This window comes from Triticum urartu, chromosome 6, assembly GCF_003073215.2.
Source record: "Triticum urartu cultivar G1812 chromosome 6, Tu2.1, whole genome shotgun sequence".
Lineage (NCBI taxonomy): Eukaryota > Viridiplantae > Streptophyta > Magnoliopsida > Poales > Poaceae > Triticum > Triticum urartu.
This window is the reverse complement of record NC_053027.1, coordinates 483436038-483508126: the sequence shown is the minus strand read 5'-3', so window position 1 is coordinate 483508126 and position 72089 is coordinate 483436038. Positions and strand designations below refer to the sequence as shown.

Genomic DNA, 72089 nt, shown 5'->3' with positions numbered 1-72089 from the left:
ACTGTTAGTGGGCCTGTGGGTGGTTAATGGTGTGCTTATAGGGAGCTAATGACGACATTAGCCGGCGGCAAATCGCCGGCACTAAGCAGTGCATGACGGCGGCGCTCGTGTGGCCTACTTCGGCGTCTTCTGGACGCATGGTTGGGTTCTTTGGAACCTTCGCGACGAGGCGCGTCGGACGGTGGATTCGGCTGCTGCTGGGATGGTCTCTAGCAGCAGCGTCGGCGAGCTTTGCAGCGGCGGCGCTCGGGCTTGGTCAGGCTTGGTCGGGCGCGGGGCTGCAGGTTGCAAACGAACAAGCTAGGCGGCTGGGAAGCGTCTACGGGACATGGCGAACTCGCCCAGGTGCTCATCCTGGTCAGCAGGGGTCGCTAGCAACGGCAAACTTCACGGCGGTGGCAGCGAGCTCTCAGCCATCGCGGGAACAATGCCTAGGGGACGCAATCGATGCTGGGGAGAGGGGGAGAACGAAGAGGAGCTCACAGTGGTGAAGGGGAGTAGCTCGGTGTGGCCGGGGACGCGCTGGGGGCAGCAAATTAACCGGAGGCGGCCGTCGGATCCAGAGTTTGAAGACGACGCGTTGGCGGGGATGCAGGGCCTCCCGTGATGCGTGGCTCGGTGTAGAGGAAGGGCGAGACGTTGCGAAGTTCAAGAACAAGGTCGTGCAGCGCTCCGTCGACGGTGGCCACGCGGCGAGCTGTGGTGGACGGTGGGAGTGTTCGGGTGGAAGCAGAGGAGCGAGGGAGAGAGAGGCCAGAGGAGGGGATGCTCGAGGGAGAGAGAGGGGATTCAGAGGGGGTGTCGTGGCATCCTTAGCCGGTCTAGGATGGGGTGGCAAGCAGGAGGTGGCTCGGGCGCGTGCCGGCGCGCTGCGGCCACGCGCTCCGGTCCTTCTGGCCGAAGGAAGGAGACGACTGGCAGCCGATAAGGGGGGCTGAGCCGGCCACTTGGGCTACAGGAGCGCCAGGTAAGAAGGCCCAGGTGGTTTCCTTTCTCTCTCTTTCCCTTTTGTTTCAGTTTTTCTATTTCTTTTATTCTGTTTTTGATTTAGCAAAAATACTAAACCATTTTCAAAACTCCTGAAAATATTTGTGGGCACTGTTGAAATTATTCCCAACAGCCCTTAACTAGTTTCAGAATTATTAGAGCATTTAAAATATTAATAGCATTTAAATGCCCTGATTCAAATACTTTATGATTTAATCCAATGATCCAAAATATTCCCCAAAAATGTTCACTATTTTTGGTTTGGAATAAAAGCCTTGCCAAAATTATCAAACATTGATGAAGGCATTTTGGGTTCATTGAATGCATTTTTTTAAAGCTGGACCTAGTTGGATTTCAAAGTGCTAGGGTTTGATTATTCCCCATTTCAAGTTTAATTGAAACTTAAGTATGATGCAACACAAGACTAGTCCACAAACAAATATGAAGCTAGGGCTGTGACAACTCACCCCCACCAAACAAGAATCGTGTCCCGAGATTCAGGACGTGAGGTAAGGAGACAAAGAGGACACAAAGCTAACACAAACTTCATGATCCAGGTTGCACTTCAAAAGAACGTTGATTCGATCATCATCCTTGTCTCGATGTCTTGCTCTGAGAACTCCATCCAACATGACAACGAGAAGAAAGGGGAAACTCTAGAATAATCGATCTTCACGATGATCAAGCAACTGACAATCAACTCACGGAATGAGACGTAGGAACACCTCTTATGTTGAGAGTCAAAACACACATCGAGAGAGATGGAAAGTAACAGATGACAAAAGTTTAATTTGGTAAGCAACAATCCCACGCTGGAGTAGGATGGTGCAAGGTTTCAAAGTAGCGAGGAGATAATTGTCATGATTCCATAACGGGACACCTAAGAAGAGGTGACTCGTAGAATTATTCCCTTAAGTGGCAAAAAGAATTACTTTTGATAAAAAGATCATTGAAACTCTTTGTACCAGCTGAAGGCAATCACAAACGATCGTGTGAAGGAGCTTGAAGAAATGGCATACTCATACTAGAATGGATGATGTGGACTACCTTGTTGAAGACAACGTAATGGATGATTTTTTTTCTTATCATCCGAAATGGATGGGACCCATGGTAAGACCACTTTTGAAGATGATCCTGAACAGCAATTACTGAGAGAGCAGTCCATGGGAAATTGGCACAACGGTGGTGCAAGCTGGGAACAAAATGCAAATGTTGGGAATGTTCCAACCATCATATCTGCCTGAGATTCAGATCTAATTAGTAACAAAATACTTCAGACTCAACATGTCTGCAGAAGAAAGTTTGCAACACAATTCAACGAGATGACGTTGCGAGATTCTCGGGAGTTGAACTACGATAGAAAGCTCCAAAACATGAGCTAGTTCTGCTACATACATGTGAGCACGCTGTCCCAGACAAGCATGACCATGTCGGTTAAGTCATCGACAGTGGCTATTAAGTGGGTGGTGGGTGGGGAATGAATTTCTTCATCGTCCGCTTCCCAATCAAGCCGGACATAGTTCGGCCAAGGGTCTCCTGACAAGGAGAGAGACCTTAATGAATTTAGCACGTCGCCCAGGGGCGAGTACTGAAAGATATCCGTGGAGGAAAACTCCATGATCGGTGCCCAATCAGATTCGATAGGCACGGACGCAGGCGGTTCGGAGCCCGTGGCCGGGGACGAATCCAAGGATCCGGCAACACGGGTCTCGTAGGAGGTGAAGTCAGTATTCAGCTCTATTGCCGCTGAGTGTGCGGCCTCCATGGCGGGGTCCATACGCCCGTCCTCGGATGGCGTGATCTGCTCCGGATTGAGGGCCGGAGTAGCCACAGGTGTGATCTCCCAAACACCGTCTGACGGCAGAGCTAAGTCATGCTCGTCGTGATTGTGCGGTGCACCTGACATGGGCTCGAATCCGTCGAAGATCAAGTCTCCGCGAATGTCGGCAGTATAGTTTAAGCTTCCAAATCTGACCTGACGGCCAGGGGCGTAGCTCTCGATCTGCTCCAGATGGCCAAGCGAGTTGGCCCGCAGTACGAAGCCGCCGAATACGAAGATCTGTCCCGGGAGAAAAACCTCACCCTGGATCGCATCGTTGCCGATGATTGAGGGAGTCATCAAGCCTTTATCGTGACGGCACAGTGGAACTCTCAATGAAAGCACCATTGTCGGTGTCAAAACCGGCGGATCTCGGGTAGGGGGTCCCGAACTGTGCGTCTAAGGCAGATGGTAACAGGAGGCGGGGGACGCAATGTTTACCCAGGTTCGGGCCCTCTCGATGGAGGTAATACCCTACTTCCTTCTTGATTGATCTTGATGATATGAGTATTACAAGAGTTGATGTACCACGAGATCGTAGAGGCTAAACCCTAGAAGCTAGCCTATGATTATGATTGTTGTTGTCCTACGGACTAAATCCTCTAGTTTATATAGACACTGGAGGGGGCTAGGGTTAAACAGAGTCGGTTACAAGGGAGGAGATCTACATATCCGAATTGCCAAGCTTGCCTTCCATGCAAAGGAGAGTTCCACCCGGACACGGGACGAAGTCTTCAATCATGTATCTTCATAGTCCAACAGTCCGGCCAAAGTATATAGTCCAGCTGTCCGAGGACCCCCAAATCCAGGACTCCCTCAGTTACCAAATGACAACTCATGTCTATGGTCAGGAAACCTTAACCATCTTTTGATTAACGAGCTAGTCTAGTAGAGGCTTACTAGGGACTTGATATTTGTTATGTATTCATGCATGTATTTAAGTTTCCGATCAATATAATTATAGTATGAATAATAAACTTTTATCATGATTAAGGAAATATAATAATAACCACTTTATTATTGCCTCTAGGGCATATTTCCAAAAATAAGTTGATGAAAAAAAACCCTGGTAACTTATTTGTAAATTGCATGGTAATATACACATCGCAAACCTGATAACTTAGGTACAAATACCATGATAACTTTGACCTAGAAAAAAAGATGTTAAAAACATACCACCAATAACTTTTTGTGTAAATAGCATGGTAATATAGGCTCCCGGACCTGATAACCTAGGTACAAACACCATGATGATTTTGACCCGTGGAAAATAGTTGTTCAAAACATACCACCGAAAATTTCTGTGTAAATAAGATGATAATATACGCTCCTAGATCTGATAACTTATGTACAAACACCATGACTATTTTAACCCGTGAAAAAAAGTTACTGAAAACATACTCATGGTAATAAAGGCTCCCGGGCCAAATAACTTATGTAAAGACACGAAAATAACTTTGACCCTGGGGAAAAAGTTGTTGAAAATATACTTCGGTAACATCTGTGTAAATAACATGGTAATATACGTACAACAGAGCTGATGCCTTACTTAGCATGGCAACTTTTGATCCAGAAGAAAAAGTCGGCAGAACATGCCAACATGAGATCTAGTTTCGAAGGTTTTGTCATGGCGTTTTTTTGTGTGAACACGGGTTTTCAATCGAATCGATCGTTTGAGCTACATAACATTTTGAAATATCAAAATAAAGATAATCTACGATGACATTATCTTTGTGCACTTTATGTGCATTTGCATGTGTGGAGAAAGTTGGAAGAAATCATCTGTATACCCGGAATTTGCCTATGTAAACATCATGGTAACTTATGTAAGATAGACGTGATAACTTCGGAAATCCAACTCATGCCCAGGCTCATCTGCTCCCGCTCAGAAAAAAATCAAAACAAATACTAGAAAAATCCAAAACAAATCCAAAAAAATTGTGTGGTAGATAATTTTATGTGTGAGGTCCGCTCCAAATTTCAACACATTTGGACATCTCTCGTCAAAAAAGACAAATATGGTCAGAACAGTGCATGAACAGTAAACCTTTTTACAGACCCCGATTTTGTCTTTTTTGCCGAGAGCTGCTTAGATGTCCAAATGAGTTGAAATTTGGAGCAGACCTCATGCATCAAATCATCTACCACACAAAAAAAGTGGATTTTTTTTCTAGTCTTTGTTTTGGTTTTTTTTTTCAAGCGCGGGTGCAGATGAGCCCGGGAGCAGAAACTCCGCGTCCTGATAACTTGCATACCCCAAACGTGGTAACTTTTTACTAAAAATAATGTCGTCAGAACATATCAATATAGAGATCTTGTTTCGAAGGTCTCGTCGTTACTATTATTTTTATGTGAAAACAATTTTCGATCGGGTCGGCGGTTTGGGCTACAAAACATTTTGAATTTTGATTTTCGTTGGAATCTTTGTTGATGTCATCATTTCTATTTTATATGAATGCATGCATACAGAGTTGGAAACCAATTAGAAACCGGCTCGCACGCCACACTCACTATCGCGGTTGCTTTTCGAAATCGTTCTGGTGTACGCAGCCTCCGACGCTGAAGAAATCGTTTGGATCGTTACTAACTACCGATCAGTCGATAGTTAGTCCAATCCTTTATAAAAAAATATACGACGGTGGACAGGCAGAAGCAATCTGTATTTTATTAATAGGTATAGATATATAATAATAGATATAGATATAAATAGATAGATATAGGTATAACACCAATTACTTTTACCATATCGTTTTCCTCCTGTAGTGAAACCTAGCCGCCGCCATCAGGAGAGCCGCTCCTTCCCGCCCGTCTTTCGGAGGCTCTCCTCCACCGGCGACCTTTTGGTCGTCGGTGGTGAGGATGGTCGCCGGATCTCGTGTGTGTGGATCGTTTTAGCTTTAGGGTTTAGGGCCTAAGAAGCTTAGGGTTTTGGATCGTTCGACGTCTTGGCTTGGCGGCGGCGACGGCGATGCTGAATAAAGAAGCTCTGGATTCTTCTCTGGCGAGGCGATCGTCTCTATTATCGGTGAAGGATCCGGGAACCAGCCTATTCAAGCGGGGATGTCATGGCGGCGGCGGCATCCTTGTGGTGGACATGTGTCCTCGGACTCCGCCGTTGCGACGGCGTATGCTCCAACGTCGGCGCGGAGCTTGGGAGGTAGTCGATGAGCGGATGCAGACTACATCGACGACATCTAGAAGATGAAACGTGTGTTGGGCTCGTGGTTCATGGATGGCAGGTATGATTTCCTTCTTCGATGTCTTAGTCGTGTGGGGTGCCAGATCTGAAGTTTGATGCGTGTGAAGGAAATATGCCCTAGAGGCAATAATAAAATTATTATTTATTTCCTTATAATCATGATAAAAGGTTTATTATTCATGCTAGAATTGTATTAACCGGAAACATAATACATGTGTGAATACATAGACAAACAAAGTGTCACTAGTATGCCTCTACTTGACTAGCTCGTTAATCAAAGATGGTTATGTTTCCTAACCATGAACAATGAGTTGTTATTTGATCAACGGGATCACATCATTAAGAGAATGATCTGATTGACATGACCCATTCCATTAGCTTAGCACCCGATCGTTTAGTATGTTGCTATTGCTTTCTTCATGACTTATACATGTTCCTGTAACTATGAGATTATGCAACTCCTGTTTACCGGAGGAACACTTTGGGTACTACCAAACGTCACAACGTAACTGGGTGATTATAGAGGAGTACTACAGGTGTCTCCAAAGGTACATGTTGGGTTGGCGTATTTCGAGATTAGGTTTTGTCACTTTGATCAACGGGATCACATCATTAAGAGAATGATCTGATTGACATGACCCATTCCATTAGCTTAGCACCCGATCGTTTAGTATGTTGCTATTGCTTTCTTCATGACTTATACATGTTCCTATGACTATGAGATTATGCAACTCCCGTTTACCGGAGGAACACTTTGTGTGCTACCAAACGTCACAACGTAACTGGGTGATTATAAAGGTGCTCTACAGGTGTCTCCAAAGGTACATGTTGGGTTGGCGTATTTCGAGATTAGGATTTGTCACTCCGATTGTCGGAGAGGTATCTCTGGGCCCTCTCGGTAATGCACATCACATAAGCAACATAATACATGTGTGAATACATAGACAAACAAAGTGTCACTAGTATGCCTCTACTTGACTAGCTCGTTAATCAAAGATGGTTATGTTTCCTAACCATGAACAATGAGTTGTTATTTGATCAACGGGATCACATCATTAAGAGAATGATCTGATTGACATGACCCATTCCATTAGCTTAGCACCCGATCGTTTAGTATGTTGCTATTGCTTTCTTCATGACTTATACATGTTCCTGTAACTATGAGATTATGCAACTCCTGTTTACCGGAGGAACACTTTGGGTACTACCAAACGTCACAACGTAACTGGGTGATTATAGAGGAGTACTACAGGTGTCTCCAAAGGTACATGTTGGGTTGGCGTATTTCGAGATTAGGTTTTGTCACTCTGATTGTCGGAGAGGTATCTCTGGGCCCTCTCGGTAATGCACATCACATAAGCCTTGCAAGCATTGCAACTAATGAGTTAGTTGCGAGATGATGTATTACGGAACGAGTAAAGAGACTTTCCGGCAACGAGATTGAACTAGGTATGGGATACCGACGATCGAATCTCGGGCAAGTAACATACCGATGACAAAGGGAACAACGTATGTTGTTATGCGGTCTGACCGATAAAGATCTTCATAGAATATGTAGGAGCCAATATGGGCATCCAGGTCCCGCTATTGGTTATTGATCGGAGACATGTCTCGGTCATGTCTACATTGTTCTCGAACCCGTAGGGTCCGCACGCTTAAGGTTACGATGACAGTTATATTATGAGTTTAGGCATTTGGATGTACCGAAGGTTGTTCGGAGTCCCGGATGTGATCACGGACATGACGAGGAGTCTCGAAATGGTCGAGACGTAAAGATTGATATATTGGAAGCCTATGTTTGGATATCGGAAGTGTTCCGGGTGAAATTGGGATTTTACCGGAGTACCGGGAAGGTTACCGGAACCCCCCGGGAGCTAAATGGGCCATGATGGGCCTTAGTGGAAAAGAGAAGAGGCAGCCCTACATGGGCTGCGCGCCTCCCCCTTCCCCTAGTCCTATTAGGACTAGGAGAGGGGGGCGGCGCCCCTCCTTCCTTCTCTCCCTCCTCTTTCCCCCTCGCGAATCCTATTCCAACTAGGATTGAGGGGGGAATCCTACTCCCAGAGGGAGTAGGACTCTCCTGGCACGCCACACCTTGGCCGGCCAGCCTCCCCCCCCTCTAGTCCTTTATATACTGAGGCAGAGGCACCCTAGAACACACAAGTTGATCCACGTGATCTATTCCTTAGCCGTGTGCGGTGCCCCCAGCCACCATATTCCTCGATAATACTATAGCGGAGTTTAGGCGAAGCCCTGCTGCTGTAGTGCATCAAGATCGTCACCACACCGTCGTGCTGACGGAACTCTTCCCCGACACTTTGCTGGATCGGAGTCCGGGGATCGTCATCGAGCTGAACGTGTGCTCGAACTCGGAGGTGCCGCAGTTTCGGTGCTTGATCGGTTGGATCGTGAAGACGTACGACTACTTCCTCTACGTTGTGTCAACGCTTCCGCAGTCGGTCTGCGAGGGTACGTAGACAACACTCTCCCCTCTCGTTGCTTTGCATCACCATGATCTTGCGTGTGCGTAGGAATTTTTTTTTGAAATTACTACGAAACCCAACAGTGGCATCAGAGCCAGGTTTTATGGTTTGATGTTATTTGCACGAGTAGAACACAAGTGAGTTGTGGGCGATATAAGTCATACTGCCTACCAGCATGTCATACTTGGTTCGGCGGTATTGTTGGACGAGACGACCCAGACCAACATTACGCGTACGCTTACGCGAGACCGGTTCCCCCGACGTGCTTTGCACACAGGTGGCTTGTGGGCGACTGTCTCTCCAACTTTAGTTGAACCAAGTGTGGCTATGCCTGGTCCTTGCGAAGGTTAAAACGGAGTCTATTTGACAAACTATCATTGTGGTTTTGATGCGTAGGTGAGATTGGTTCTTGCTTAAGCCCGTAGCAGCCACGTAAAACTTGCAACAACAAAGTAGAGGACGTCTAACTTGTTTTTGCAGGGCATGTTGTGATGTGATATGGTCAAGGCATGATGCTGAATTTTATTGTATGAGATGATCATGTTTTGTAATCGAGTTATCGGCAACTGGCAGGAGCCATATAGTTGTCGCTTTATTGTATGCAATGCAATCGCGATGTAATGCTTTACTTTATTACTAAACGGTAGTGATAGTCGTGGAAGTATAAGATTGACGAGACGACAACGATGCTACGATGGAGATCAAGGTGTCGCGTCGGTGACGATGGTGATCATAACGGTGCTTCAGAGATGGAGATCACAAGCACAAGATGATGATGGCCATATCATATCACTTATATTGATTGCATGAGATGTTTATCCTTTTATGCATCTTATCTTGCTTTGATTGACGGTAGCATTATAAGATGATCTCTCACTAAATTATCAAGAAGTGTTCTCCCTGAGTATGCACCGTTGCCAAAGTTCGTCGTGCCCAGACACCACGTGATGATCGGGTGTGATAAGCTCTACGTCCATCTACAACGGGTGCAAGCCAGTTTTGCACACGCAGAATACTCAGGTTAAACTTGACGAGCCTAGCATATGCAGATATGGCCTCGGAACACGGAGACCGAAAGGTCGAGCATGAATCATATAGTAGATATGATCAACATAACGATGTTCACCATTGAAAACTACTCCATCTCACGTGATGATCGGTTATGGTTTAGTTGATTTGGATCACGTAATCACTTAGAAGATTAGAGGGATGTCTATCTAAGTGGGAGTTCTTAAGTAATTTGATTAATTGAACTTAAACTTATCATGAACTTAGTACCTGATAGTATCTTGCTTGTTTATGTTGATTGTAGATAGATGGCTCGTGCTGTTGTTCCGTTGAATTTTAATGCGTTCCTTGAGAAAGCAAAGTTGAAAGATGATGGTAGCAATTATACGGACTGGGTCCGTAACTTGAGGATTATCCTCATTGCTGCTCAGAAGAATTACGTCCTGGAAGCACCGCTGGGTGCCAGGCCTGCTGCTGGAGCAACACCAGATGTTATGAACGTCTAGCAGAGCAAAGCTGATGACTACTCGATAGTTCAGTGTGCCATGCTTTACAGCTTAGAATCGGGACTTCAACGACGTTTTGAACGTCATGGAGCATATGAGATGTTCCAGGAGTTGAAGTTAATATTTCAAGCAAATGCCCGGATTGAGAGATATGAAGTCTCCAATAAGTTCTATAGCTGCAAGATGGAGGAGAACAGTTCTGTCAGTGAGCATATACCCAAAATGTCTGGGTATAATAATCACTTGATTCAATTGGGAGTTAATCTTCCGGATGATTGCGTCATTGACAGAATTCTCCAATCACTGCCACCAAGCTACAAGAGCTTCGTGATGAACTATAATATGCAAGGGATGAACATGACTATTCCCGAGCTCTTCGCAATGCTGAAAACTGCGGAGGTAGAAATCAAGAAGGAGCATCAAGTGTTGATGGTTAACAAGACCACTAGTTTCAAGAAAAAGGGCAAAGGGAAGAAGAAGGGGAACTTCAAGAAGAACAATAAGCAAGTTGCTGCTCAGGAGAAGAAACCCAAGTCTGGACCTAAGCCTGAAATTGAGTGCTTCTACTGCAAGCAGACTGGTCACTGGAAGCGGAACTGCCCCAAGTATTTGGCAGATAAGAAGGATGGCAAGGTGAACAAAGGTATATGTGATATACATGTTATTGATGTGTACCTTACTAGAGCTCGCAGTAGCACCTGGGTATTTGATACTGGTTCTGTTGCTAATATTTGCAACTCAAAACAGGGACTACGGAATAAGCGGGCACTGGCAAAGGACGAGGTGATGATGCGCGTGGGAAACGGTTCCAAAGTCGATGTGATCGCGGTCGGCACGCTACCTCTACATCTACCTTCGGGATTAATATTAGACCTAAATAATTGTTATTTGGTGCCAGCGTTGAGCATGAACATTATATCTGGATCTTGTTTGATGCGAGACGGTTCATTTAAATCAGAGAATAATGGTTGTTCTATTTATATGAGTAATATCTTTTATGGTCATGCACCTTTGAAGAGTGGTCTATTTTTGATGAATCTCGATAGTAGTGATATACATATTCATAATGTTGAAGCCAAAAGATGCAGAGTTGATAATGAAAGTGCAACTTATTTGTGGCACTGTCGTTTAGGTCATATCGGTGTAAAGCGCATGAAGAAACTCCATACTGATGGACTTTTGGAACCACTTGATTATGAATCACTTGGTACTTGTGAACCGTGCCTCATGGGCAAGATGACTAAAACACCATTCTCCGGTACTATGGAGAGAGCAACAGATTTGTTGGAAATCATACATACCGATGTATGTGGTCCGATGAATATTGAGGCTCGTGGCGGATATCGTTATTTTCTCACCTTCACAGATGACTTAAGCAGATATGGGTATATCTACTTAATGAAACATAAGTCTGAAACATTTGAAAAGTTCAAAGAATTTCAGAGTGAAGTTGAAAATCATCGTAACAAGAAAATAAAGTTTCTACGATCTGATCGTGGAGGAGAATATTTGAGTTACGAGTTTGGTGTACATTTGAAAAATTGTGGAATAGTTTCGCAACTCACGCCACCCGGAACACCACAGCATAATGGTATGTCCGAACGTCGTAATCGTACTTTACTAGATATGGTGCGATCTATGATGTCTCTTACTGATTTACCGCTATCGTTTTGGGGTTATGCTTTAGAGACGGCCGCATTCACGTTAAATAGGGCACCATCAAAATCCGTTGAGACGACGCCTTATGAACTGTGGTTTGGCAAGAAACCAAAGTTGTCGTTTCTTAAAGTTTGGGGCTGCGATGCTTATGTGAAAAAGCTTCAACCTGATAAGCTCGAACCCAAATCGGAGAAATGTGTCTTCATAGGATACCCAAAGGAGACTGTTGGGTACACCTTCTATCACAGATCCGAAGGCAAGACATTCGTTGCTAAGAATGGATCCTTTCTAGAGAAGGAGTTTCTCTCGAAAGAAGTGAGTGGGAGGAAAGTAGAACTTGACGAGGTAACTATACCTGCTCCTTTATTGGAAAGTAGTACATCACAGAAAACTGTTTCTGCGACACCTACACCAATAAGTGAGGAAGCTAATGATGATGGTCATGAAACTTCAGATCAAGATACTACTGAATCTCGTAGATCAACCAGAGTAAGATCCGCGCCAGAGTGGTACGGTAATCCTGTTCTGGAAATCATGCTACTAGATCATGATGAACCTACGAACTATGAATAAGCGATGGTGAGCCCAGATTCCGCAAAGTGGCTTGAAGCCATGAAATCTGAGATGGGATCCATGTATGAGAACAAAGTATGGACTTTGGTTGACTTGCCCGATGATCGGCAAGCAATTGAGAATAAATGGATCTTCAAGAAGAAGACTGACGCTGATGGTAATGTTACTGTCTACAAAGCTCGACTTGTCGCAAAAGGTTTTCGACAAGTTCAAGGGGTTGACTACGATGAGACCTTCTCACCCGTACGATGCTTAAGTCTGTCCGAATCATGTTAGCAATTGCCGCATTTTATGATTATGAAATTTGGCAAATGGATGTCAAAACTGCATTCCTGAATGGATTTCTGGAAGAAGAGTTGTATATGATGCAACCAGAAGGTTTTGTCGATCCAAAGGGAGCTAACAAAGTGTGCAAGCTCCAGCGATCCATTTATGGACTGGTGCAAGCCTCTCGGAGTTGGAATAAACGCTTTGATAGTGTGATCAAAGCATTTGGTTTTGTATAGACTTTTCGGAGAAGCCTGTATTTACAAGAAAGTGAGTGGGAGCTCTGTAGCATTTCTGATATTATATGTGGATGACATATACTAATTGGAAATGATATAGAATTTCTGGATAGCATAAAGGGATACTTGAATAAGAGTTTTTCAATGAAAGAGCTCGGTGAAGCTGCTTACATATTGGGCATAAAGACCTATAGAGATAGATCAAGACGCTTAATTGGACTTTCACAAAGCACATACCTTGACAATTTTGAAGAAGTTCAAAATGGATCAAGCAAAGAAAGGTTCTTTCCTGTGTTACAAGGTGTGAATTGAGTAAGACTCAATGCCGACCACCGCAGAAGATATAGAGAATATGAAAGATGTTCCCTATGCTTCAGCCGATAGGATCTATCATGTATGCAATGCTGTGTACCAGACCTGATGTGTGCCTTGCTATAAAGTCTAGCAGGGAGGTACCAAAGTAATCCAGGAGTGGATCACTGGACAGCAGTCAAGAACATCCTGAAATACCTGAAAAGGACTAAGGATATGTTTCTCGTATATGGAGGTGACAAAGAGCTCGTCGTAAATGGTTACGTTGATGCAAGCTTTGACACTGATCCGGACGATTCTAAATCGCAAACCGGATACGTGTTTACATTAAACGGTGGAGCTGTCAGTTGGTGCAGTTCTAAACAAAGCGTCGTAGCAGGATCTACATGTGAAGCGGAGTACATAGCTGCTTCGGAAGCAGCGAACGAAGGAGTCTGGATGAAGGAGTTCATATCCGATCTAGGTGTCATACCTAGTGCATCGGGTCCAATGAAAATCTTTTGTGACAATACTGGTGCAATTGCCTTGGCAAAGGAATCCAGATTTCACAAGAGAACCAAGCACATCAAGAGACGCTTCAATTCCATCCGGGATCTAGTCCAGGTGGGAGACATAGAGATTTGCAAGATACATACGGATCTGAATGTTGCAGACCCGTCGACTAAGCCTCTACCACGAGCAAAACATGATCAGCACCAAGGCTCCATGGTGTTAGAATCATTACGGTGTAATCTAGATTATTGACTCTAGTGCAAGTGGGAGACTGAAGGAAATATGCCCTAGAGGCAATAATAAAGTTATTATTTATTTCCTTATAATCATGATAAAAGGTTTATTATTCATGCTAGAATTGTATTAACCGAAAACATAATACATGTGTGAATACATAGACAAACAAAGTGTCACTAGTATGCCTCTACTTGACTAGCTCGTTAATCAAAGATGGTTATGTTTCCTAACCATGAACAATGAGTTGTTATTTGATCAACGGGATCACATCATTAAGAGAATGATCTGATTGACATGACCCATTCCATTAGCTTAGCACTCGATCGTTTAGTATGTTGCTATTGCTTTCTTCATGACTTATACATGTTCCTGTAACTATGAGATTATGCAACTCCCGTTTATCGGAGGAACACTTTGGGTACTACCAAACGTCACAACGTAACTGGGTGATTATAAAGGAGTACTACAGGTGTCTCCAAAGGTACATGTTGGGTTGGCGTATTTCGAGATTAGGTTTTGTCACTTTGATCAACGGGATCACATCATTAAGAGAATGATCTGATTGACATGACCCATTCCATTAGCTTAGCACTCGATCGTTTAGTATGTTGCTATTGCTTTCTTCATGACTTATACATGTTCCTGTAACTATGAGATTATGCAACTCCCGTTTATCGGAGGAACACTTTGGGTACTACCAAACGTCACAACGTAACTGGGTGATTATAAAGGAGTACTACAGGTGTCTCCAAAGGTACATGTTGGGTTGGCGTATTTCGAGATTAGGTTTTGTCACTCCGATTATCGGAGAGGTATCTCTGGGCCCTCTCGGTAATGCACATCACATAAGCCTTGCAAGCATTGCAACTAATGAGTTAGTTGCGATATGATGTATTACGGAACGAGTAAAGAGACTTGCCGGCAACGAGATTGAACTAGGTATGGGATACCGATGGATCGAATCTCGGGCAAGTAACATACCGATGACAAAGGGAACAACGTATGTTGTTATGCGGTCTGACCGATAAAGATCTTCATAGAATATGTAGGAGCCAATATGGGCATCCAGGTCCCGCTATTGGTTATTGACCGGAGACATGTCTCGTTCATGTCTACATTGTTCTCGAACCCGTAGGGTCCGCACGCTTAAGGTTACGATGACAGTTATATTATGAGTTTAGGCATTTGGATGTACCGAAGGTTGTTCGGAGTCCCGGATGTGATCACGGACATGACGAGGAGTCTCAAAATGGTCGAGACGTAAAGATTGATATATTGGAAGCCTATGTTTGGATATCGGAAGTGTTTCGGGTGAAATCGGGATTTTACCGGAGTACCGGGAAGGTTACCGGAACCCCCCGGAAGCTAAATGGGCCATGATGGGCCTTAGTGGAAAAGAGAAGAGGCAGCCCTACATGGGCTGCGCGCCTCCCCCTTCCCCTAGTCCTATTAGGACTAGGAGAGGTGGCCGGCCCCCTCTCTCTCTTTTCCCCCTCCGCGAATCCTATTCCAACTAGGATTGAGGGGGGAATCCTACTCCCAGAGGGAGTAGGACTCTCCTGGCGCGCCACACCTTGGCCGGCCAGCCTCCCCCCTCTAGTCCTTTATATACTGAGGCAGAGGCACCCTAGAACACACAAGTTGATCCACGTGATCTATTTCTTAGCCGTGTGCGGTGCCCCCAGCCACCATATTCCTCGATAATACTGTAGCGGAGTTTAGGCGAAGCCCTGCTGCTGTAGTGCATCAAGATCGTCACCACGCCGTCGTGCTGACGGAACTCTTCCCCGACACTTTGCTGGATCGGAGTCCGGGGATCGTCATCGAGCTGAACGTGTGCTCGAACTCGGAGGTGTCGTAGTTTCGGTGCTTGATCGGTTGGATCGTGAAGACGTACGACTACTTCCTCTACGTTGTGTCGACGCTTCCGCAGTCGGTCTGCGAGGGTACGTAGACAACACTCTCCCCTCTCGTTGCTTTGCATCACCATGATCTTGCGTGTGCGTAGGAATTTTTTTTGAAATTACTACGAAACCCAACAGCGTGTACGGGGTGTTGTCCCGGTCTAATTCGTTCAACGGTAATGGTTTCGTCTTTGTCGAACTCAGGTGAGAAGGTGATCCATCATTTTTTTTCCGGTGGCTACTATGGTGATGTCGGAGGCAGGTGACGGGCGTTGGTGTCAAGCTCAGAGACATTGTGCCGTCTTTTCAGTTTTGTTATATCGGTTTTTATGTGACTTGTACTTTAATCTTTATAATATAAATGAGACACATATTATCATAAAAAAAGATAGATATAGGTATAGATTAGTACTCGCGGCGGAGAGCGGAGGGTTACTCATGTGTTCTTGGACGGGAAAAATGTACATAGGCCTCTACTCGCCGCGGAGAACGGGCAGTCAGTTATGTGTTCTTGGACCGGAAGATGCACCATAAGCGAGAAGATAAGAGGCCGCGCCATGCACGGCACATTTAAAATAGATTGATACAATTATCTACATTTAACGGATTCGGTTTGCCTGCTCTTTCTTCATGCTCTCATCCGTACTTCCACCTCATTTTAAAGGGTAGGGCTGGGTTTTATTTTATTCCAATCAAATCAAGTCATGTATGCGGAAGCATAGATAGGCGCACAAGCGGGGAGCAGGCAAGTCTCGTCCATGCTTAACAGCCCAAACAGATTCCTGTAGAAAAGGTCCAAATCAGTTAGATTTTTTAGGAGAGTTAGATTTACGGAAATGTTAACGCCTACATGTGTGGGCGTTTGCATCTCGCCCACACACGTGGATCCACGTCCGTTCGTGAGCGCATGAATCTTGGCATGTTTCTAGTGCCACGTAGGACTGGCCTGGTGTGTGGGCGTTCAGCCGGTCGCCCACACGGCCGTTTCACCACACAGGAGGGGCTGGTGTGTGGACGTTCAGCAGTTCGCCCACACGCCACTTTGCACGCACACACAAGGGCTAGTGTGTGGGCATTTCGCATCTTGCCCACACGCCCTTCTCCTCTCCCACACCCAAGCTGCTAGTTGCCATGTGTTTTTGCACTGCACATGGCAACTGCCCCTAGTGTGCTTTTATAAGTAGGTGGCAACTCTCTTTTTTTACCCGAGTTTGCCATGTGTTTTGCAGGGTACACGGCAACTGCCTAGTGTGCACGTAAGCAGATGGCAACTCTCTTTTACCGATGCCATATGTTTTTGCATGGTACATGGCAACTGCCATAACGTGTATGTACATGGCAACTGCCCTAACGTGCACGTAAGCAGATGACAACTCTTTCTTTTTACATGACAACTGCCCTAGCATGCTTGTGAGCACATGGCAACTCTCTCAACTGCCTAGTGTTAGTATGTGGCAACTCCTAAAATTATGAAATTATGGCAACTACATTAGATCAGACCATACATGGCAACTGCAGTTGAGCAACCATGGCAACTGCAGTTGTCCGACATGGCAACCGTAGTTCAGCGACATGGCAACTGCAATTAAACGAACATGGACGAGGGTCTAGACCATGGCAACTGCGGGCGCGCGGTGACCGTCACGCGTGGTGTGCGGGACCAGGAGGTACGAGGCCTGACATACGGGCGTGTGGGCGTTATCAACTTCACCCACACGCACGCGTGTGAGAAGGATCGGGAGGGAAAAAAAGAGACGTGTGGGCGCTAATTGTTTTGCCCACACGTAGGTGTATGGGCTGTTCCTTTTATACACCACACAAAATGTGTGGGCGGACTTCCTAACGCCCACACATGTGGCATTTATCGGCGTCCTAGATTTAATGTTTATTGCGATCTTCCAGCACCGTTTTTCTAATCTAAGAATAAGGCATGTGGACGTACGTGTATATAAATCCGCTACGTATCCTTATCGTCGTTGGCATCTTCTTGGGTGCTGCGTATTTGGTAGAGTCCACCATGTCGTCACAGGAAAGCGACATCGTCTCCGCCTCCACCATCTCCACTACGGCGACCACCGGCGGCTGCCACCTGCTCAAAATCGCCGGCTACTCGCAGAGCAAGCAGCTCCGCAATGGCGCGAAGCTGCGATCATGCGAGTTCGAGGCAGCCGGGTGCTCGTGGTGCATCGTGTACTACCCACGACCCTTGAAAAACACCGAGTACGTCGCCCTCGCCCTCAAGCTCACCACCGAGCGCGTCAGCCAGCCGATCAACGCCACCGTCCGGCTCACGCTGGTCCCTCACCACGGCAAGCCGGCGCCGGCCACGCCGCACTATCTTAGCCACCGATCGAGCTTCGATCACACGGGCGATTTCTGGTTCTACCCGCTCATCACAAGGGAGGAGCTGGAGAGCTCCGGGTACCTCGTGGACGACTGCTTCTCCGTCCGGTGCGACATACATGTCATCAGCACGTCGGCGGTGGCGGACGAGGTCGTGCAGGCGCATGACCTGGAGAGGATGGGGCTGGCCTGCGCCTGCACGGACGAGCTTTGCACGCGCCGCCACGCGTCAAGCTGGGCCTTGGAGAAGGAGAAGCCTTACGCCTCGGCGTCCACGACGTCGGTGCAACGCCGGTCCGCGACGTCGGTGCAGGGCCGCATTAAATCAATCTGGTTTCGCCTCTTCGGCCGTAAACATTAGTTTTTGTTTCCAGGAAGTACATGTTAGCAATTTATGAGTATTATACACGGTTTATTTATTGAGACGATGCCGGTGAATAATGCATGAGATCGCTGTAATCAGAATCAGATCACCCATGTCTCTTGTTCTTATAGTAAAGACAATACTTGTCTTGCATTGCATGTACTCTTTCCGTCTCTTTTTTACTCCCTCCATCTCATGATATAAGAACGTTTTTGACACTAGCATTCTTATATTATGGGACAGAGGAAGTACTTTCATTGATCCTTAGTTGAGCAGTGTTGCCTGCCGGTGGAGAGAAGAGGCCATTGAATTTGAGTAGATGCCATACTAAATTGGTTGGGTATTTCTGCAAACTCTGTTACATTACATCTGACAGTCACCGCTGCTCTGAAATGCAGGGTTGGGACTATACATGTCTTGCCCTGCGCCGTGTCTTCTGTGGTAGAGAGGTTTCTAATTTGGCAAAGTTCGGGCACCGGAATCCTGAAGCGAAACAGCAATGTATATTTATACGACGCTCTGTTAACTCGCTCAGTTAACTCTGGACGACAAGACATCGGCTCCTGTTAATAATCAAAAATTCAGATAGTGTGTGACTGTACCTTTTTTTATATGCAATTGAGGAGGATGGTATTCCATACTGATCAATACCTGCATTTTGTGTAATAATATGGTCTTCAGTGCCTTGGTAACTTTGTTGGCCAGTACTATGTTGTTTTCAAACAGGTATGTGGTACATGTAATGGTTCTACCACATTAAGTTGGAGGGGCTGTCCACACACCTGATTAAATGACAATATTTGTAGACCCTTTGAGGATAAGATTCAATTTTGGGTGTGACTCCTGACCTTAGTTGTGCAATTTAAAATTTTGCTCTGTTTTAGATAGGAAATATGTATGAGTGCTCAGGATGTGCATGTGTTGGATTCAATACATTGCGGCCCCAAATAGTTTCCCCGTCTTCAGTTTAGATGAGCCAAGGTTGCTTTTGGGTCTTAGTAGAAAAAATATTGTTCTGGATTCAGATATTCTCTTTAGATGTGAATTTGGATGGTTACTGCATCATGTGGGTTCAGAAACCATGATAAGAATCGTAATATGTTAATGCTTAAACAAAAGGTGTCTTTAGCATGATGCCCCCCTGTCGCCGTTAGATATACAACAGGAAAGCAACTGTGAGCAAGCATAACCATAAACCAGAAAATTACTATGCTTGAAGAGTTATATTCAGTATAATATTTTGGATGGGTGGTAAGTAAAACTGATGGATGCATTTCTCTGATTTTTTTCACCAAGTTGTGATCTCTCAAGAACATTATAAATTTGTTCTACCAAGACACTATCAAATATTCTGTCAAAAATAATATTATCATATTTGTTTGATATGGTTCAATTAACCAGTATGATGTCGTAATGTATTATAAGACAATATACAGATTATTTGTGAGCACCATATGTAGGTTTATTTGTGTTTTTCTGCACTATTACTTTCCAATTTGTCCTTTCACAACATTTTTTCTTCAAGTTTTCTTACTACAGAATTTTCGAAGGTATTATTATTTGTTTTAACAGTAAGGAAATTACTTGTTGCATGCATATTGCAGAACTTGGATGGGAAATTGAGCTGTTGTAACGTACAAGGTACCTCAGGCAAGCTATCTCATGGCAGTACCCAAGTTCAACAAGGTATCCACAAGAAATTGAACTGTAGGTTTCAATGCAAAGCAAGACATTTAAGGATAATAGGCAGACCACACATAAAAGATCCAGAGTACAGGAGGGGGCAACAATGCAAACATAACACATAAAATGGAGGAGACCCACAGAACAAAATTTTCAGGAGCAGCAGCACATATGCTACTCAACAAACAAATACTAGTTGCTACACCAAAGAGATGTTTTAAGGGCACATACAGAGATGAAATTATGTTTCCACAACAATGAAGTGAAACATACCCAACCACACAATAGGAAAGGAGAATTCAGCAAGGTAAACTAAGAAGAAAGGCAACACAAGTCACCAAATTCAGTCAAATGAGAGGAACTTCTGAACCACATGGTTCATGCTCGGTCTCTGGCTCTTCTCCTTCTCCAAGCACATAGCAGCCACCTCCAGCATCAACAGCACCTCCGAATACACGAAGTCACCCTCCAACCTAGGATCCACAAAGCCATCGATCCATGTCAGGTCGTCACTTTCCATCTTCTCTTCAATTGTCCATTCTAGCTGCTGCAGTGCAGCCTCGGCATCCTCGCGGCCATCGGTAGCCCGCTCGGATACTCGAGACCCCATGACCAGCTCCAGCAGCACCACCCCGAAGCTATAAACATCCACTTTTTCAGTTAAGGGGGCGGTGGACACCCATTCTGGAGCCATGTAGCCTCTAGTTCCACGAACCTTGGACATGCTACCGGGATCAGCCTGGCCTCTCTGCAGCAGCTTTGCGAACCCGAAGTCGCTGATCTTGGGATCGAAATCCATGTCTAGAAGTATGTTCTCAGGCTTCACATCGCAGTGAATGATCCAATCCATGCACTCATGGTGAAGGTATGCGAGGCCTTTGGCCACACCAGCCGCGACCTTGTACCGCTGATGCCATTGCAGTGGCCCTTTGTCACCAAACAAGAACATGGCCAGCGAGCCATTCTCTACATACTCGTAGACCAGCAGTCGGTGATTGCGCTCTGAACATACGCCCATCACCCTCACCAGGTTCATATGGTAGATCTTACCGATCACGCTCACCTCGGCCTCAAACTCGTCTTCACCTTGCTTCACGTCGTTGAGCTTCTTGACTGCGACTACACGGCTGTCGTGCAGAATCCCCTTGTACACAGAGCCATGTCGCCCATGGCCAAGCTCCTCCTTGAAATTCTTAGTGGCCCTCCGCAGTTCCTTGTGGGTAAAACTACGGAAATGGTCCGTCACCACCCTGTAGCCTTCCTCTGCTGCCCAGATCTCTGATCGTGCCGAGTGTTGTCTTGACATGAACCACCAGCCAGAACCAATGAAGCAGACCTCCACAAGAAAGAACGCAGCGAGGAACCAATAGTAGTAGTGCCACATTGCACCCTGTCCGTCATTGGTGTGCGTGGTATAACTCACGGTCTGCTTGTTTGATGCATCACAGGCATGGCCATGATGAAGAACAGAGTCAGACGTGTGCGGCTGCGACAGAAAGCTCTCGGGAACCTTGAGATATGCCGTGCCGGGGTATCCTGGAAGCGTCTTGCCATTGAAGAGAGCAGACTTGAGGAAGCAGGCGTTTGGAAAAGTTTTGTACTCAAATGCCACACATGCGCAACTCCCCAAGCACATCTCCTTGCAAGTGTGCATGGACGTCGACATGGTGTAGTTCAGATCGGAGCCCCAAAAGTCGGTCTCAGGAATGCGCACGAAGCCCGTACGCTGGCCGCAGGTGAGGTTGAACACCGGCTTGCAGCCCTTGCTCCAATCACTTGGATCACTGACCACATAGCCAGGAGGACAAGAGCAGCGTGGTGTTGGTGAGTACTCACATATTCCATTCCAACCACATAGGCCATGTATGTCACAGGGCTGGGAGAAAGCCACCCAAGAAACGTACCAGCTCCGATGAAATTCATCGAGGCTGTAAAGCCTGAGATTACCATCGTAGTCTAGTGTTAGCCTCCTCTTGATCTCCAAGCCCCAATCAGAGGCACGAAAGGTGGTATTGTCAGTAGCCACAAACTGACCCAGCTTATCAAGCACAGCTCTCCTACTACTGTTATAGGAGATTCTATAGTTCATCCAGCTACTGTGGTCAGGGTTAGGCCAGTAGTGGTTAGAAAGATCCGGCCCCTCATATGCGAGCGACAAGACATATCGGTCGTCGAAACTCAATGTATAGTAACTTGAGGGATGTGAGAGATCTTTTGATACCAACTTTGCAGTGGCCGTCACTGGCTGGCCTGGTAGCAGAGTGTCGGTCGGATGGTCGAAGCTTTGCCACAGTATGTTGCCACCTTGATCCTTCATCACGAGGTTCCCGGAGTCCATGAGCTCCGCGTGATCGGCCTCCGCGGTCAGCGAGTTGGTTCGCCACACGACCGTGCCATCGTAGTCCGTGAGGACCATGCTTCTTCCATCAGTGTTCAGCTTGACCTTGGACCCGATCCCGTGTACGGGGCGATCCCGGTTCGCGCTCCAGGCGATGGTCCTGTCAGCCGAATTGGTGAACCAGATCGACAGGGTGAAGGCTGTGGATGAAAGGTTGTAGAACCCAAAGGAGAAGGTGCCGTCAGGCGACTCTATGACATGGGAGGCATGCTTCACGGCTAGTGAAGATCCTTTGTGCAGGTAGTTAGCACGGCCAACTTCTGCTATAGTGGGAGCTACAAAGGAAGAGATCAAAAGGAATGTGATGTTCAAGATCCAAAATGAAGCTGCCATAATGGCATGAAAGGAAGCTGCTGCTGCTGCTTGATGATGAGAGAGGAGATAAATCACTTTCATGTATGGTATTTTCGTAGTTTTGTATGATCAAGTTGCATTCAAAGTGTTAAACAACACAGTCAGCACATGCGAGTGATTAAGAAGAGTAATTAATAATCATGACCTAATCTGTTGGACCGATTTGCGACATGATCATTTGGACGATTGTCCCATTTAATATTTCTGCCCTTGGATTTCCACAACCTCTGTGTTATTGATTTCACACATCTCCATCATAGCTAATTTTTTCACTCGACCAATCCGGCAGCCCCCTAATAAGCGGGGACTTCTTAAGTTCAGGATGGTCAGGTCTTTATCTTGGTTCTACTTAAATAAATTATTACATTGCTGTAGATCTAAAGGCATGGTTGGCTGATAGTATTGGAAAAGTACACGTGATTTTATATGGGGAACAGTAATATATGGAGCGAGATTAACAATGGATTTTTTGCGCTATCAACAAGTCACAATCTGTTTTAGTTTCTTCCATCCATTTTCGTTACTTGACTATTATGATGGTAGTCTTTGTGTGAATGTGTGACCGACGGATTTTGCATTCAATGATAGTCCTGTAATAATACATCAAAGAAGTTTAGGGGAAGATGGCTCACCTGTATGTTCATTGATAGAAGGAAGTATTTACCAGCAACCACCACATTATGGGCTAGGGTAACAGATCAGTACCACAATTGAGGCAGGGCACACAAAACCATCAACAATGGGGCTAATCTGTAACCCGGAGCACTGACGCTGCGTTTTAGCCCAGAAAACAGCGAATCCGACAGGTGGGTCCCGCCTGTCGGGCTGACGTGGCGCTTGTTGACGGACGCCGTTAGACGGCGAGAGACGGCCGTTTCGGCGCGCCCATTCAAGTGGCCCGTACCGGTCGGTGTTCGAACCAGACCAGCCATTTCCTCACTCTCTCTGTCCTCTCTCTCGACCCCGACCACCGCCGGCGCCGCCACTGTCGACTCGCCGCCTTTCGCCGCTCCGCCATGGTTTCTTGGAGCGACCAGTCCTCTAGCTCTTCTTCGGACGGCGAAGAAGTCACTAGCCAGGTATGCGTGTTCGCCTCTCGCCTCCCTCACGGATTAGGGTTCATCCCGCTAGGGTTAGGGTTCATCATTTGGGGATTTTTTACCAGGCCGCTGATTTGTGCAATTTGTGTGCTGGTTAGCTTCCTAGGACTATCTCTTGCTATGAATGGAGTGGCATTGCTCACGACCTGTCGTCTCGTTGTCTGCATCAAGCACCTTGCGTCAGGCTTGTTGCATTTGAATATGTGGACACAGGCAGACGTTTTCTTGCGTGTGCTGAGGAGAAGGTATGTTGCTTCTGTTGCTTCTGTTGCTTCTGTTGATGTAATAGTTGTTGCCCATAATCTATGCATATACAATCTTATAGATGGAAAAAATTATATATGCTTTTATAATTGGTTCTGCCCATAATTTGTGCATACAATTTTGACAATATATCTATTAATTAAGAGTGATGTAATATTTGATTTAGGCACCAATTGATGCATAGAATATAATTCAGTGGGTAGAACTAAACTAAAATTCAGTGGATATAACTGAACTACAATTCAGTGGATAGAACAAAGTAGAGAGTGTACAGAGTATTATAGAATTTGTGCACATTTCATACAATTTCTTATTGAGAACATATTTATTTAATTGTAGGCAGAACTAAAGTGCAATTATCTGGAGTGGATAGACCCAGAGTGGTCAGTGGCTATGCAGTTCACCCTCACTGAATTGTGGAGCATGTATAACAAAGAAATCGATGACAGGCTGAAAGAAAATGTTGAGCTTGGTGAAAGAAATTACAAACTAGTTGGAGAAAAGAGGAAGATGGAGGAAGATCTGAGGTTTTTCAAACTGGACTTTGCAAAAATGGTTGCTGACAAGGAGGATGCTATCATAGAGCTGGGCAATGTTAGGTTGGCTCTAAGTGATCTCAAAGAGGAGATGGAGAAGAAGAAGCTGGCAGACCATGGTTGTACCAATCTTCATCAGGTACTTAGGGCAAAGGCAGAGAAAGAGAGGGACCAGCTAGTGGCAGAGAGAGACCAAGTTGTGACAGAGAGGGACCAACTAAAACAAGAGAAGAAAAAACTGGAGTACATGATTGCAGATCTGCTCAAACAGAAACATGGGTACAAGGACAAGATCAAGAAGTTGAAGGAGATATGTGATGATTTTTAAGTATGTATTGTGGTGTGGTTTAGGGTAGCACTGCAGTTGATTTGAATGTGCTGTTATGCACTTAATAAGTTGTAATGCTTTATGTATCTTTATGTCCAAGACTTGTGTTGTGTACTCTGAAGACTTGTGTTGTGTACTCTTAAGAACTAATGTCCAACTTATTATCATTGCATCTTTGGATCAATGGCCTACTTATTAATGTATTTTGTTTGTATCAAATGAAATGTTTGTAGTTGTCCATACTATTTGCACAGAACATATATTGCACAGATCTTTTTTGCTCAAAATTTATTTTGCACACAACATATATTTGCACAGAACATCTATTTGCACAGAATTTTAACAGCAGGAGATAAACATAGATAACTTCAAAGTGCCATACATAGGTTCACAACTCCATACATAGGTTTTAACAAACATAGGTTTTGAGTGCCATACATAGGTTCATAATGTCATAAATAAAGTGATGTAATGCCTGATTTAGCACACATGCACTTGCATACAGACTTCAAATTTGAGCATTTAGTAGTTCCCACTGGCATAGAAGTACCCCTCCATCCTCTTGATCATGTACTTTGTCCTCTTTGGCCTACTGCCTGCAGGCTGGCTAGTAGAAGCTTCTGCAGAACTTCTTGGAGGCTTGAACCTTTTTGCACCCCTTCCAGCAGCAGTGGAAGATCTTGCACCTCTACCAGCAGCAGTAGGAGAAGAACTAGCACCCCTTCCAGCAGCAGGAGTAGTAGCAGACCTTGCTCCCCTTCCAGCAGCAGCAGGAGTAGTAGCATACCTTGCTCCCCTTCCAGTAGCAGCAGGAGAGGAGTTTGTAGTAGATGATGATGGTGCACCCCTAGCACTTCCAGTAGCTGATGAAGCTGCACCATGGTGCCATTCTGGTACAGTCCTGTTTGCCTGTAATCAAAAAATTAAACAACTTTATAATGACCAGTCAATAGAAATGAACATTCAAGTGATTTCAAAATAAAAATACCATGTGCTTGTTCTTCCTGATTTGCAGATCAGGCCTCAATGGCTTTGGACAACTTGTGTACTTGTGTCCTTGCAGCTTGCAGTTCCCACATGTTATAGTAGCCATCCTAGATGTCTGCTTTGCTTGAGGTGGCTCAAACTTTCCTTTTTTCCTTTTCTCTTCTGCTGGCCCCTTCTTGTCATCTTTGAACTGTGGTGGTTCAATGTCAGGTGTTGGAGTTTTCACCCAGCTATCTGGACCAGGAACAGGGTAAATCACTGGCTTATATGCCTCCAAGTACATAGATTTCTTGAAAAACACATTGATATGATCCTCTGGCGGCTGTTTAGACCTATAGATGGCAGAACAAGCATGTTTGCAAGGAACTCCAGTGATGTCCCATTTCTTGCACCCACATGTCTGTATGTTTGTGTCAACATCATAGGTCTTGTCTCCACTACTGACTTGGAAAAATCCTTGGCCAACTATGAGTGCTTTGCAATCCCTTGCATACTTCTTGTTCATCTCCAACTTCTCTGCATAGGTTGGTGCAATCTCCCATCTAGCACATTTTCCACCCTCTCTCTTCTGGTGGAACCTCACTAGCAACTTGTCCTTGATCCCATTGATCATTGTGACAATTGGCTTGTTCCTTACATCTAGAATGTACTTATTAAAAACTTCACTTAAGTTATTCACCACTAAATCAGTTTTGCAATTAGTGTCCATTGCATGCCTAGACCAAGCTTTAGCAGGAATTCTTGACATCCACTCCCAAGCAGCAGTGCACTCAGCCTTCATGCTTTCCATGGCCAAATTGAAGTCATGTTCAGTGTAAGCATAGGCAGCTGCATCCATGCATCTCTTCAAATCCTCTCCTCCAAATCCTGCTCTCTGGAAGTTTGCATAGATGTGCCTCAAACAGTACCTATGATGGCAGTTTGGGAATACTGCTGTCACTGCATTGAGTAGACCCTGCATGAAAGTGAATTGAAATGATTTTAAATGATTTTAAATGATTTTATATGATTTTATATGAGTTAATATGATTTTATATGATTTAATATGATTTAATATGATTTTATATGATTTAAAATGATTTTATATGAGTTAATATGGGTTCTATCTATGACTAAGTGTCGACAAGAAGGGTTACGACTCGACACCTACCAACTAGTCATGATGGCATCACTTTGATGATGGATATGTTCTTTGATACCACATGGGTCACCCTAGGCTATCTATGCCTAAGTGTCGACAAGAAGGGTTACGACTCGACACGTACCAACTAGTCATGATCACATCGATTTGATATATGTTCTTTGATCATCACTTTGATGATGGATATGTTCTTTGATACCACATGGGTCACCCTAGGCTATCTAATGATGGAATCACTTTGATGATGGATATGTTCTTTGATACCACATGGGTCACCCTAGGCTATCTATGCCTAAGTGTCGACAAGAAGGGTTACGACTTGACACGTACCAACTAGTCATGATGGCATCACTTTGATGATGGATATGTTCTTTGATACCACATGGGTCACCCTAGGCTATCTATGCCTAAGTGTCGACAAGAAGGGTTACGACTCGACACCTACCAACTAGTCATGATGGCATCACTTTGATGATGGATATGTTCTTTGATACCACATGGGTCACCCTAGGCTATCTATGCCATGAACTAAATGAACAACTAAATGAACAAGAAAATGAACTAACCTTCTGTCTATCAGACATGAATGTGTACTTTCCAAACTTGCCCTCTTCACTTCCCCCTAGAGCATACTTTAGCTGTGTCAAGAACCAGGACCAGTTAACTGTATCTTCAACTCCAACCACTCCAAAGGCAATGGGGTACATATTGTTGTTTGCATCCCTTCCAGTAGCTGCTAGTATCTGTGCACCACTAGTCAATTTGATGAAGCAGCCATCTAGACCTATGAATGGCCTACATCCATTCAAGAAGCCCTCACAACATGCATTCAAACTGAAAAATAGACCATGGAACCTTGGTCCAGCAGTAGGATTTTCTCTGGTTCCACTAACAGTAGTGACAATGCACCTAGATCCAGGATTTGTAAGCTTCACAGTCTCCAAATAGTCTCTCAGCCTCTTATATTGCTTCTTGTGATCACCAAGCACAATCTCTTTTGCTTTCTTCTTAGCCCTCCATGCCATCATCCTAGGAATCTCAAGCCCAAATTGTCTCTTTGCCTTGTCAACAATAGCAGGTACAGTAGTGTTGGGATCTGATCTGATGGTCTCAAGCATTTTGTTGCCAAGCTACCTTGAACTAATCCTAGTTTTCTCAGACTGGGTGGGACATGTGTGCTCCAACCTCATCTTCTTAATGCAGAAAGTGGGCTCATTTGTTATCTGTGCTGCTACCATGTAGAACTGACAACCATCTCCCTCACAGCAAACAATTACCCTATCACTGCAGTTTCTGTGGTATTTATATCTTCTAAGTTGTTTCACATGCAAATTGACAAGGGCCTCTCTGAATTGGTAAGCATCTTTGAAACAGAGCTTTAGCTGGAATTGCTGTTCTGGATGCATCATGTCCTCATCATACCAGACCCTAGGTGGTCTTTTCTTAGCCCTACTCCTTCTGCCAGAGCTGATAACAAAGGACATTGGTTCATTTCCATCATCATCTGCTTCAAAGCCTGTATCTTCCTCTTCTGAAGATGGAAACCAATCAGGATTAATGCTTGGACCAGCACTAGAGTGGGACCTACTAGTAGGACCTGGCCTCTTTGCCTTCTTCTTAACAGGCTCAGGAACTGGAATCTCTTGGGCCTCCTCATCATCTTCTTCCTGCTCCATGTCATATATATCTTCAGGATCTGTGTCCCCCTCACAGTGTGTACTTGACATATATTCAGCTCTCTTCCTCTTTATTTCAGAAAGAGTTTCATCTAGCTCAGGTTCCTCTGTCCTCCTATTTGCAATTTGTTCTTCTACATACTGCACTGAATCTGAGTCATCTTCTTCTTCTCCTGCATCTAAGTGGTCAACATCAACTACAAAATCTTCATCACTGCTTGAACCTTCCTCACTAACTGCATTGTCCTCCTCATCAGTGTCCATGCCTACAGGAATTGCTTCCTCACTAACTGCGTTGTCCTCCTCATCTGAACCAAACTAAAAATCAGCATAATTGACACTTACTTCAGTGTTAAGCTGTGTCCCAAGATGGAACTGATAGTTAGGAGGAACTGATTTGAGTGGCAAAAAATTTACACTTTCCTGTGTCCCAAGATGTAACTGACAGTTAGGAGGAACTGTTTTGTGCACAACACCTGATTCAGCAACAGCAAAAACAACAGGTGCCTCCTTTTCTATTTGCTGTGCATGTTGATCTTCTCCAACTGCTGGTTCAATAACTACCTTTCCCTTTCTAACTGTCAGTGACAATGTCTAGGTGCTCTCAAATTGTCTCACCATGTGAACTACTTCAATGTTGCCTTTAATCACACAAACACCTTGCAGCCCTATATTTTCATCTTTCAAGTAGCAAAGACTGTCATCCTTACAGTATCCATTGCTGACCATTACATTGACCAAACTACCATAAGTGATTTCTCTTTCAGACATCTTAACAAGAGCATACTTCTCTCCAGGAAACTGGAAATAGATTGACCATAAATCTTCAGGCCTAAAATAGACATACAAATGAATATTAACAAGTCAATTGTATTAACATAACTGACCATTATATCTGACAATTATAATGAACTATTTTAAATTATAGTAACATAGCAAATCAGTACTAACATTACTATCAGTGTAAGCAAAATTTTAAATTACAGTAACATGACAATGCAGTGTAAGCAATTCAGGCCTAAAATAGACATATATTAACAAGACAATATCTACAAGCCTAATATAGCTCAGACTGGTTACAATGCAGTGTAAAGCATTACAATGCAATGTAGTGTAGCAATACCATAAATGAAAACTACAGTGTGATTTTCTCCAAAAATTCAGAACCATACAGTACTACTAAGATAACTGAACCCTAACTAAAGATGTGATAGTCGACAAATATTCAGGACTACAATCACTTCTAAATGACTAACAAATCAATGTTTAAAACAGATCCTGCAGTAAGGAGGAAAGATTGAAAGAACAGATTTTGAAAGATTCAGATTACCTAGCTGAAGATGGGACGAACGGGAGCACATCCGCGGGACCAATCTGCGAAGCTGCTTCCTCGGTACCATGCTCCGGCGACAGGCCCGCCGCCGCGGCAGACTCTGGATCTAGGTCGCAGCCGTCATCGGTGTGGGGGCCGATGACCCCGCATTGCGAGCGCAACAGCTTCTGCCCTGAAGTAGTACCAAGGCCCTCGCCGCTGAGTGCGGCGTCGCCGCTTCCGTCGACTCCGTGTGCGCCATCGCCGCCGGAGCTGGTCGCCATCGGAGCGGAGCGGGGAAGGACTGAATCGACTGGATTGAATCGAGCGGGGGAAGGGAACGACTTGACCTCGTAGACGGGCGCGCCGAAACGGCCGTCTCTCGCCGTCTAACGGCGTCCGTCAACACGTGCCACGTCAGCCCGACATGCGGGACCAACCTGTCGGATTCGCTGTTTTCGGGGCTAAAACGCAGCGTCAGTGCTCCGTGTTACAAATTAGACCCATTGTTGGTGGTTTTGTGTGACCTGCCTGAAATGTGGTACCGATCTGTTACCCTAGCCCATAATATGGTGGTTTTGGGTAAATAACTCTGATAGAAGTGATAAAAGTTTTATATACCCCGCTGATGCTGAGGTTGGTGGCGACCTCTTGCCATGGTAGTATGATATTCCCTCTATTTATTTTGGCAATCAACTATAACTATTTCAACCTCACTCATTTTTAGTATATCTTTTTTTGTCGAACTCCCCCTATCCTGGACTCAAACGTTTGTTACTCTTGGTGTAGGTTCAAATCAATGGGTTACACATTTGAGGCGACATCAGGGAATGCAGTTGGTTGCAGAGATGCACTGCCTTGTCACAGTTTGAAATAATTGGATGCTCCTATGGGCAAATTACTAAAATGTTGCTATGGGTTAAGCATTGATGAGAAAACTCCACCGAAGACGATGTCCTAAAAAAGCATTGCTCCTCTGTATATTGTGCATATGCAGCTCAAGCATATTGTAGACATGACCCTGGTTCTGTTGCTTCTCATTGTCTTACTTATTTTGTTCCATATTATACATTTAACTTCATTCTTGAACACATTCTCTGAATAGATAAACTACCAAATTCAGGGTATAGATAGCATTTTGGAAGAAGCATATCCTGATGATATTCCAAACTGCTAACGTTGAATCAAATAGGTAGGGGTTTGTTGTTGTTTTATGAAAAATTGGCATGCCATTATTCTAGGAAGCTTTGAGTAGTTTGCACTACCTTTACTATCTACTTTCTTGTTAAAAGCTTTATATATTTTCAAAATGCCAAAAAAGTCACGGAAGATAACTGGAGACTAGCAACTGAAGATGTATGTAATGTAAGCACCCGGGTTAAACCCATTATGCCTGAATGAGGAGATTTGGAATGAGGCATGTTCCTTCTTGTGGAGAAGCTACTGGACTGGTGTATGCATCTATTATTGTATTTACTTTTTGTTTGGCAGCTTCAACTTATAAATGTGTTATGTTTCTGGTCGACTTTAAGAAAAATATCCTTTGCGGGCATTCCGGGTTTGGATAATTTTGATGTTTCATTTTTATTTCCTACATATTCATTCACCCTGCAATGCTGCAAACAAAAAAACTATTAGGCAAGATGTTGCATTCACGTGCGTTATTACTACTATCATAGATATTTACTTTTACTGTGATGAAATAATAGTAAGTCTATGACATACTCCCTCCGGTCCTTTTTACTTTGCATATGAGGATTGTCTGAAGTCAAACTTCGTAAAGTTTGACCATATTTATATGAAAAAATATTAACATCTATAATGCTAAATTTATACAATATGAAAAGTAAAGTCATGACGCATCTAATGTTGTTGATTTCACATTCTAAATGTTTGTATTTTTTTCTATAAACTTGGTTAAAGTTTATGAGGTTTGACTTCAAACAAATCTTATATGCGAACTAAAAAGGACCGGAGGGAGTACTATGTTAATAGTTCAATTCCATGTGGGCGAAAAAAACTTGCAACTGCAGCAGCACAGACACCAAAGTATGGTTCAACATATTTATTTTCCTAAATATTGAGTTGGCCTCACATGCTCTGTCTAGTGGATTTACAATATTTACCATATTATGCTTTTGTTGAGTCAGCCAAGTGTGTTGCTAAAAAAGAAGGGAAAGGCGGGGCGACAATAGAGAATAGGGTGGACAACCTGCAAGGAACCCTATGACGGCGCGAAGCAACATGGCGATGGGAGGAGGGGCCAAGGGAGGTGGATAAGAGGGTTGGGCGACCGGGGCACAATGCTGGAGAGGTACCAACCACATGCAGTCCTCAACAGATTTAGATGTGGACTTGAATTAGGTTTATGCACAGTAGTGATTCGAAAGTCATATCCGAAGGCATGGAATGTGTGCAAATGTGGTTGGATGGTTAGGAGGTATCTTTTGCCCATTAGAGTTGAAGTCCCATATTTGACATTGATACTTGCATTTTTCTAAATTTATTTCAGGCCTTCTGATGATGTGCGCTCAGTGGGAGGAGACGCGTCGACTATGAAGGTGTAGGGCCATTTCGTCAATCTAAGATAATGTGTCAGCTCAGTCTCTCAAAGGTGCTCATAGGGATAGAGTGTGTGTGTGCGCGTTCATAGAGATGAATGTATGTGAGCAACTTCGATTGTACTTTGTTAAGAAAAAAGGCATGTGATATGTTGTTTCTGACTTTGATTGTGCGCCGTTGTTACTTTATTGGGTATATGCCATAATAATTCGAATGCACAAAATTTATTTCTGTTAGTCGAGACATGCTTGCGTATTCAAATTCCAAATTCTAACAAGATTGTACATGTATGCTTGCTAGTGCAAGTAATTCTTGTGCTTTTTTTCCTGTTTTCCTACCTTAGAAAGTAATCAGCTTCTTTCGACGGATGGAATGTGGATGTTGCCATGGTTATCCATAGGGCAAAGGTAACATTTCTTGTAATTTCATTTTCTGCTTCTGTTTCACATTATTTTGTACTCCATTCCAAAATATAAGATGTTTTGGTAGGCTATCTACCAAAACGTCTTATATTTTAGAACGGAGGTAGTATAAATTATTTAATGAATAAAATTTATAATAGTACACTATCCTGCTATTTTAGGTAAAGAAAATCCATGCTCCAAATGCAGAGAGTTGATGCTAAACAAACAGACACAAGTGCAGTAAAGAAAATTCTCAATTACCAACCACAAAATTGTACACCCAGGTAAGTAAAAACGACGCAAACCTGCAAGAGCCTCTCTTACTTTCAAGGAATAGATTAAAGCTAGACATCTAGTACAACTACTCAGACGTTAGGATACCACCACTAATCGATTACAAGAATCAGATAACCAAACTCCAGTTCTGAACCTACCAAGAAATCGCTACAAAAATAGTACAGGGCAATCGAGCGAGAAGAACGCAACAGTTCATGGTGAACAAGGGACCGGATCGGCGTCCGTGTGCTGAATGGACGCGTTGTCTTCTTTTGCTGTTGCAGCTTCATTCGGGGAAGCTGGTGTTTTCGGCGGTGCCGCCACAGCAGCAGCTTTCTTACCAGCAGACCGGGAACTCTTGCTCTCGTTCTGCTGAGTGCTCATCGAGAGCCTTCTACCAGGGGACCCGTTGGTCGTGCTGCCATTGGGCTTTGGGCTAGGTACCTTCTTTGTGCTGGCCACTCTATAGGGACTGACACGTGTCCCAAACGGCCCTTCACGGTCGATGTTCAGTAACTGCTCGGTGTAGCGCTTTTGTTCCTGGAATGTGAAAGGAACAGAACTATGACAGCTGATTGCAGTTTCAACATTTGATCAAAAGCATGGATAAGTATCACTTCAACATCCTTGTTGGTTTATATGTGAACATTACATATCTTCAACCAAACACAAAGTAACTCAGAACTGTGGCAAACTGGCAACTGAGAGAGAATTTTTAGTATGCAAAAGAGGTAGAGACAGAAACTACGCATATTGGCCAGTGTGGCAGATTGAGATCTGGAAAACGCAAGGAAGCAACATATTGTAACTACATCGCAGTTAACAGAAAGCAAGAACGTTATATAACTAGAATGACACAGGTACATTCAGGTTCAATATCTAGTTTCTACTTGGCACTTAAATTCTTCCAAGAGTGCAATAAAGGAAGTAACACTAACCCGCATTTTTCTCTTCTCTTCTTCCTTCTCTTGCCTAAGCATCACATACTCATCCAACATAGCTAGAAGAGGAACACCATCATATGTGAAGGATAGACCGTGATTCTCTTCCCAAGCCGTTGTCTTGGCCACCAGAGTTTCAACAAGGCCTAGAAGAATGCTTACATCAGCAAACAGACAGGAAAATAAAATAAATTGAGAAGAAAAGCATTTGCCTATTCTGCATTTCCCCTCAAAGAATCTCTTCTACACTTGGATTGTAGTAAATGCATCAAAAGAAGGCATAAGTTTATTCAGTGTCACAGCAAAGATTATTTGCTTATGCGCCAACAAAAGCACCTGGAATTTTGTTAACTTGAATACGAGCCTTTTCAGCGCGTTTGAGATTCAGGTGGGCACCTCGGCCTGAATTATATCTGTTATCATCCTGCAAAAGAAATTTGCTATAAGAAAAAAAGTTCCAGAAAGGAATAATTTAGTCGCACCAGTTCACAGAGAATACAAGCATGATAACATGATTTACTAGAACTAGAGACTAGCGTACTCGGTTATAATCTTCAAGCCAGCTTTCTTCCTCGCATGCAGATATCCATCTCTCAACTTTATCTAAAATTTCTTTCCTGCTTAGAGCTTCTTCCTTTGCTTTCAATATCTGACTATCCATATCAGCAATCAATTCTGTAGGTTCCATGCTCCCTGATTCGATCAGCGCAAATATTTTATCATGGGCAGCTGCTGTGTCTATTACGATGTGAGCACCCGCATAAATGTCTTCCAGTGTGGTTTGCTTCTTAAAAGCTATTTCTTTCATCTTGCTGTATTTGAGCTCATCCAATCTTTGAACCTCAATCTCAGCCTGAATATTGGGGGAAAAGGTCAAAGAAGAATACTAGAGGAATAAAATGACAATATTGCTTCATCTCACTTGATTAATTATGTCTAGAGCAAGTGCTCCAGGTGCGGTGACTTCCTCAGCACTCGCTGTTCTGTTACAGGTAACGTGATCAAACAAGCTTCTTTCTTCCGTTGGTGTGTCCATGAGATCCCAGAGATCATTTAGCTGAGTGGCAAGCTCTTGAAGCTGGAAATGATATTTTGAACATATTCACAAAACTGAACGTAAAAATAGAGTGGCTATTGGTTGGCAAGTACATAATTGGACATATGCCTTACCTTCTTTAGCCTCAATGTTTTGTCCTCATTAAGAGTAGCTATTGTCCTATCAAGTTTTGACAGGGTATCATTGCTAATGCTCTTGTGGTCTTTACCAACAGAGTCATCTAGACTCTCATGAACTTCAGTTATTATGCTAAAATGTTCCATCTTCAATACAGAACAGAGATCTTGTACTGTACTCACATGCTCAAGTACCTTCTTCAGCCTCTCCCTCTGTAATGTCAAGAAAAATGTATCTTATCTTCTCCATGAAACCAAAGATATGACAATCAATAAGCACTGAACACTACTACAAAGCAAATGAAACAGAGAAATGCATACCTTCTTTTTCTCGAGCTCTTGGAGCTGAGACTGGAAGTCCCGAAGTTTCTCATCTGTCAAGTCATCCTCATTGATTTGTGGTATTGCTACCTGCTGGCCTATCTCAAGATTGCCAGCAATCTCACCCCTTATTTGCTCGATTCTTGACATTATGTCAGCAAATTTATTTATTCTCTCCTTTTTCTGCTTGCCCAGTTGTTCAAGTGTTGGAGCTAAAGCAGCAAGCTGTTGCTTGATTGTTCGTGCTGTTTTCTCAGGCTGCAAACATAAAGAACTATCAATCTTACACCCTTTTGTAATAATTATGAAAACATGTGAAAGTATCATCTGACATCTGGCATGCAGCAAACCAGTAACTAGTAAGATCAACTGCTTCTGAACTGAACTTATGTGGAAGTAGCAACAAGGCAAGCACTGAAAGTAATCTAGCAGAGCAGAGCAGAACTACAAATCCAACAAAGAACACACAAAACATTGCTACACGACACTGAGAATGCCGAAGACACTAGTGGGTCAAGCATGCCTCATTTCTTCAGAGTTACAGACAGACTGAATTAGCCTAACATTATTGAAAGCAGACATGTATTTTCACTTACACTTGTTGCTATGGATTTCTCTCCAAGGGCAGAAGCGAGCCTGGCTAGCTCCATCTTTGAGTAGTCCAGTGCTTGGAGAAGAAGGTCCCTTGACTTGAGTGCCTGATCAACTTTCCTCTTGTACACATCCAAGCATTCCTGATCCAGCTGAAACAGAACCTTGTCACGGTCCTCATCGCTCTCACCAACTTCATCCCATACTAACTGAAAATCCGAAAACAGAAAACAAAGAAGAAATGTCACCTTACCATCATATCAGATGCCAAATGAAAGAATCTGCTTTTTTATGGCATTATAAAGTAACGAGCAGCCTGAGCATGTACCTGCAGTTTTTGTAGCAATGATCCACACGAGGTTTGGCCGTGCAAAGCGTCCATTCCAGAATAGACGAATCCTTTCGTTGAGGGCTGAAGGATATATGACTGTAGAGAAGTCTAGCTTATGGTTACGGCGATGACGAAATGTGCTTCTGAACTTCCCAACGCCAATGCTTAATCGAACAGCGCCTGCTGGTTGAGCATTCAAATCAGTCGGAAACAAATAGATGGTGAAACTAAAGACACACATGGGCATACCAGCTAGTACTACCGAACTTGACATGTCCACCCTAAATTGGCAGGCATTCGGTTAAATGTTAATTACTTTACTTCAACAAGACAACAACTAATGGCCCAAGCAAAACTGTAGTACCACGTGATAAATAACTGCCACACAGCAAGCGAAACAGGCAGTCTACATTCGGGAGTTTCAACAGCCAATGCCGGTCCAAAACCTAAAGGATCCACCGGCGCAATGCGGCCGGAGACCGAGAAGGAGCGGCGTCGAGAACATGACGACGGGACGAATCACGTAGGTCGCACAAATCCAAAACCGCAAACATGGCAGAGATTTTCACCAGTTCCACTACCGGAAGCACCTCCTAAAACCACCAGAAACACCGGGCAATCTGAACCAGTGGGGGACAAATAGAAGCGTTCCTTGGCCGCGGCGATCGCATCTCCCAGGCCGAGGCCGTCCCCTGGATCCCACATTCGCTCGCAAACTCTCCGCTCACCCACGCTAAGCGCCGCCTCGCCAGATCTCGGCGTGGACAGTGGAGAGAGGCTTACCAGATACCAGATCGCGCGAAGGAGAAAGCAGGCGGCGGGCAGGGGGCGAGGGGGCGGGGAGTCGGGGAGGCGGCGGGAGCTGGCCACCGCTGTGCGGCGCTCGGGGAGGGGAATGGCGGAGGAGGAGGGGGAGGGGGCGGTGGTCGGTGGTGGCAGTGGCACTGCTGTGTTGCTGCGCCTGCTGGTGTGGCGGTGTTGGCTGTGGGGTGTGGCCGTAGTGGAGTTGGTGTGTGGGATCGGCGCGACGTGGCGGTCGACGAAGCGGTCACCGGGCGGTGCGGCCCGGGCCAAGGAGGAGGATGCGGCGGTCGACGCTTGACTCGCTGACCGGATGACACGACTGAAAACAGATTATTATTATTTTTATTAAATCAGGATTTGGAGCTGTGGATCGGCAGAGTTTGGACTATGGGGTCGTGAAATCTAAAGAACATCCGTATCATGTTAAAGGGAAGGTACCTTCATTTTCAAATTATTTGTTTTAGATGTGTTTAGATACGGATGTATCTATCTAGACCCTGGGGCGGAGGAAGTATGAAACTCTACTCTGTAAAAGTTTCATTTGGTAAGTGGGCATATATGCCTCTAATGAGTTGAAAACGCAACCTTAGAGCATCTGTAACAGGTGATTTATAATAGTTTTGGTGATGTAAAAACTAACTTTTTACATCACATGGGGCCAAAAATGCCTCTCCAACAGGTGATCTAGACCTATACAGTGATGTAAGTATAATTGTGGGCCAAGTGATCTCAATCAAACGGCTGTAAGGGCGTTCGATGGGAGTTCCTTCCCCACGAACGTCCGCCAGTTAGCATTATCATAGAAAAAAGCTGCCATTATTCAAGCGAAAACAAATACGAGTGGAGCACTGGACTGGTTGTTCTCTCGACCTTAGCCTTGCCGTTCTCGTCACTGGAGCTTTAGCCTAACTCTTCTTCTTCTTTTGTCATGCAACGCCCTTTCAGAAACTGAGAGCCTACAACCTTACCTTCTCGTGGCTGGAGTACTGGAGTGGTTGCTCGAGACAGCCCACTTTTAGCCAACCAAGTATTGCAAATGACTCGTTTCATCGTGTGTCCATCTTCGTCTTACCACACATCATGTCTTTCGTCTCCGCCACGAGCCGCCGGCATTCTGTTTCTGGCCGCCGCCATGCATCAGTACGTCGCAGGAGCCGCACCCGCTGCTGCCGTCCACCACGTCGTCGGAGGCGACCCGGGCTGGGCCGTGGCCTCCGACGTCCTCGCCTTGTTCGGCGGGCAGGCTCTTCACGGTCGGGGGCACACTATGTACTATGTAAGTCCACCCCACCCGTACGAATCGCGTTGAAGAATCAGCATATTTCAGCTACACGATAAATTGGCCTTTCGATCTCAGGGTTTGCGTCTGAGGCGGCGGAGGCCGGCGTCGCCGAGGCAGAGTTCGAGTCGTGCGAGGCCGGCGACGCCATCAGAACGTACACGGACGGGCTCAGCAGGGTAGGCCTCGACGACCAAGGCACGAGGTATTTCCTCAGCGCAGACCCCGCCAAGTGCAAGGGCGGGCTGAAGCTGCGGGTCGACGTGCGGGCTACGGTGTCGCCGCGGTCGGAGAACCGAGCTGCCACAGCGGCGCCCGCGCCGTCCGCGTCGAGTGGCACCCAAGCTGGTGCGCCGTGTGTTGCGTCTGGTCTCCGTGTGGTGCTTTCTGTTCCTGGGTGCATGAACACGACGATCGTGCTGTGTTTGATCGGGTTATGATGGGGAACGCCATGATTACACGCATATGTATGGCATCCTATGTGTGTACGTCATGTACTATAAATCAATCAAATCAAATCAAATTTTATCAAAACCTTAGCTAAATCAAAAAAAAAACCTAAATCAAATCCTATCTTACCAAAACCTCGACTAAATCAAAAAGCTTCTTAGCCTTCACTTACTCATACTCAAATCAAATTAAATTACCAAAGACTAGAATATGATAGGTATAAGATTTATGTCAGGCATGATTAATGTTTAACCATTAGATTATGTATGCCCAAGGTGCAACAACAATTCACTAGTACAGGTAACGACTCACTTATTTCATAGCTCATTGTCTGACGAGTTGTACTAATATAACATTGCGGTGTTTTCACTTTGGTTCATTTCATCACCTTCGCATGGATGCAGTCTAAGGTAAGCTCTCGTCTCCTTGGCACAAGTTGATCATGACGGCAAATGTCATTATTATGACAAACGATTCAGTCCCCAGTCAAAGCATGTCTAATTACAGCATCGCAGATTAACACAGAGCAACAGAACGAATTCGCTAACTAGAAACGCATAATGAACCACATAAAGTACAACAACCTCACGAGGCACCAAGAGGCTCCGGGCATCTGCATAAATTCAAGAGAAACCCGTGTCAGCAGAAATGAAGAATGAGCTGGGCGATGCCGACAAACTGGTGTAATAATAACCTATCTGGTGAGCGTGTTTCATTCAAGGGGCAAACCAGTCAAGAACACAGATAGAAGGATTTTAAGAGAGGTCGGGGTGCAGAACAAACCTCGACGAAAATGGTTGTCCATCACTAATAAATCTAAATAGGTGATCCTGGAGAATGAAGAGAGCATGGCTAATCACTGATGCTAGCTGATCTACTGGTGCATCCTTCATGCCCCACATCTGTTGAAGATTAAACATAAGGTCAGGTACAAATTGCTAAATCTGAAAGGGTTTAGCAATTACAATTTGAAAAGGCGGATGGGGGTATGACATTTGTTTGTTACACTAGGTCTCATCTGTGAAGCACATACTAGACCATGAGGATTCAATTAGGCCACGGTTGCATCATAAGATTCTAAATCAGCTATAGAAACAGCCAATTTTGAGTAAATTTTCCACTATGACTAAAACATATATTTATGATAAGCTAATAACTGGTTGGATTAGAAACGCACCTGCAAAAGTAAATTGGATGCAACACTAATATCTGAATCTAGTTGTCTTCTCTTAGGGCCGCACTGCAACCCACAAGGTCACCCTCCTCAGTCTCCTGTCTGCATAAAACTTCATCTGTAGCGGGTAGCACCCCATTTGGAATTAATTGATAGTTGTTATGATGACCTGACAATTCGCTGAAGTCAGACTTATCTATGCATGCCTCTTCATGGTGAGGTTCTCCTGCTCCATTTCCAGTTGATCCATCTGCTAGTTGTGTGTGATCTGCTTTTATTCCAGCAACAATGGTCATCTCCACATCTTTGACTGCAGATGTCGCTTCAGATTGGGGCTTTTCTCCAATACCAACGTTGCTTTTTTCATCCATTACTGATGTCATTTCCACATCTTCGATCAATTGTGGCTCAGAGGTTGCCTGAGTTCCAGCATTATCTTCACCAGTGATTTTTTCTTCCATAGCAATGTTGCTGCTTTGACCTATGGGGATTCCAGTGCTGGTAGTCATCTCTACATCTTTGATTGTATGTGGTTCAGAGGTTGCTTCAGTGTGGGCTTTCTCCTCCGCAACAACAGCGCTACCTTGATCTATTGGTTTTTCTTTGTTAGTAATGTCCACATCGTTCTCTGTATCTAGCTCTGGCTCAGAGGTTGCTCGAGTCCCCTTATTATGTTCACTGCCAATATTGCTTGCTTGATCCACAGGTGTCACATTTTTATCAACCATTTTCATGGCTCCGCCCGGGGCTTCAGACTGTGCTTCAGACTTGATCTTCGTATCAGCAGCAATAGCAGAAGAATTATCTGGACAATTCGCCCTAGAAGTGACTGTAGATTGCTGCCCGTGAACGGTATCATTGGGTGAATCCACAGAGTGCAAAGATAATTCACTACCAGCAGTGAATTCGCATCCTGTACTGCTGCATGATTGCTCATTCCATTCCATATCATTAGAGGAGGTTTCAGCATTATTAGCATTTCCTTTTGCAGGCCCGGAGATGGAAACTGTTTGTGATTGCGAGAGATCAGTAGCAGCATTCAGAGCCAATACAGGACTGTTTTTTACAGTGTTACCAGTTTTCATGGAGTTTGGCTTGATAATGTTTCCATTTGTAGCAAGCGCTTGGTGATTTCCCTTTGCAACCGTATTTCCCCCCACTCGCTGAACAGAAAACTGTGTTCCACCAACAGGTGGACCAGACTGTGATGTTACAACAGTTCTTGTAACCTTGCCATATTTTGGTGGAAGGGGTTTACCCTTGCTCTGTGCTGCACATGTTGGACAATGCCAGTCAGCTATAGGAACACCTTTGTTACCATAATGCTGAAGGCACTTCAAGTGTGCTCCCCTCTCACAAGCATCACAAACAAGCAAACTGTTTGCATCCATGATAGCAACTTTGCATATTTGGCAGTCCAAACGAGCTTGCATATACTCAGTTGATGGTGGAGTCCAGCTAGGATGATTAGCAGGTTGTTGCAGAACATTTTGAACACTTTTCGCTATTGCATTGTGGTTGGCAAAAATAGGTTTTGGAGTAACAGAAGACGCTGTCCCTGGTGTAGCCTGATGCCCCATAACAGGGTTTACGGTCACAGCTTGAATTGCCGCTACCTTTGTGTCCTGATTTTTCACGACCTGATTGTTACTTGCAGCAGCATTTGAATTGGACCTAGCAGATGTATCGTGAAACGGTTTGTTCAAGTGGCCAACAGACGCTGCAGCAGTGGGCAACACAGCCAAATTAGTTTCTGAGCTAGGAAAACCAAAAACAATCACACATACCAAGATTATTTTTAGACATGGGAGGAAGTAATAGTGTGAAACTGAGTACGAAAGCACCTTTAGGAATAATTCTCGAGTAAAGTTTTAAATTCTATATGAAGAGTAGCTTAGACAGTTTCAGTTATCCATAACCATCATATTTAAGGAGTTCACAATACAAAACATTTATGTAGAAGTAAAATCATAGGCAAAAGCAAGACATCGTTCCAGAACCAAGCAAACATGTTACAGCGTTTAATCTACACTCTAGAAAGAATGGTATTCATGAGCTAAAAACATCAAGTGTTTACTTAAAGAATGAAATGCTGTAGACAAGATGATGGAGCAGTACCTCGTGTTAGATTCAAAGGACCATTAACACCTCTTTCCGACTTAACATGTGGTTGACCAGTTTGGGATAGTGCAACAACTGAATGGTTGGTAACTGGCTTTACAGGAGATGATCCATGCTGTTTCAAGGCCATTACAGAGGTAGAAGTTACTGGGGCAGTAGTAGGCAAGGCTGCAGCACCTGGTGGGGTCCTATGAGATCCAACAGCAAACATGGGAGTCCCATGCGGCTGGAATTCAGCTGTTCCACTCGAGACAGTCATTTGAGGTGTGATTGCTGTTGGTTGAACTGGAGATTCCTTGACTTCTTCCATCTATATAACAAAAGAAGGTAGCCAAAATGATCCATGAGCAGATATATATTGTGTTTAGCATAGACCAGAAATAATTCAAATGAATTCAGCAGCTAGGATTATTAGTTAATCTCATAACAGTTACTAGCTAGCCAAGCAATACATAATCAGTAGATAAAAAAAATCCATATCCAAATGACCAAGTTAAACATCGCTGTGCTTTAAAGTACACTCATATACACACAGTATAGTAAATGACATCACAAAGATAGAAGCAGTAAGCTTAACAGAGGTAAATTCAGAACGAGACCAAAGTCACAGACGTTAATTTTAGAACCCTGAAAAACATAAAGCTAAATATTTACCCGCTTTGGCTCCCGAGCCCCAGTGCACTTGTTATCTTGGCCATCTGCTGCTATGTGAGATGTCAAATCAACGCTTGTACAAGGCCTAGTACTAAACCGTATATGATACTGTATTTCTAGTTCTCTCCTTGTATTTCTCTCTCTGCCACTGCCAGGGCCATTAACTAATATCCCAGAACACATGTCCACGTAGCATTGCATATCTGAGTATGCTTGCAAGGTATTATCACGTAGGCTGCCCTAGTTGCCTACCTAACATAGCACGTGCTTTGTTACTTATTCTTTTTAATTCATTATTCCAGCAATTCAATTTTTTCCTTGCTATAATATCTCAGAGATAATTATTTTTGGAAATAATTGCTCATCATAGTAAAAAAATTATATTACTTCCCAAATTTAGCTATTTGTTATTTTTTCATTTCTACAATTTCCTACAGTTCATGATATAACTTATTAGTATGATTAATGCTTTGCGCACATTAAATTCCACCCAAAGCAATGCTGACTTTAGCTAATTACGTGTCCCACGCAGCTACCCTTCAAAAGCATTGTAATCTTTTTGGTGAGGTAGAAAAGAAAGGATCGGGTCCGGAATGTTGATATACGTGATAGAGCTGGGGTAGCACCAATTGAAGAGAAGCTTGTCCAACATCATCTGAGATGGTTTGGTTTGGGCATATACAACGTGCATAGCGGAAGGATAAGCGTGCTGATGATATCAAGAGAGGTCGGGGTAGACCGATGATATCAAGAGAGGCCGGGGTAGACTGATGATATCAAGAGAGGTCGGGGTAGACCGATGATATCAAGAGAGGTCAGGGTAGACCGGTGATATCGAGAGAGGTCGGGGTAGACCAAACTTGACATGGAAGGAGTCCATTAAGAGAGATTTGAAGGACTGGAATATCACCAAAGAACTAGCCAAGGACAGGGGTGTGTCGTACGTGGAAAGTAGGGACGGCAATGGCCTTCGGCCCCATACCTGCCAAACCCATGGGGATTTCATCTATTAGGGGGTGGGGATTGGCAAAAACCTTCCCCATAGGGATACTTACCAAACTAGTTTATTCCCGTAGGGTACGATGGGGATGGGGACAATACCCTCTTCCCCATACCCAATTCCATCGGTAACCCGCTTTTTAAATATAACACTTGGACCATGTATATGCCTATATATACACAATGGGGTCAACCCTAACAATTTCACAAACAAATTCGCAGAACAACAAAAGCCTTGAAAAACTTTAACCCTACCTTACCTCAGTCTCCGCCATGACGAAGAAGTCAAAATGGACAAGATTGGCTGCAACTTGGACAAGGCAACTCCGTAGCACTAGGTCCAAAGGTAACACATCGTCTTATCCGGGCATGTTGCTGCCTTACTCAGCCACTACCCATTCACCAGCTAGAGTGCCTCATTATATTTATATATTCATATATGATTATTTTATGGGGAAAGGGGGAACCAATGGGGTCCCGTTCCCCAATGGGGATGGTATGGGCAAATTTCATCCCCGGTCATGTAAATGGGGATGGGGTAATTGGTAATAGATGGGGATGGGGATGTCAGCGCCCACAATAGGGGATTGTCCCCATTGCCATCCCTGCGTGGAAGTTAGCTATCCACGTGCCAGAACCATAACTAGGCTTTGAGATCTTATGGGTTTCAACTCTAGCCTACCCCAACTTGTTTGGGATTGAAAGGCTTTCTTGTTGTAATAAGTTTGGTGTAGACGAATTAGAGGAATGTTGGCTTAAATGAATCAGAACAAGCCTTCTACAATTGGACTGGTGGATTCTTATCATTCCATTTTTACACATCCATGATTTTCGATAACTTTTTTGCGAGGTTAAACATAATAGCCGTGTATAACTTCTCATTTCATTTGTACACATCCATTAGAACTTTGCTTGCTTACCTTTTTTGCAAGGTTAAAAAGCCAGTATAATTTATTTACGTGCCAAAATCACGATCAAAGTGTCATAGCTGAGCCCCATGGTTTTCGAGTCACGACTCATCTGAGTCGCTCCGGGGTAGCGACTCGGAAAGTCGAGCCTGCAGTTGCGACTAGTCGCGACTCGTGACTCGAGTCGACATTTTTTTGCGACTCATCGACTAGTCGACAACTAGTCGCGACTAGTCCCGCGACTCGAAAACCATGCTGAGCCCACCTATCTCATGTACGCGCACATCACCCGCTGATGAAATTAATATCCATTGTGCACGTCCTGGACGCACTGAAACACGCTGTTTTCCTATACATATCCCTTGTATTACTATTGTATACTCCCATATATATTGATTAAATAACCATTTTGGCACAGATCACAAGTCAATGTCTGTCGGACAGGATTCCAAGCACCAGTGTGCTCGGGAGCCCAAAACCTGATTCATAAATATTTGCTCAATATATGTGCATGAAAAAAGCAGCTCTATTAGCATGGTCACATCACGTGCTGGAATATCCGGAATCATAGGATCTTCGACTCGGTTTATGATTTGGACCAATCAGTTTGTAGATGTTACCATAGAAGGCACTTTGCAGCCTTTACCGTGGTAAAATGATAATAATGGCTAGATATCCCTACCCCAGGTTTTCTTCCTGTAGTTATTTTTCAAGCGTTTCAGATCCCCCCCCCCCCCCCCCCCCCCCCCCCTCTAACAGTCTTAGGAGAAAGCGCTCTTGAGCAATGACGGACTAGTCTGATAAATGGGGGTGCAGCTCTGCAGCCCCTGATGTTTGTGTCAGCGATGATACTCTGACGAAGGAAGACCAGGCGAGTGAGGCAGGAAGGAGCGTTTGAGCCTCACACGCTCATTTAAAATCCAGTGGACCGGACAGTGATGGTGGGCTGCAGCCCAAATCAGGGAAGGCACCAGCCAAGAGTATAAGGATGACTGTATGGTGTTTGGCTAGTTTCAGTTTTCGAATTAGTTCAGTCCCTATTTCCATTTCTTGTATCTGTCTCTGACCTTCCCCTTCCCCAAGTCTATCTCTCTCTCTCTCTCTCTCTCTCTCTCTAGACTCAATTCTCCAATGTATCCCAAATTATCTTACCTACAGTGAAGTTGTGATCCTAATCGGGTTTGGGATATCACAGTTTGTAACCACAAGGATAGTGATGGTTTAGTGGACAAGATGTTATTGCCATACCACAAGCAGTGTTTAAGCCTTGAGTAGGCAATTGGCGTGCAGCTGTTCTGCAACTGATGCTTCAAACATGTTATGCTTTTTGCTAAGCTATTTTAGTTGCTGTCGCGTGATTTTTAATACCGTTTAGGTAACTGAACCTTTTTGGTTGGCATATCTTAGAATCATGAATATATCAGATATTAGAGACGACTGCCAGATATTGGCAAAGCTTGCACCCCGCTCGGACAAAAGCCTGCCTCCCCCAATCCTCATAAGAGCAAATAAAATCCATCGAACTAAAGTACAACAGGAGTAGATGAACTATATCAAAAAATCAGCAGACATAAAGCAGCATCCACATGGTAATACTCATAGCCTGTGCTTGTACGAGCATACAGACTACAGAATTTTGATAGACGCGAGCAGCCTCACATCGACATCGACATCACCAAATTGCTCCGATTCCGGTCACTAGTACGACTTCGCCACAAGGCCAGTAAACTGGTAGGAAGCGAGAATCGGGAATCCACAAACCTTGCGCTTAGTAAGCGAGAGCCTGTCGGCGATGGAGGCCTTGGGCGGGCGGAACCCCATGGCGGCGGGGTCCTTGGCCCTGTTGAGGCCGAGATCCTCGACGACGGCGCGCACCGCCTCCCCCGGGAACAGATCCTTGGGCCGGGTCGCGCCCCCGGCGACTGCGGCGGCCAGCCTCTCGCGCGCCTCGGCCGCGAGCGCCCGCTCCGCCGCCGTGGGGTCCCTCCCGCCCCGCATCTCCCCGGCGGCGGCCAGCACCATGACGATCTCCGCCACCCGCCGCATCCCCGCGCCGTCGTCCGCGCGCCGCCGCTTCGCCGGCGCCGCGCGGGGCGACGCCGCCGCGGCGTCCCCCATGGCCGCGCGAGGGGGGTCCCGGAGCGAAACCCTAGGCGGGCCGGGCGGCAGAGGGGGCGCCCCGAGGAGGCGCTGGGGGCGGAAGCTCCCGGGGAATTCAAATGGCGCGCCCGTTTGGCGCTTCAATTAGACGGGGGTGGGGGTGGCGGTGAGATGGGCGAAGCGGAGGAGAAGTTTCGGTCGGGGGAGGCGGGGCGGGGGCGATGAGAGAGGGGACTCCCTTCTAGTCGAGCACCACACCAGCGGAGCACGCAGAGTTTCCGTCGGCTTTTTTATCTGAGCCTTTCTCTTCTGCGTGGGGATTTCTCGGAGCGGTGCGGTGGGTTGGTGTGTGGGGTACTCCGGGGTCCGGGTCCGGGGGCAGATGGACGGCGTGGATGACAGCGGAGGGTTTGGAAGGTCATGTCGATGACGTTGGTTTGGCTTTTCTGGGATGACGCTGGTTTCTTTTTCCTTTGTTTCTTGAACCCGTTTATGAGGCGAACGTTCGCTGAGAAGAAATTGCCGGCGAATGACCCGGTTGTTATGCCAAAATAACTAAAATTGCCATGCATTTTTTAGGGACTTCCCATATATGAAAAGAAAATTGTCATGTTTAGGGGGAAAAAGCCAACGGCGTAGTGTAATTCTTCTAGAAAAAATGTTATGTGTTTGACCACAATCCAATGACTTTAAGGTCGTTCGCTAGGAGCTCCCTCCCAGTGAACATTTGCCATTTAGATATACCTTTGGGGGGTGGCCTTATCAAACTACTCAGCTGGAGGAGGCCTGGGCTCATAGTGGGCTAGGACTTGTCAAACTAGAGCCTTTGGCTTGTTTAGCATCAAGTCTTTCTTTGTTAGAAAAAAATATATATGATACCTTGATAAAGAAATAATGTTGTTTTGTTTAGTAAATATCAAGGTGGCTTAACTACTGAAATGAAGATCCCTATATCTCAAAAAACTCTTCTGATTTTCTCACTCAAACAGGCCCGAGGATTTAAAGACGATTAAAATTACACCATTGTTGCCCACCTATCGGGTGTCACCTGCAAAACAAACAACCGACATGAACTTGGTGCACTCATTATTTCAGATCTGTTTTCCAAATCAACTCATTATACCGTGTTCATGCACACAATGTTGAGATTGCCAAAAATAGCTCAATTACACGGGATATTAGATTTACCAAAAGTGTTCTTGGCATAGTCATCTATCCCGCGCCGCCGCCCAACGTCAAAGACATCACCGGCATGCGCCCGTTTGCAAGAGATAGATGGGGGAGGGAGGGAGCGAGGATATATGGGAGAAAAAATGAGATGGGCGGTGTACCTTGATCTAGCCGTTGTCCATTGTTCCAACTCGGGGGGTGCCATGTCAGGAGAAATCAAGATGGGAGGGTCGGAGGAGGCCAGATCTGGAGAGATCGAGAGGGGCATGGTAATTGAGTCATCGGACAGAAGGAACGGGGGAGGGCTTTGATCTGCTTTAGTGGAGGGTAGGAGGTAATTGAGCGAGTGGGTGTGGTTGGCTCCATCCTGCACATTTTGTCAGCTCCGCTCGACCACTGTTTCAGGGATATTTTAGGAATATTGGATACCCCAACCTTCCCCATCCCTCTTATCCCCAAACCAAATAGATGGCATTATCCCAATCCGAGGGATAGCTCATAAAGCATATGCACTCATAAAATAGGATTTTTATCGCTCGACTGAAAAATAACTGGATCAAACATATATTTAACCTCCTTCAAGTACCCTTGTTTGTTTATTTCTCATGGAATAACATTTTAAGGGAGAGGAACCAGATAAAATAACCTCTGACTCAGTTTTAAAGGCTTTGTGAATTGGCATTTTTATTGTGGTGTGGAAATTTCGTCCTCCAAGACCCTTTCAAGGTCGGGCACTCGTGTACAAGTTGATAAAACCATGCCTGTGTCATTATGCATGGAGGCTCACGCAATACAGTAGTCGTTACGTTGTCCCCTCTCTCCCCTTTCATCGTGTTGCGCCACCGGAGGAGGACAATTTCCGTTTGGCAGACAACAAACAATGGGCTTGGTTTCTCTTCTGGAAGGTGCCACTCACGATGGAGTTGTTGGATTTCCCCGAAGTGGAAGGGTGATGTAGCACAACAGTAGAAAGTATTTCCTTCAGTTAAGAACCAATGTTTATCGAACCAGTAGGAGTCTGTAACACCCCGGTGTAATGATGCTACAGTAACCCCTGGGGTTAAGTTAATCTTTTTGCTAAACATGTGCCTGATCATTATTATCTCATGTTTCTTTCAACTTACCCTTTGAATGCAAATTCAAATGCTAAGTGAAATGCAAAATTTCTCAAACATGAAAACAAAAATGTTCATCATGTGCCAAATATTCCAGAACTAATATTGGTGGTGAACCAACATTTTTGCAAAGGGTTTAAGTGGCCTAAACTACTTATAACAATGACCTAAGCAATAAATTAAATGCCCTTTTTAATTTATAAAATTGGCAACTTTCACAAACTTTTTGTGGCAGTGCACTTTAATTATTTGAAAATGTTTTGGCTAGTGGCATAATTCTGCAAAGTCATTTTTGGCTAAAAAGAAAATGCAAAAGCTGCTGAAAATAAAAAAATAAAAAAATAAAAAGGAAAGGCAGGGGAGAGAGAGAAGTGCCCCTGCCCCCTGGGGCCAAGCCCACCTGGGCCGGCTGATGAAGCTATGTACCTAGGTAGGGTTATGGATCTGTCCAAGATACCCTCCCCAAGGACATCTCTAAAGGAGCCGGAAGCACTCGAAGAAAAATCATCATCCACTCGACCATGAAGCTATGTTCCACTCGACAGTCTCGAGGACACTCGACCGTATGGACAATCACTCGACTACCAGAAGATCTAGAGCCACTCCATTCTGCAACGGTTGGGAATTAAGTCATAGCTTTAATGGTCATTATGTATCTTTATTGCAGGCGTTACCAGTAACGTCCCCCTCTTTATGTACCTTACACCCTTTGTAACTGAGGGCAGGAGGAGTCTGGTGAACTCTATATAAGCCACCCCCCTCCTCAGGGACAAGGGTTCGACCCCCTGTAACATACACGCATATAATGCAGTCGACCGCCTCCGGGCTCCGAGACGTAGGGCTGTTACTTCCTCCGAGAAGGGTCTGAACTCGTAAAACTCGCGTGTACAACTCCTCCATAGCTAAGATCTTGCCTCTACATTCCTACCCCCCCCCCATTCTACTGTCAGACTTAGAACCACGACAGTTGGCGCCCACCGTGGGGCATGTGTCTTAGTGACTTGTTGGAGAAGTTGTGATTTTTCCGATCCCCATCAACATGGTTTCAGGCAGAGGTTTGGCCAAGGGCCACGAGATCCGTCTCGGTGCGCTCGTATTCATCGCCGACGACTTCGCTGGGCTCCAGGAAGCGCCACTCGACGTCGAGGCGCTCCCCGTCCGTGGGGCAACGCACTTTCGCGCGTGCGTCCGTGGCGTCCTCTTACGGCAGCCGTCGACTCAGTATCGGCGGGCTCCCGTGCCGACCTCCCTCCCTGCAGCCCGTCGGGGCAAACGTTTCGGTCGGTCGAGGCTTCAGCGGTGGGTGAGGCACGCGGTGGCTCGCCAATCGGCCACCCCCAGGTCGCGGCAATCGATCTCGACGAAACTCTCTATGGCCTGTTCGACTGGCTCCGTAGAGAAGGCATCCGAGTGCGACAGCAGCGACCCCGCGACGGAAGTTTTGATGGTCAATGGACCACGTAGTCCTCCTGGCTTCACCCGTGAGGACGGAGGCGATGGTGGCGGCGATCCGTCGCGTGTACACGAAGAGTACTGACCCGAACCCCTCTCTTCACAGAGGAGGGAGGAACTTCGCCACTGGAACATGGATGCGCTTCACACTCCTATCGTTGGAGAAACCCCTGAGGCCCAGGCCTTGGAGGAGGCACACCTGGCCAACTTGGCTGAGCGCACTCGACTAGAGAACCTCCAGCGCTCACTCGACGAGCGTGCTCGGCAGCGTGCTCCCGAATCGAGTTGACGTCAACTTTTTCCGCCTCCGACTCAGGTACCGAGCTCCAATCCAGAATCTCGCAGCTGCGGCCCGAATAGCGGAGTCAATTCAACCTTCCCAGTCAGAAGCTGGTCGAGGTTTAGTGCAGATCCGGGCTTTGATCCGAGCCGCGGGAGAGCAGAATACAATAGCATCTCAGTCGCGGAATAGGATTCACAGCAGATCCGTGGTTGCAGACACAGTCCAGTCGGCTTACAGCCCAAGATCGCCCCCGGGGCGTGAGGGACGTGGAGACCGACGATATCAGTACAGAAACCGTGAGCAGTATGATCACCGACTCGATCATGATGATCGTCGTCGAGGGCCCACGCCTCCCCCAAGGAGTGGATCATACATGCCTCGGCAGTAGGATGACAGACGCCCTCACAGTGGTGGGCGAAGGATTCCAGTCGACCCCAGGGAACCGGGCTTTGATGCGAGATCTATTCTCGTTCAGGGTCTGGTCGACCGAAACAGAGCTCACAGAGAAGGCCCCGACAGAGATTTTCCAACCAGTAGCAGAGTGCATGTCTCAGGCCCAGAGTGCTTCAGTAGAGCCATCAGGGCTGCGGTGATTCCTCCCAACTTTAGGTTGGCGACTTGAGTCAGTAAGTTTACTGGTGAGTCCAAGCCTGACACTTGGCTTGAAGATTACCGAGTGGCTGTACAGATCGATGGCGGCAACGATGAAGTGGCCATGAAGCACCTTCCTTTGATGCTAGAGGGCTCGGCCAGGGCGTGGCTGAATCAGTTAGCTCCTGGTAGTATTTATACTTGGGAAGATCTTGCTCGAGTATTTGTCAGAACATTTGAAGGTACTTGCAAGCGACCAGCAGGGTTGACAGAATTACAGTGTTGCGTTCAGAAACCGAATGAAACTTTGAGAGATTATATCCAGAGATGGATCACGTTGCACCACACAGTGGAGAATGTGTCAGATCACCAAGCAATTTGTGCCTTCAAAGAAGGCGTTAAGTATCGGGAGTTGAATCTGAAATTCGGTCGGACAGGAGATATTACTCTGACTCGGATGATGGAGATTGCCACCAAGTACGCCAATGGTGAAGAAGAAGACCGACTCCGGAGTGGCAAGCACAAAACAGTCTCCCACGAAATCGGAGGAGGAAACTACAGTCGGAAGCAGAAGCGCAAAGCCGAGCCAGCCGCTCCTGGTGAAGCCTTAGCCGTGACTCAGGGGAAGTTCAAGGGGAAGCCCAAAGTACCGTGGAACCCCAAGAAAGTAAAAGATCAGGATGGAAATGATGTGGTGGATTTACCATGCCACATTCACACCAAGAAAGATGAAGAGGGTAATTTCATCTACCCAAAGCATACCACTCGACAGTGTCGACTCCTAATCCAGCAATTCTGAAAAAAACAACCCAAGGAAAAGGAGAAGGAAACAGACAAAGTTGAGGATGGGGAAGAGGACGATGATGGTTACCCCCACATCAATTCCACTCTGATGATTTTTGCTGATGTTGAGAGTAAAAGTCGACTGAAAGTCATCAACAGAGAAGTGAACATGGTTGCTCCGGTGACACCCAGTTATTTGAAGTGGTCTCAGACTGCCATCACATTCGACCAGTCTGATCACCCAGCGCACATAGGCACCCCTGGGAGGCAAGCGCTGGTGGTCGACCCAGTAGTCAAAGGTACTCAGTTGACTAAGGTTCTGATGGATGGTGGCAGTGGCCTGAGTATACTGTATGCAGAGACGTTGAAAGGAATGGGCATTCCGATGTCCAGACTAAGTGAAAGCAATATGAGTTTCCATGGAGTAATTCCTGGCAAGAAGGCTGCATCACTCGACCAGATCGCCCTTGATGTAGTGTTCGATGATTCCAAGAATTACCGCAAAGAAAGGTTGACATTTGAAGTTGTAGATTTCCAGAGTGCTTATCATGCTATTTTGGGCAGACCAGCTTATGCACGTTTTATGCCTCGACCATGTTACGTGTACCTCAAATTGAAGATGCCTGGTCCCAAAGGGGTGATCACTATCACTGGCAATCGAAAGAAGGCATAAGAGTGCTTCCAGAAAGGCTCAAAGATCGTCGATGCATAGATGGCAGTAGTGGAATTGCAGGGGTATCAAAAAAATGTAGATCCAAGTGATTTGTTGCGAGCTAAGAAGCCTGCCATGAATTCAGCATTCCAGTCGTCTGGCGAAACAAAGTCAATTCACATTCACCCGACGGATCCCAATGCTGCTCCGACTCACATTTCGACAACACTCGACTCCAAATAGGAAGAAGCGCTCATCCAGCTCCTCCGTGAGAACTGGGACATCTTTGCATGGAAACCTTCTGGCATGCCAGGTGTTCCCAGGGGACTGGCTGAGCATCGTTTGCGAGTCGACCCAAAAGTGAAACCAGTCAAAGAACATCTTTGACGGTTGATGTCTACTACACAACCTTCTTCTTGTAGACGTTGTTGGGCCTCCAAGTGCAGAGGTTTGTAGGACAGTAGCAATTTTCCCTCAAGTGGATGACCTAAGGTTTATCAATCCGTAGGAGGCGTAGGATGAAGATGGTCTCTCTCAAGAAACCCTGCAACCAAATAACAAAGAGTCTCTTGTGTCCCCAACACACCCAATACAATGGTAAATTGTATAGGTGCACTAGTTCGGCGAAGAGATGGTGATGCAAGTGGTATATGGATAGTAGATAAAGGTATTTGTAATCTGAAATTATAAAAACAGCAAGGTAACAAGTGATAAAAGTGAGCGTAAACGGTATTGAAATGCTAGGAAACAAGGCCTAGGGTTCATACTTTCACTAGTGCAAGTCCTCTCAACAATACTAACATAATTGGATCATAAAACTATCCCTCAACATGCAACAAAGAGTCACTCCAAAGTCACTAATAGCGGAGAATGAACGAAGAGATTATGGTAGGGTACGAAACCACCTCAAAGTTATTCTTTCCAATCAATCCGTTGGGCTATTCCTATAAGTGTCACAGACAACCCTAGAGTTCGTACTAGAATAACACCTTAAGACACAAATCAACCAAAACCCTAATGTCACCTAGATACTCCAATGTCACCTCAAGTATTCGTGGGTATGATTATACGATATGCATCACACAATCTCAGATTCATCTATTCAACCAACACAAAGGACCTCAAAGAGTGCCCCAAAGTTCTACCGGAGAATCACGACGAAAACGTGTGCCAACCCCTATGCATAGGTTCATGGGCGGAACCCGCAAGTTGATCACCAAAACATACATCAAGTGAATCACGTGGTATCCCATTGTCACCACAGATACGCACGACAAGACATACATCAAGTGTTCTCAAATCTTTAAATACTCAATCCGATAAGATTACTTCAAAGGAGAAACTCAATTCATTACAAGAGAGAAGAGGGGGAGGAGAAACATCATAGGATCCAACTATAATAGCAAAGCTCGCGATACATCAAGATCGTATCGCCTCAATAACACGAGAGAGAGAGAGAGATCAAATACATAGCTACTGGTACATACCCTCAGCCCCGAGGGAGAACTACTCCCTCCTCGTCATGGAGAGCACCGGGATGATGAAGATGGCCACCGGAGAAGGATTGCCCCCTCCGGCAGGGTGCCAGAACGGGTCTAGATTGGCTTTTGGTGGCTACGGAGGCTTCTGGCGACGGAACTCCCGATCTATTGTGGTGGTTGTGGAGAAGACAAAAGGGGGAAGATAGTCTCACATTAACTAGGCGTATCAACGGGCTATGGAGATGCCCATCAATATATATCAATGTGAGTGAGTAGGGATTGCCATGCAACGGATGCACTAGAGCTATAAGTGTATGAAAGCTCAAAAAGAAACTAAGTGGGCGTGCATCCAACTCGCTTGCTCACGAAGACCTAGGGCATTTTGAGGAAGCCCACCATTGAAATATACAAGCCAAGTTCTATAATGAAAGATTCCCACTAGTATATGAAAGTGACAACATAGGAGACTCTCTATCATGAAGATCATGGTGCTACCTTGAAGCACAAGTGTGGTGAAAGGATAGTAGCATTGTCCCTTCTCTCTTTTTATCTCATTTTTTTATTTTTTTATTTGGGCCTTTCTCTTTTTTATGGCCTCTTTTTTTTCTCTTTTTTTATTTGGGCTTCTTTGGCCTCTTTTATTTATTTTTTGTCCGGAGTTTCATCCCGACTTGTGGGGGAATCATAGTCTCCATCATCCTTTCCTCACTGGGACAATGCTCTAATAATGATGATCATCACACTTTTATTTTTCTTACAACTCAAGAATTACAACTCAATACTTAGAACAAGATATGACTCTATATGAATGCCTCCGGCGGTGTACCGGGATGTGCAATGATGCATGAGTGACATGTATGAAAGAATTATGAATGGTGGCTTTGCCACGAATACGATGTCAACTACATGATCATGCAAAGCAATATGACAATGATGAAGCGTGTCATAATAACGGAACGGTGGAAAGTTGCATGGCAATATATCTCGGAATGGCTATGGAAATGCCATAATAGGTAGGTATGGTGGCTGTTTTGAGGAAGGTATATGGTGGGTTTATGGTACCGGCGAAAGTTGCACGGTACTAGAGAGGCTAGCAATGGTGGAAGGGTGAGAGTGCGTATAGTCCATGGACTCAACATTAGTCATAAAGAACTCACATACTTATTGAAAAAATCTATTAGTTATTGAAACAAAGTACTACGCGCATGCTCCTAGGGGAATAGATTGGTAGGAAAAGACCATCGCTCGTCCCCGACCGCCACTCATAAGGAAGGCAATCAATAAATAAATCATGCTCCGACTTCATCACATAACGGTTCACCATACGTGCATGCTATGGGAATCACAAACTTCAACACAAGTATTTCTCAAATTCATAACTACTCAACTAGCATGACTCTAATAGCACCATCTTCATATCTCAAAACAATTATCAAGCATCAAACTTTTCTTAGTATTCAACACACTCATAAGAATTCTTACAAATCTTTTATGCTTAGCATATTAGGATTATTTAAGCAAATTACCATGCTATTTAAGACTCTCAAAATAATCTAAGTGAAGCATGAGAGTTCATCTATTTCTTCAAAATAAAACTACCACCATGCTCTAAAAAGATATAAGTGAAGCACTAGAGCAAATGACAAACTACTCCGAAAGATTTAAGTGAAGATCAATGAGTAGTCGAATAATTATGCAACTATGTGAAGACTCTCTCTCATTTAATAATTTCAGATCTTGGTATTTTATTCAAACAGCAAGCAAAGAAAAAGAAAATGACATTCTAAGAATAACAAACATCATGTGAAGAAGCAAAAACTTAGGATCAATCGATACTAACCGATAATTGTTGAAGAAGAAAGGTGGGATGGCCAACCGGGGCATCCCCAAGCTTAGATGATTGAGACTTCTTGAAATATTATCTTGGGATGACTTGGGCATCCCCAAGCTTGAGCTTTTGTGTCTCCTTAATTCCTCTCATATCACGGTCTCCCTAAATCTCAAAAGCTTCATCCACACAAAACTCAACAAGGACTCATGAGATACGTTAGTATAAACCATTGCAAAAACCTTATCATACTCTACTGTAGCAAATCACTAAAATTATTATTCAACATTGCATACTAAATTCCTCTGCATATTTAATAGTCCTATCCTCAAATAGAATCATTAAAGAAGCAAACATATGCAAACAATGCAAACATAACAGCAATCTGCCTAAACAGGATAGTCTGTAAAGAATGCAGCAATATCCATACTTCCCTAGCTCCAAAAATTATGAAAGAAAATTCCCACTGTAGTAAATTTATCAGAGCTTAATATGCAAAAGGTTTCAACATTTTATCACATTCTGACTTTTCTAGGGAATTATTGCAACAGCGGTAAACTTTCTGTTTTCAAACAGCAACATGTGGACTTCTAAAATAGGCATAGTAAAGGCTATCAATGCCACTTTTATTGAAATAAAAGATGCAAAACATTGTTCTAAATAACAGCAAGCAAATCCTAACAAAATAAATTGACGCTCCAAGCAAAACAATATCATGTGGTAAATAAAAATATAGCTCCAAGTAAAGTTACCAATGAACGAAGCCGAAAGAGGGGATGCCTTCCGGGGAATTCCCAAGCTTAGGCTCTTGGCTATACTTGAATATTACCTTGGGGTGCCTTGGGCATCCCCAAGCTTAGGCTCTTGCCACTCCTTGTTCCATAATCCATCAAATCCTTACCCAAATCTTGAAAACTTCACAACACAAAACTTAACAGAAAACTCGTAAGCTCCGTTAGTATAAGAAAATAAATCACCACTTCAAGGTACTGTAACGAACTCATTCTTTATGGTGTTAAACCTATTGTATTCCAACTTCTCTATGGTTTATAAACTATTTTACTAGCCATAGTGTGACGCCCCGAGACCGTTGTGCCAGATGTCCTCTAGTTATTCGCTGTTGTTGCCTTCTCATTGCTTGCGTGTCATGCATTGCATATCATGTCATCGTGTGCATTTCATTTGCATACATGTTCGTCTCATGCATCCGAGCATTTTCCCCGTTGTCCGTTTTGCAATCCGGCGCTCCTATGTCACCCGGTGTTCCCTTTTACCTTTTTTCGTGTGTGGGGGTTAAACATTTTCGGATTGGACCGAGACTTGTCATGCGGCCTTGGTTTACTACTGGTAGACCGCCTGCCAAGTTTCGTGCCATTTGGACTTCATTTGATACTCCAACGGTTAACCGAAGGACCGAAAAGGCCTCGTGTGTGTTGCAGCCCAACACCCTTCCAAAGTGGCCCAAAACCCACCTAAACCTCCTCCATCATCTTGGTCGTTCGATAACGATCGCGTGGCCGAAAACCGCACCTCATTTGGACTCTCCTAGCTCCCTCTATGCCTATATATAGACCCTCTCCCGAAATTTTCGGATCTCTCCACCCCTAACCCTAGAAAATCCGCTCCTCCGCGCACCGGACGTGTCCGGCCCGCACCGGACAACGTCCGCTGCTGCCCGCAGCCAACCGGGACGTGCCACATGTCCCGGTCGGCCTCCTCCCGCCGCCGGCCCGCCGAAGCCCGGGGCAGGCCCTCCCGTGCCGCCTCCCGGGTCGCGCCCCGCGCCTCCTCCCCGCCTTCCAGCGACGCCCGACGCCGCCCTTCGCCGCCCTGCCGCCGACCTTGGCGCCGGCGAGCTCCGCAGCTCCGGCCACCGGTGCGCGCCGCCCCAGCCACCGGCGCCCGCGGCCACCACCACCATCTCCGGCGTCCTCCTCCGACTACGGCGAGCTCCGGCCACCACCACCATCTCCGTCGACCTCCGGTGAACAGTAACTCCGGCGAACCTCGGGATCCGCGCCGGCTGGATCTAGATCTGGATCTGAGACGGTTGACTTTCCCCCGAAACCCTAGTTATTTTGCGTTTTTCATCATGTCGTAACTCCGCACCTGTAGCTCCGTTTTAAGCGTGTAGCATATCAAAATGTTTGTCTAAGAGAGTACATCATTTCATCTCATTGCATCATTTTCATTCGAGCTCATTTGATGCCGGAAATTCTGTTGGAAGAGAGCTATTTGAGTTAATTGTCAGATCTGCTGCAGCAAATAGCTATTTGTCATTTTTGCCATGATTATTGTGTGCATCATATGCCCCTGAGCTCTACATGAGTTTTGTTATATGCCATGCCATCTTTACAAAGGTGCTTTCCATGTATTTTTGTGACATGTTTGGTGACTAGCACAAGCTTGCAAAGTAGTGCATTCGTTAATGCTGATTTCAGGGACTTAGAATTTCTCTAAGTCCTTGTTCTGTTTTTATCAATATGCCATATGTTCATGTTGTTTCCTAGTGATCCGTGCCTCTTTTAAGCATGATCAGTAATGATGATTTGTTAATATTGTGGTGCTCTATCCATCCATGTCTTTGTTTGCAATTATGGAGCACCCTAGCTTGGGTCAATCGAGCTCTACTTTTGCTATTTCGTGAATCCTGGCAGATTGTTGACTTGTTAGCGATTTTTCCGTGGATGTTGTTGTTGATCCGTGCACGATATGTTGTTGTTCTTGCCATGTCTAGCTTCTATAATATGTATTCTTGATGGGTGTATGCTTAGGTTGTCATGCCTTGCGCTGTAGTGAGTGCATCAAGCTCGTGAACATGCCTACTCGTTAAACTATTTGCATGCTCTAGTTTTTCTCTAAGTCTGTAATCTGATTATGTTTTTGCCATGTTCACATGCTTGCAATTGTATTTTCTGATCCCTTTTGTCTCAAGGTCACTAAGGGACTTTTGTTAAGTGCTTTGAGTAGCTTCATTTAATGCCTTGCTTTGCCATGTTAAGTTCTTGTAGCATATAGTTTTCATGCTCCAAAGTGTGCTACCTGATGTTAAATTCCAGACTTGTGTTAATTTCACTAAGTCTGAAACCTGTTATCATTTGCTCTTTTGCCATGCTTGTTTGAACCTGTTAATGGATGAATTGGCCGTAGCTCAGTGTTCATCTTTTGTCAAGCAACATGAGTGGATCCCTACCATGTATTTTGTTGTCATGTTTGAGTGCTGTAGCATGTTTAACTTGATGCATTTAGATGGCTACTTGCTGTTTATCGCAGACTGGTGCCATATTTGTTTTGCTTGCCATTTCCAAACCGTGCATCCGATTCTGGTGTTATTTATATTGATTTCAACCGAAATCACCTCACCTTTCCAGTGGAACTCTTGGATTTCCAAGTTGAGGCCAGGTTCAATCATTCCTTGTCAAATCTTGCATATGCATCACATATCGCATCCCGCATAGCATACCATGTTTGCATCATGTTGTTCGAGCTTTGCACGTGGTTGATTGTGTTCCTTTTGCTTGTTTGTCTTGTTTGGGTAGAGCCGGGAGACGAGTTCTCTAACGAGGAGCCCGTTGAGTTTGCTTACGAGGACCAAGTCAACTCTGACAACTTTGTAGGCAAGATGATCACAGCCTCGAAATCACTTCTATCTTTGCTTGCTAGATGCTCGCTCTTTTGCTATGCCTATGCTACGATGCCTACCACTTGCTTATCATGCCTCCCAAATTGCCATGTCAAACCTCTAATCCACCATGTCCTAGCAAACCGTTGATTGGCTATGTTACCGCTTTGCTCAGCCCCTCTTATAGCGTTGCTAGTTGTAGGTGAAGTTTGGAGATCGTTCCTTGTTGGAACATTGTTTATTTGTTGGGATATCACTATAATATTATCTTGTTATTTAATGCATCTATATACTTGGTAAAGGGTGGAAGGCTCGGCCTTATGCCTAGTGTTTTGTTCCACTCTTGCCGCCCTAGTTTCCGTCATATCGGTGTTATGTTCCCGGATTTTGCGTTCCTTACGCGGTTGGGTTATAATGGGAACCCCTTGACAGTTCGCCTTGAATAAAACTTCTCCAGCAATGCCCAACATTGGTTTTACCATTGCCACCTAGCCTCTTTTTCCCTTGGGTTCGCGGACTCAAGGGTCATCTTTATTTAAACCCCCGGGCCAGTGCTCCTCTGAGTGTTGGTCCAACCTGTCAGCTGCCGGTGGCCACCAGGGGCAACTCTGGGCTGGCCTACCCGTACCTTGGACAATCCGGTGTGCCCTGAGAACGAGATATGTGCAGCTCCTATCGGGATTTGTCAGCACATTATCCGGGCGGTGTTGCTGGATTTGTTTTACCTTGTCGGAGTTGTCTTGTAGAACCGGGATACCGAGTCTGATCGGAATGTCTCGGGAGAAGGTTTATCCTTCGTTGACCGTGAGAGCTTGTGATGGGCTAAGTTGGGACTCCCTACAGGGATTTGAACTTTCGAAAGCCGTGCCCGCGGTTATGGGCAGATGGGAATTTGTTAATGTCCGATTGTAGATAACATGAACCTTAACTTAATTAAAATGAATCAACTGCGTGTGTAACCGTGATGGTCTCTTATCGGTGGAGTCCGGGAAGTGAACACGGTGTTGGAGTAATGTTTGCCGTAGGTTGCTCTATAGTTCTTCGTTCGTGCTTTGCCTTCTCTTCTCGCTCTCTTTTGCGAACAGGGTAGCCACCATATATGCTAGTCGCTTGCTGCAGCTCCACATATTACCTTGCCTTACCTATAAGCTTAAATAGTCTTGATCGCGAGGGTGCGAGATTGCTGAGTCCCTGTGGCTCACAGATTACTTCCAAACCAGATGCAGGGCCCGATGACTCCGTTCCAGATGATGCGCTTGAGCTCAAGTGGGAGTTCGACGAAGACTCACGCCGTTACTATGTGTCTTTCCCTGACGATCAGTAGTGGTGCCCAGTTGGGGCGATCGGGACCGTGTCGCATGTTGGGGTTGATCTTTTATTTTGGTACCGTAGTCGGACCATGAGTGTATTGGATGATTGTAATGTTATTTATGTATTTGTGTGGCGTGGCGAGTGTAAGCCAACTATGTACCTTTTCCACTATTATCTATTTACATGGGTTGTTGTGAAGATTACCTTACTTGCGACATTGCTTTCAATGCGGTTTTGCCTCTGAGTCGTGCTTTGACACGTAGGAGATATAGCCGCATCGAGGGCGTTACAAGTTGGTAATCAGAGCCTTCCCCGACCTTAGGAGCCCCCCTGCTTGATCGAATTAGCTGACGTTGTTGAGTCTAGAAAAATGTTTTGAGTCATTTAGGAATTATATATTGGAGAGTTTAGGAATTCATTTTACTCCCCAGTCCCTTCATCGCTCTGGTAAGGCATCCTGACGTAGAGTTTTGACTCTTCTCTTCTCAAATTTCACAAAAAAAAAATTAGGATCACGCGGGTATCTTGGAATCGTTCCGATCGATTTGTGACGAGAACATTGTTCTTGGTGCCTCCTATCATTTAGGGGTTGTGGAAGTGTCCCGGGGAGTTGAGCTCCGAGGTGTTGTCGTCACAATTTTATCGTTGCAGTTCTGGAATACCTGAGTTTAGTTTCGCCGACATCGAAAATCTTTTTTTATGCAGTTGTTGGTGTGATAACCTCGACGCCACCCAGTACCGGGGCGGGAGTTCGGGAGTATTGCCATAACTTGTATAACGGATGCTTTTCGAAGGTTGAGGTAGACGATTTCTGAAGTTTTTCTCGGTTATGTGTTGAAGGATGGATACAGCTGGATGTAGGATTTGCTAGTTTGGGTGAGATATTATGCTTCCCCTGTATCCCCAACACTTGATTGCATAACCGGAAAATTTCGGGAGTTTATAAGTGGGAATTCAAGTAGCTCTTAGGATATCTTTCCGACAGATGTATGATATGAAATTGGGGTTCGACGTCTAGTGGTCCGCCTATTCACGGTTGGTTTTACAGTGGTCTCGTTGTGTCTTAAAGAGTCCTTGGCAATGCCGACTCGGGGACGCTTCGTATGTCATGTGCACTGCATTGTACATGATGGTGATGTACGATCGAGACCGTGTAGGCCCCACCACGAAAACTTCGGACGAAATCTCTATCATATGTTTGTTCCGGCTTATTTCACAAGCCAATCCTTTGTTTTGTTTGAGTTGTGGGATTCGAGTTGCTTCAAAGTCAAATGTTGATTCCATACCTTCCCCAAATGGTGTGCTCATACTCCGATGTGGATACCAATCCTTCTTGATCATCAAGATTGTCTTGTCAATCCTTTTCGACCGGTGTGCTTCTCTTCAAGTGGATCCGATCATTTTAACATCGCAAGATCACCTCTCGGTTTTCTCAACGATGTTTGTTTCATCCGTCTCCAAGTTGTCTTTGTTTTTTTCCCGCCCACCCACCCCTTTTTCTTCAAGGACTAAGATGTCTTAATCAACTATCCATCTTATTCATGTGAAGCCTCCTCTTTCTTTTCAATCAATGTCTTATCCGATGATTTCTCATGAAGATGCTAACGGAGCTTCAAGTTCATCATTCTTCGTTCTTTTTCTTCTTCGGTGGATTCAATTCAAGCTTCGGTGCTAATCATATTCTTTTCCGTATTTCTAATACCTTCTCATGCCGGTGCACCTCGTATTCATTCACTTCTCGCTATTTAATTGTTCCGAAGTGCTCAAGATATCTCGATGATTCGTGTTTTCCAGTCTGCATTCATTCAAGATCTTTCGAGGTTGTTATCTCAATCAAGTCATTTAATTCAACCGGCGCAATTCTCTCTTTTAAATCATTTCAACGATGTTTCTTTTGAGTGGGCCCTAACCCACAGGTCTTTTCCCAGGATCTTACCTGAATCTTCTTATTTTCCCGGAGCTATCCTAAATTCTTGTCAAAGTTTGACGTAAGTATGATTTATCATCGGTCAAATGTGTTTTCCTCCAAGATCTCTCAAATTCTTTTCATTGTTGTTTCAGCATTTCTAATTTTTCATCCCGGAGTGTCTCAACGTTTCATGGTGGTGTTTCTCGTCGCCATTCTCTGTACTTGAAGACCGAAGAAGATTTTCTCTCAATGTTGTTCTTGTCTCTTCAAGATTCGTGATTCTAGCTTGCTGCCATCCTCTCATAATTGTTTTGATTGTGAGTATTCTTTTCACCTATTCGGAGCATTTCATGAGTTGTTTTCCAATTCTTCACTCCGGAGCCCATCATCTTAGAGTTATTCTTTCTCGGCTTTCAGCTATGGTTCTCCAAATCTTACCGGTGCATCATTCAAGTATTTCTCTAATCAGCTCATGATCTCTTTGTTCTCATATATTTATTTTACCTCAAGTATCTTCATTCGTTCTCCAATTCTTTCCGGTGAATTGTGCCTTTGCTACTTTCATTTTCAACTCTTACGGTGGTTCGTTCAAGATATCTTCCTTGGTTGTCATACTAATTCATTTGTTGTTTCATCCTACCGGTGGTTCGTGGAAGACCTTCTCAAGTTTACGCTATATCTATCTTAATCCTTTCTACGAGAATAAGTAATATGTCAAATCCATTGTTTGTCATCAATTTAAATTGGTGAAGGATAAGCATAATGTAATTCTTATTCTTGTTTCATCGAGTAAATTCAATTCCTTATTCCGGAGGCTCTTCAAATTCTTAGTCTCATTTGTTTCATCTTTCTTTTCCTGGTTTCCAAGCTTTTCCGCATTATATCGTCGTGAAGATTCATCTAAATCATCGCAAGGCTTCACCTTGTGTTTTCAACCTCCTTTTCCTTCCGTTTGATCATCCTTTTGTTACCGGAGTTCTTAATGAAGGTTCTACATGATGGTTCGTCAAGGATTTTATCCCTTCTCGAAGTTTTCATCGAGATTCTTGTCTAAGGAGCTCAAGTATTCTTCATCTTGCAATCCGGAGTGCAATCCTTCCTTCCGTATCAATAGAGGTGGTATTATGTCATTCTTGATAATTTGAGTTCATGTTCCATGTTTCACATGTTGTTAAGAATGAGATATTTTAAATCCATCAATCTTGTCATTGGAGTTATCTGGAGTTAATTTCACCTAAAGCTTTTCCTAAGGATTAATGCTATTAATGGTGATAATATATGATCCAAGTTCTTCATCTATCCTTCCCGGTGAAATTAGTTTCTCGTCTCCTTGTTGATATCAATCCAATCCATTATTTTTCGTCAGTGGCAGAATTTCACCTCATAATTTGAGATGTATTCCATAAGACCATATTAAGCTTATTCTTTTTCGTTGTTGGTGTTCCAACAACTCCGTTCGACCCTTCTCCTAAGGATGCCTTTTCAAACTCTTTTGTGACAGAAGGTGGCATTTTCTTCTCCATTCTTTTATTTCAATTATCTATATTCTATTCTTTCGTTCCGGAGGCATTGTGATGTTGCTCTTATCAACCCATCATCTCGTTTGTCAAAGATCATGTTCTTTTCATGATTGTCCATTTAACCAGAGTGTCGTGCCCTCTTTTCAAGTTCTATCACCTTATCAAGTTCTTATTCAATTCCTTTCTTTTTAATCGGAGTGCTGCCCGAAGTTGTTCTTCCTTATTCCTCTTTGCTAACGGAGTTCTTTCAACTTCATTATCTCCGTTTTATTATTTTCTCGAAATGGCTTAACCTTTTCAAGGTTCTTTGGTTTCACCCGTTTGTCAAAGAAGCAACTTAGTTTTACCTCTTCTCTTTCTCTTCTGTTTTCCCTCCGGTGCCATTCTAGATCTCGGGACGAGATCCTCTCGTAGTGGTGGAGTGTTGTGACGCCCCGACACCGTTGTGCCAGATGTCCTCCAGTTATTCGTTGTTGTTGCCTTGTCATTGCTTGCGTGTCATGCATTGCATATCATGACATCATGTGCATTTCATTTGCATACATGTTCGTCTCATGCATCCGAGCATTTTCCCCGTTGTCCGTTTTGCAATCCGGCGCTCCTATGTCACCCGGTGTTCCCTTTTACCTCTTTTCGTGTGTGAGGGTTAAACATTTTTGGATTGGACCGAGACTTGTCATGCGGCCTTGGTTTACTACCCGTAGACCGCCTGCCAAGTTTCGTGCCATTTGGACTTCGTTTGATACTCTAACGGTTAAACGAGGGACCGAAAAGGCCTCGTGTGTGTTGCAGACCAACACCCTTCCAAAGTGGCCCAAAACCCACCTAAACCTCCTCCATCATCTCGGTCGTTTGATAACGATCGCGTGGCCGAAAACTGCACCTCATTTGGACTCTCCTAGCTCCCTCTTTGCCTATATATAGACCCTCTCCCGAAATTTTCGGATCTCTCCACCCCTAACCCTAGAAAATCCGCTTCTCCGCGCACCGGACGTGTCCGGCCCGTGCCGGACAACGTCCGCCGCCGCCCGCAGCCAACCGGGACGTGCCACGTGTCCTGGCCGGCCTCCTCCCGCCGTCGGCCCGCCGAAGCCCGGGGCAGGCCCTCCCGCGCCGCCTCCCGGGTCGCGCCCCGCGCCTCCTCCCCGCCTTCCAGCGCCGCCCGGCGCCGCCCTTCGCCACCCTTCGCCGCCCTGCCGCCGACCTTGGTGCCAGCGAGCTCCGCAGCTCCGGCCACCGGTGCGCGCCGCCCCAGCCACCGGCACCCGCGGCCACCACCACCATCTCCGGCGTCCTCCTCCGACTACGGCGAGCTCCGGCCACCACCACCATCTCCGGCGACCTCCGGTGAACAGTAACTTCGGTGAACCTCGGGATCCGCGCCGGCTGGATCTAGATCTGGATCTGAGACGGTTGACTTTCCCCCGAAACCCTAGTTATTTTGCGTTTTTCATCATGTCGCAACTCCGCATCCGTAGCTCCGCTTTGAGCGTGTAGCATATCAAAATGTTCGACTAAGAGAGTACATCATTTCATCTCATTGCATCATTTTAATTCGAGCTCATCTTGATGCCCGAAATGATGTTGGAAGAGAGCTATTTGAGTTAATTGTCAGATCTGCTGCACCAAATAGCTATTTGTCATTTTTGCCATGATTATTGTGTGCATGATATGCCCCTGAGCTCTACATGAGTTTTGTTATATGCCATGCCATCTTTACAGAGGTGCTTTCCATGTATTTTTGTGACATGTGTGGTGACTAGCACAAGCTTGCAAAGTAGTGCATTCGTTAATGTTGATTTCAGGGACTTAGAATTTCTAAGTCCTTGTTCTGTTTTTATCAATATGCCATATGTTCATGTTGTTTCCTAGTGATCCGTGCCTCTTTTGAGGATGATCAGTAAGGATGATTTGTTAATATTGTGGTGATCTATCCATCCATTTCTTTGTTTGCAATTATGGAGCACCCTAGCTTGGGTCAATCGAGCTCTACTTTTGCTATTTCGTGAATCCTGGCAGATTGTTGACTTGTTAGCGATTTTTCCGTGGATGTTGTTGTTGATCCGTGCACGATATGTTGTTGTTCTTGCCATGTCTAGCTTCTATAATATGTATTCTTTATGGGTGTATGCTTAGGTTGTCATGCCTTGCGCTGTAGTGAGTGCATCGAGCTCGTGAACATGCCTACTCGTTAACATATTTGCATGCTCCAGTTTTTCTCCAAGTCTGTAATCTGATTATGTTTTCGCCATGTTCACATGCTTGCAATTGTATTTTCTGATCCCTTTTGGCTCAAGGTCACTAAGGGACTTTTGTTAAGTGCTTTGCGTAGCTTCATTTCATGCCTTGCTTTGCCATGTTAAGTTCCTGTAGCATATAGTTTTCATGCTCCAAAGTGTGCTACCTGATGTTAAATTTCAGACTTGTGTTAATTTCACTAAGTCTGAAACCTGTTATCATTTGCTCTTTTGTCATGCTTGTTTGAACCTGTTAATGGATGAATTGGCTGTAGCTCGGTGTTCATATTTTGTCAAGCAACATGAGTGGATCCCTGCCATGTATTTTGTTGTCATGTTTGAGTGCTGTAGCATGTTTAACTTGATGCGTTTAGATGGCTACTTGCTGTTTATCGCAGACCGGTGCCATATTTGTTTTGCTTGCCATTTCCAAACCATGCATCCGATTCTGGTGTTCTTTATATCGATTTCAACCGAAATCACCTCACCTTTCCAGTGGCACTCTTGAATTTCCAAGTTGAGGCCAGGTTCAATCATTCCTTGTCAAATCTTGCATATGCATCACATATCGCATCCCGCATAGCATACCATGTTTGCATCATGTTGTTCGAGCTTTGCACGTGGTTGATTGTGTTCCTTTTGCTTGTTTGTCTTGTTTGGATAGATCCGGGAGACGAGTTCGCTAACGAGGAGCCCGTTGAGTTTGCTTACGAGGACCAAGTCAACTCTGACAACTTTGCAGGCAAGATGATCATAGCCTCAAAATCACTTCTATCTTTGCTTGCTAGATGCTCGCTCTTTTGCTATGCCTATGCTACGATGCCTACCACTTGCTTATCATGCCTCCCAAATTGCCATGTCAAACCTCTAACCCACCATGTCCTAGCAAACCGTTGATTGGCTATGTTACCGCTTTGCTCAGCCCCTCTTATAGCGTTGCTAGTTGCAGGTGAAGTTTGGAGATCGTTCCTTGTTGGAACATTGTTTATTTGTTGGGATATCACTATATTATCTTGTTATCTTAATGCATCTATATACTTGGTAAAGGGTGGAAGGCTCGGCCTTTTGCCTAGTGTTTTTTCCACTCTTGCCACCCTAGTTTCCGTCATATCGGTGTTATGTTCCCGGATTTTGCGTTCCTTACGCGGTTGGGTAATAATGGGAACGCCTTGACAGTTCGCCTTGAATAAAACTCTTTCAGAAATGCCCAACTTTGGTTTTACCATTCGCCACCTAGCCTCTTTTTCCCTTGGGTTCCACGGACTCAAGGGTCATCTTTATTTACACCCCCGGGCCAGTGCTCCTCTGAGTGTTGGTCCAACCTGTCAGCTGCCGGTGGCCACCAGGGGCAACTCTGGGCTGGCCTACCCGTACCTTGAACAATCCGGTGTGCCCTGAGAACGAGATATGTGCAGCTCCTATCGGGATTTTTCGGCACATCCAGGCGGTGTTGCTGGATTTGTTTTACCTTGTCGAAGTTGTCTTGTAGAACCGGGATATCGAGTTTGATCGGAATGTCTCGGGAGAAGGTTTATCCTTCGTTGACCGTGAGAGCTTGTGATGGGCTAAGTTGGGACTCCCCTGCAGGGATTTGAACTTTCGAAAGACGTGCCCGCGGTTATGGGCAGATGGGAATTTTTTAATGTCTGATTGTAGATAACATGAACCTTAACTTAATTAAAATGAATCAACTGCGTGTGTAACTGTGATGGTCTCTTCTCGGCGGAGTCCGGGAAGTGAACATGGTGTTGGAGTAATGTTTGCCGTAGGTTGCTCTATAGTTCTTCATTCGTGCTTTGCCTTCTCTTCTCGCTTCTTTTGCGAACAGGTTAGCCACCATATATGCTAGTCGCTTGCTGCAGCTCCACATATTACCTTGTCTTACCTATAAGCTTAAATAGTCTTGATCGCGAGGGTGCGAGATTGCTGAGTCCCTGTGGCTCACAGATTACTTCCAAACCAGATGCAGGGCCCGATGACTCCGTTCCAGATGATGCGCTTGAGCTCAAGTGGGAGTTCGACGAAGACTCACGCCGTTACTATATGTCTTTCCCTGACGATCAGTAGTGGTGCCCAGTTGGGGCGATCGGGACCGTGTCGCATGTTGGGGTTGATCTTTTATTTTGGTACCGTAGTCGGACCATGAGTGTATTGGATGATTTTAATGTTATTTATGTATTTGTGTGACGTGGCGAGTGTAAGCCAACTATGTACCTTTTCCACTATTATCTATTTACATGGGTTGTTGTGAAGATTACCTTACTTGCGACATTGCTTTCAATGCGGTTATGCCTCTAAGTTGTGCTTCGACACGTAGGAGATATAGCTGCATCAAGGGCGTTACACATAGATTCATCAAAATAAGTAAACAAAACATGAAAAACAGAATCTGTCAAAAACAGAACAGTCTGTAGTAATCTGGATCAAACGTATACTTCTGGAACTCATAAAATTCTCAAATAAGTTGCTGGACCTGAGGAATTTATCTATTAATCATCTGCAAAAAGAATTAACTAAATAGAACTCTCCAAATAAAAATGGCAGCAATTCTTGTGAGCGCTAAAGTTTCTGTTTTTTACAGCAAGATCGCAAAGACTTTCCCCAAGTCTTCCCAAAGGTTCTACTTGGCACAAACACTAATTAAAGACATGAAACCACGTCTAAACAGAGGCTATATGAATTATTTATTTCTAAACAGGAACAAAAATCAAGGAACTAAAATAAAATTGGGTTGCCTCCCAACAAGCGCTATCGTTTAACGCCCCTAGCTAGGCATGATGATTTCAATGATGCTCACATAAAGGATAAGAATTGAAACATAAATAGAGCATCATGAAGAATATGACTAGCACATTTAAGTCTAACATACTTCCTATGCATAGGGATTTTGTGAGCAAACAACTTGTGGGAATAAGAATCAACTTGCATAGGAAGGTAAAACAAGGATAACTTCAAAATTTTAAGCACATAGAGAGGAAACTTGATATTATTGCAATTCCTACAAGCATATGTTCCTCCCTCATAATAATTTTTAGTAGCATCATGAATGAATTCAACAATATAACCAGCACCTAAAGCATTCTTTTCATGATCTACAAGCATAGAAAATTTAGTACTCTCCACATAAGCAAAATTCTTCTCAATCGGAATAGTGGGAGCAAACTCAACAGAGTAACTATCATGGGATTGAAAATTGAAATCAAGATGACAAGTTTCATTGTTATTATTATTCTTTAAACCATACGTGTCATCACAATAATCATCATAGATAGGAGGCGTGCTTTCATCATAATAAATTTGCTCATCAAAGCTTGGGGGACAAAAAATATCATCTTCATCAAACATAGCTTCCCCAAGCTTGTGGCTTTGCATATCATTAGCATCATGGATATTCAAGGAATTCATACTAACAACATTGCAATCATGCTCATCATTCAAATATTTAGTGCCAAACATTTTATAGATTTCTTCTTCTAGCACTTTGGCACAATTTTCCTTTCCATCATACTCACGAAAGATATTTAAAAGGTGAAGCATATGAGACAAACTCAATTCCATTTTTTTATAGTTTTCTTTTATAAACTAAACTAGTGATAAAACAAGAAACTAAAAGACTCGATTGCAAGATCTAAAGATATACCTTCAAGCGCTAACCTCCCCGGCAACGGCGACAAAAAAGAGCTTGATGTCTACTACACAACCTTCTTCTTGTAGACGTTGTTGGGCCTCCAAGTGCAGAGGTTTGTAGGACAGTAGCAATTTTCCCTCAAGTGGATGACCTAAGGTTTATCAATCCGTAGGAGGCGTAGGATGAAGATGGTCTCTCTCAAGCAACCTTGCAACCAAATAACAAAGAGTCTCTTGTGTCCCCAACACACCCAATACAATGGTAAATTGTATAGGTGCACTAGTTCGGCGAAGAGATGGTGATGCAAGTGGTATATGGATAGTAGATAAAGGTATTTGTAATCTGAAATTATAAAAACAGCAAGGTAACAAGTGATAAAAGTGAGCGCAAACGGTATTGCAATGCTAGGAAACAAGGCCTAGGGTTCATACTTTCACTAGTGCAAGTCCTCTCAACAATACTAACATAATTGGATCATAAAACTATCCCTCAACATGCAACAAAGAGTCACTCCAAAGTCACTAATAGCGGAGAACGAACGAAGAGATCATGGTAGGGTACAAAACCACCTCAAAGTTATTCTTTCCAATCAATCCATTGGGCTATTCCTATAAGTGTCACAAACAGCCCTAGAGTTCGTACTAGAATAACACCTTAAGACACAAATCAACCAAAACCCTAATGTCAACTAGATACTCCAATGTCACCTCAAGTATCCGTGGGTATGATTATACATATGCATCACACAATCTCAGATTCATCTATTCAACCAACACAAAGGACCTCAAAGAGTGCCCCAAAGTTCTACCGGAGAATCACGACGAAAACGTGTGCCAACCCCTATGCATAGGTTCATGGGCGGAACCCGCAAGTTGATCACCAAAACATACATCAAGTGAAACACGTGGTATCCCATTGTCACCACAAATACGCACGGCAAGACATACATCAAGTGTTCTCAAATCTTTAAAGACTCAATCCGATAAGATTACTTCAAAGGGGAAACACAATTCATTACAAGAGAGAAGAGGGGGAGGAGAAACATCATGGGATCCAACTATAATAGCAAAGCTCGCGATACATCAAGATCGTATCAGCTCAATAACACGAGAGAGAGAGAGATCAAACACATAGCTACTGGTACATACCCTCAGCTCCGAGGGAGAACTACTCCCTCCTTGTCATGGAGAGCACCGGGATGATGAAGATGGCCACCGGAGAAGGATTACCCCCTCCGGTAGGGTGCCG

General features: G+C 44.7%; 3 protein-coding genes and 1 pseudogene across 3 annotated transcripts; 1 reads left to right on the top strand and 3 right to left on the bottom strand.

Moving 5' to 3' along the window:
- Positions 1–25491: 25491 nt before the first annotated feature.
- Positions 25492–26343, bottom strand: LOC125514406. The gene is made up of 2 exons (XM_048679721.1): positions 26044–26343; positions 25492–25964 (listed from the first exon to the last, which is right to left on the bottom strand). Exons 1-2 carry the CDS (start codon positions 26323–26325, stop codon positions 25578–25580), a joined length of 669 nt encoding a protein of 222 aa, XP_048535678.1. The 5' UTR covers positions 26326–26343; the 3' UTR covers positions 25492–25577.
- A 7030-nt stretch (positions 26344–33373) lies between these two features.
- LOC125514405 (65-kDa microtubule-associated protein 1-like) lies at positions 33374–37708 on the bottom strand. The gene is made up of 10 exons (XM_048679719.1): positions 37554–37708; positions 36768–36950; positions 36445–36648; positions 35849–36106; positions 35525–35740; positions 35277–35432; positions 34896–35207; positions 34691–34778; positions 34352–34500; positions 33374–33953 (listed from the first exon to the last, which is right to left on the bottom strand). The coding sequence occupies exons 2-10, from the start codon at positions 36819–36821 to the stop codon at positions 33627–33629; spliced, it is 1764 nt and encodes a 587-aa protein (XP_048535676.1). The 5' UTR covers positions 36822–36950; positions 37554–37708; the 3' UTR covers positions 33374–33626.
- Positions 37709–38540: 832 nt separating this feature from the next.
- On the top strand, positions 38541–39470 carry LOC125514404 (annotated as a pseudogene).
- Positions 39471–39746: 276 nt separating this feature from the next.
- LOC125514403 lies at positions 39747–47514 on the bottom strand. Its single transcript, XM_048679718.1, has 5 exons — positions 46921–47514; positions 42596–42908; positions 40481–42197; positions 40087–40205; positions 39747–39916 (listed from the first exon to the last, which is right to left on the bottom strand). Exons 1-3 carry the CDS (start codon positions 47275–47277, stop codon positions 40519–40521), a joined length of 2349 nt encoding a protein of 782 aa, XP_048535675.1. The 5' UTR covers positions 47278–47514; the 3' UTR covers positions 39747–39916; positions 40087–40205; positions 40481–40518.
- Between the last annotated feature and the right edge of the window lie 24575 nt (positions 47515–72089).

Bases quoted from the DNA above. Each gene is read 5' to 3' on its own strand.
- LOC125514406 (XM_048679721.1), bottom strand. From the start codon at position 26,325: ATGTACTTGGAGGCATATAAGCCAGTGATTTACCCTGTTCCTGGTCCA. The intron at 25,965-26,043 runs GTATTTTTATTT...TTTTGATTACAG, and splicing joins TCAGGAAGAACAAGCACATG to GCAAACAGGACTGTACCAGA.
- LOC125514405 (XM_048679719.1), bottom strand. From the start codon at position 36,821: ATGGACGCTTTGCACGGCCAAACCTCGTGTGGATCATTGCTACAAAAA. The intron at 35,208-35,276 runs GTGAGATGAAGC...CCCAATATTCAG, and splicing joins CTCTAGACATAATTAATCAA to GCTGAGATTGAGGTTCAAAG. The intron at 33,954-34,351 runs GTTAGTGTTACT...TTCACATTCCAG, and splicing joins AAGAGAAGAGAAAAATGCGG to GAACAAAAGCGCTACACCGA.
- LOC125514403 (XM_048679718.1), bottom strand. From the start codon at position 47,277: ATGGGGGACGCCGCGGCGGCGTCGCCCCGCGCGGCGCCGGCGAAGCGG. The intron at 42,909-46,920 runs GTTTGTGGATTC...TTTGTTATATAG, and splicing joins TCTCGCTTACTAAGCGCAAG to ATGGAAGAAGTCAAGGAATC. The intron at 42,198-42,595 runs GTACTGCTCCAT...CCACTGCTGCAG, and splicing joins TCCTTTGAATCTAACACGAG to CGTCTGTTGGCCACTTGAAC.